This window comes from Apium graveolens, chromosome 5, assembly GCF_009905375.1.
Source record: "Apium graveolens cultivar Ventura chromosome 5, ASM990537v1, whole genome shotgun sequence".
NCBI lineage: Eukaryota > Viridiplantae > Streptophyta > Magnoliopsida > Apiales > Apiaceae > Apium > Apium graveolens.
The window spans coordinates 2,266,972-2,338,121 of NC_133651.1; the positions used below are offsets into that span (position 1 = coordinate 2,266,972).

At 39.8% G+C, this 71,150-nt stretch overlaps 4 protein-coding genes across 7 annotated transcripts; 2 read left to right on the forward strand and 2 right to left on the reverse strand.

Moving 5' to 3' along the window:
• The first annotated feature begins 19,676 nt into the window (after positions 1-19,676).
• On the forward strand, positions 19,677-22,931 carry LOC141661932 (putative receptor-like protein kinase At1g80640). Its single transcript, XM_074468960.1, has 10 exons — positions 19,677-20,003; positions 20,434-20,604; positions 20,721-20,977; positions 21,066-21,198; positions 21,309-21,372; positions 21,467-21,563; positions 21,655-21,757; positions 22,029-22,147; positions 22,248-22,337; positions 22,430-22,931. The coding sequence occupies exons 1-10, from the start codon at positions 19,838-19,840 to the stop codon at positions 22,577-22,579; spliced, it is 1,350 nt and encodes a 449-aa protein (XP_074325061.1). The 5' UTR covers positions 19,677-19,837; the 3' UTR covers positions 22,580-22,931.
• A 208-nt stretch (positions 22,932-23,139) lies between these two features.
• Positions 23,140-28,829, reverse strand: LOC141723351 (plasma membrane ATPase 4). Its single transcript, XM_074525142.1, has 15 exons — positions 28,311-28,829; positions 27,684-27,803; positions 27,480-27,578; positions 27,258-27,395; positions 26,831-27,145; positions 26,310-26,636; positions 25,998-26,117; positions 25,769-25,891; positions 25,533-25,637; positions 25,115-25,424; positions 24,509-25,023; positions 24,225-24,398; positions 23,936-24,118; positions 23,676-23,857; positions 23,140-23,574 (listed from the first exon to the last, which is right to left on the reverse strand). Exons 1-15 carry the CDS (start codon positions 28,356-28,358, stop codon positions 23,478-23,480), a joined length of 2,856 nt encoding a protein of 951 aa, XP_074381243.1. The 5' UTR covers positions 28,359-28,829; the 3' UTR covers positions 23,140-23,477.
• A 984-nt stretch (positions 28,830-29,813) lies between these two features.
• Positions 29,814-35,692, reverse strand: LOC141661933 (ATPase 9, plasma membrane-type). Of its 4 annotated transcripts, none has more exons than XM_074468962.1 (15): positions 35,546-35,692; positions 34,709-34,828; positions 34,505-34,603; positions 34,287-34,424; positions 33,854-34,168; positions 33,376-33,702; positions 33,060-33,179; positions 32,831-32,953; positions 32,596-32,700; positions 32,178-32,487; positions 31,572-32,086; positions 31,366-31,431; positions 30,975-31,157; positions 30,632-30,813; positions 29,814-30,204 (listed from the first exon to the last, which is right to left on the reverse strand). In XM_074468962.1, exons 1-15 carry the CDS (start codon positions 35,594-35,596, stop codon positions 30,108-30,110), a joined length of 2,751 nt encoding a protein of 916 aa, XP_074325063.1. In that variant the 5' UTR covers positions 35,597-35,692; the 3' UTR covers positions 29,814-30,107. The 4 variants fall into 4 exon arrangements, with proteins under 4 accessions (XP_074325063.1, XP_074325062.1, XP_074325064.1 ...); XM_074468961.1 differs by having other exon boundaries at positions 31,258-31,431; positions 35,546-35,690; XM_074468963.1 differs by lacking the exon at positions 35,546-35,692 and adding an exon at positions 34,928-35,096 and having other exon boundaries at positions 31,258-31,431.
• A 25,414-nt stretch (positions 35,693-61,106) lies between these two features.
• On the forward strand, positions 61,107-62,230 carry LOC141659079 (uncharacterized). The gene is made up of 2 exons (XM_074465813.1): positions 61,107-61,591; positions 61,702-62,230. The coding sequence occupies exons 1-2, from the start codon at positions 61,107-61,109 to the stop codon at positions 62,228-62,230; spliced, it is 1,014 nt and encodes a 337-aa protein (XP_074321914.1).
• Positions 62,231-71,150: the final 8,920 nt, after the last annotated feature.

A 71,150-nucleotide genomic window follows, 5' to 3' on the forward strand; every position in this document is an offset into this window, starting at 1 on the left:
TTGGAGAAGACGAAGGTATGTATATTTATGTAATTTTGAGGCTGCTGTGTGTTTGTGTGTGGATGTGTATATGTGATGGCTGCTGTGTGTTTTTGAATGTATGAGAGTGTGTGAGTGTGCAAGAGTGAATAATTTCCGATCCCTAAACCCTTCAGTCTTGGGGGTATATATAGCCCCAAGGTAGGGTTTAGGGGTAGTTACCTCTAAATCTGGGCCGTTGGATCCTGGGAGCGGAGGACGTCTGGCTTGGGCGGATTGCTTACACGTGTCCAGGGGAGGACCACCTCCAGAGTGTCCTAACGGCCTCTGACATGCACCGTGCTTGTCTGGCGTGTTGGTTGTTGATAGCTGTCATAGTCACGTGCCCACGTACCCTTCCTTGGCGGGTTGTGGGATGTGCATGTGTTCGCTGGGGCCCCCCTCATGGTGGTTTGAGTCCAGATCCGGACCCGGGCAGGCATTAGGTCCGGGCTCCGGGCTGGATCCGGATCCAGGTCATTGGATGGGCCCGGGCATGGTCTCTCCATTTGATTATTTTGGGAGGGGGGTCGGTCCATCGATCGAGCCTGGAATCCTTTAGATCCAAGTTGAATCCTAGTCGGGTCTCTTACACCCTATCATTTGCCCCCCACTCCCTTATGCAGATTTTCTGGATGAGGGAGTATATTAGAATTACGTAGTTGCCTTGGAGAAAAATTTCTGCTCCTAGTTGCCCCCCAATCCGGATCTGGTGTAACGGTTACCAATCCGGATTAAGGAAGAATGGTTGTTTCAGAAAAATTTATGCTCCTGGTTGCCCCCCAATCCGGGTCTGTTGTAATGGATACCAATCCGGATTAAGGTAGAATAGTTGCTTCAGAAAAATTTCTGCTCCTGGTTGCCCCCCAATCCGGGTCCGGTGTAATGGATACCAATCCGGATTAAGGTAGAATAGTTGCTTCAGAAAAAATTCTGCTCCTGGTTGCCCCCAATCCGGATCTGGTATAATGGATACCAATCCGGATTAAGGTTGAATAGTTGTTTCAGAAAAATTTCTGCTCCTGGTTGCCCCCCAATCCGGATCTGGTGTTATGGATACCAATCCGGATTAAGGTAGAATAGTTGCTTCAGAAAAATTTTTGCTCCTGGTTGCCCCCCAATCCGGATCTGGTATAATGGATACCAATCCGGATTAAGGTTGAATAGTTGTTTCAGAAAAATTTCTGCTTCTGGTTGCCCCTAAATCCGGATCTGGTATAATGGATACCAATCCGGATTAAGGTTGAATAGTTTCAGAAAAATTTCTGCTCCTAGTTTTCCCCCAATCCGGGTTAAGGTTGATGGTTGCTTTAAAAAATGTATCTGGATGATAATGATCCGGAGCAGGGCTAATGATCCGGGTCTTGGGCTGTGGAATTCGAAAGGTTTGGGAATTCAAACGGTTTTGCTATTTTCCCCCCCTTCGAATTTGAGTTTTGGGCAGTTACTTTGCTTGATAATTGGACCATAATGATGATTTGATTTAAATGTGGTTTATGTATATATATTAATATACGTATATATATGTATTTTTTGTAACTGCTGGGATAACCAACCCCTGGCTGCCACGTGGCAGGGGTGGTTTCTCTTCCTCTTCTCCTGTAAAAGCCGCAGCCCCCTTTCTTTTTCTTTTTTATTCTCCCCAAAAAACGAAAAGACACTTCTTCTTTCTTTTTTCTCTCTGAATTCCACCGGAGCTTTGGGGTTTTTTCTGCTCGATTCCTCATCATTGTTCCTTCTTTCCTTGCTCTTGTGTCGACAAATTTGTAAGCCTTTCTCTTCTTTCTTTATATTTTTCGATTTATTGCGCTTTAATTTCGAGTTTTTGCATGTTCCGATTTGGTGGTGGAGTTTTTGTTTCTGATTTGTTTATGTGGTGGGGATGTTTGTTTTGCGGTTTAGTGTGTTTAGATCTGTAAATGTTTGGGTATTTTGGTACGTTTTTGGTTTATTTTTGCTGTTTTTGTTCGGAGTTTTTTTGGGATTGTTGGGCTGTTCTTCTTGTTCTTGATAGAATATAATTGTGTTTATATGTAAAAATGGTGGATTTTGCTGTTTGATTCTTGTGATAAATGTTTGTGGGTAATTGTTTTGATTTTGGTCCGGGTTGGGGTTTTAGGATCCGGATTTGGGGGAGGTTTATGGTAGGATTGTATGACTTAGGTTTTTTAATCTTAATCTGTTTTTGGTTGCATTTGATCCGGGTATGGGTGTTTGCTGTGAGGATCCGGGTGTATGGGTGACTTTGAGTTTTTGGCTGCTATGGATCCGGATGCGGGTATTTGCCACCAAGATCCGGGTCCATGGTTGCTTTGTTGTTTAATTGTAGTTAACATGATCCGGATCGTTGATGTTTTTCCGGGTTGGACTTGCATTGGTGGTCCGGATCATTAGGTTATGGTAAAACTAACATAACGTACCTGATCTGGACCGCTTAGTAAGACAAATAAAATCTGTAGGGTCCAGGCTAACTGACCTTCATTTTAATAGGTATATGGTCCGGACCAAAGAGCGAGCTAGGAAAGTCTATAACTGCTATCCCAACTTTTCTGACTAGGAGAGTGATCCGGATTCGTCTGGTAGAGAACAGATCCGGGGCGAGATGGTGAGAAAGGGGTCCCGGTCTGTAGGAACGATTACGAGCTTCCGGTTCAAGAGGCTTTCAGAGAACTCTGTTATTTTCACTCCGGACGGCCGTTGGTCCGATATTAAATATCACTTTGTTAGGAAGCCACCCGGGTTTGAAGATAGCATATACTATACCCGGGTCAGATATGAGAGGCACGAGGATGGCCATCCGGGCGTTTATGATCAAGGCGCCCTGGAGGCAGCTTTTGCTTCGTTTGGGATCAGCAGGGATCATTACCAGCTGAAGGATTTTAATGCCGAAGCTGATCCGGGTGATATGGACAAGGCAATCCGGGCCGCTTTTCAGTTGACTCCTGACATCGCTTGGAGGTGGCCCGAGCCGCATGAGAGGATTTTCCATCGACCCGCTGATGGTTTTGTTCCGGTCTGGTTGGAGCATCCGAGGTCCGGGTGGAGCCCCCGCTGCCATATTTTTCTTAAGCACCTGTGCAAGTATGACTACAGGATATCCCCCATGCAGATAACCCCGAACGGAATCAAGTCTATGACCTGGTTCATAGCTTGCTGTAACAAGGCCGGGCTCACGCCTACCTTCAAGTTGTTCCACCAGATATTTTATCTTTCTAGGTCAAGCCAGAAGCCTTTTTATGAGCTGAGGTTCCGGGCAGCAGAGTGTGGATTTGGTCCGGGTAGGTCCAAACCGGTTATGCACCAGATCTCTTTGAAACATTGGAATGGGGAGATATTGATGTTGAAGGGGTACGACCTGGAGTATCTCCCTTACTTCACAGCTGGGGAAGTCAAGATGAAGTTCAACCCAGAGATCTTAGAGGGGGAGGCTGTAGACCAAATTAGGAAATTTTGTGGTAGTCTCGGGTTCCAGCCGACCCGGGATACTTTTATGAACCATAAACTCCTGTTCCAACTTGGCTGTAAGTTCTTTTTTAACATGTATGTTTTTTTTTATTGATCCGGGTCCCCATCCCCGCTTTGAGATCCGAATTACCTTCATTTTCCTTGTAACTTGTAATATTTGATCTGGATCAACGTCTATTTTGCTTTTTTACTTGTAGCTAATTTGCATAAAACATCTTCCCATGATTCGGGCTTACTGCAGTATTTTATTTCCGGATTTGGTAGTCTTTGCATTTGTATCAATCCTGTGCTGATAGTTTTCTTTTCCAATTTTTCAGGCTTGCCGCATTACAACCCTGCATCCCGAGACATAATGTCTTCTTCAGCTTATGCAGCAGCTTTTAACTCCCTTGGGTTGGCCTACAAGACAACAAAAAGGGCTCCTGGGACTGGATCCGGATCTGCTGACGCAGAGGGCGGAGCCGAGTCTTCAGCCCCCCGAAATGTTGCTGATCCGATCAATGCACCTCTGGCCGAGGATCCGGACGTCCAAGAAATTTCAGAGGATGATCCCCCTTCAAAGAAGAGGAAGTCTGCCCTGGGAAAGCCTCCCCGCGGGAAAGCTGTTGTTGCAGACCGGGTCGTATGCGATTCGGAAGGGAAGGGTCCGGATGGGGGTCTTATCAGGATAGGGACAAAGAGCCTTGTTGACCTTGCCGGGTTCATGTCCAGTATTCCCTCCGAAGACGACTGGGAGGAGGTTGAGGGATATAGCATGGCGGCTGCCTTGAAGAGGGTCACAGGTCAATGGGGGCAGGTGATTTCTGAATTTTTATGCTCTTAGTTGCGGATTATGCCCCCCAATTCATTTTGTGCATTGCTCATAAATATCTTTTTTTTTGTTTCTCAGCTTGGGAGTGCAATATCCATTTGTTCCGATGTTGCTTTCACTGAGATCAAGGAGGCCAACAACCGGACTAAAGCTGAGAAGATATGTTCCGATACCTTGAAGGGAGAGCTGGAGGAGGCCCGGGAGGGATTCCATGTGGTGGAGTCCGGGTTGAATGAGAAGCTGAAGGATTCTGAGGCCCGGGCTGAGGGGATGGCCAAAGAAGTGGAGAGGCTCAAGGCCGAGCTTGCTGCTAGAAAATTTGAACAAGGAGGCTATCATTGCTGAATTCAAGGCTAGCGATGTTTATGACTTCGAGGTTGCTCATGCCGGGGTTCCCGAGGTTCGTAGGTCCTGGGTCGTTGCTGAGCGGCACATCAAGACCGACCCCTTGGCGTCCTGGGAGAGCTTCATCCAGGAGTTCCTTGCTGCCAAGGCTGTAGTTGAGCAGGGTCAAGGGGAACCGGAACCCTATGATGGTCCGAGCCCCAGCTTCCTCTAGATCCGGACCAGCTTTGCAAAGCTTCTCGGGCCCAGCCCATGTAATTTCATTTTCTAGGATTTCCAATTATCGTACTTTGATTTGAACTATATGTAATATTTGGATTTGTTCCGGGTTGATGGCAATCCGGATCCTGCTTTAAATTCTATTCTCGTTGCCTTGTACTTTCCTTCAACTGTGGAAAATATTTGCTTTTCTTCAACCTGTACTTTTTATTTTTATGAGCAATCCGGATCCTGGCTCTATTGCGCAAATGATCATGATCCGGGTTGTGGCTATGGCCCCCGATCCGGATGGGCTTTATATCCGGATTGTTCCGGGTATGAAGTCGTATCCGGATTTGCTCTTGAAATTGCTTTCAATTCGGGTATAAATCCCACCCGGTTTTGATGTTTGCTTTTTTGCTTTATGTACTTAAAAAAAATATAAGTGCATAATGGTTGCTTGCAACCCGGATCTGAATGCTTGTCCGGGTTGGTGTTTGCTTTTTTGCTTTGCATAATTGTTGTTTTCAACCCGGATTCGAATTGTTATCCGGGTTGGTTTTTGCTTTTTTGCTTTATGTACTTGTAGGGTTACTGAAGTACATAATGGTTGTTTGCAACCCGGATTTGAATGCTTATCCGGGTTGTTTTTTGCTCTCGATCCGGGTATGTCTAAGCCGGATTGTTGATTGCTCCATTTACTTAGAAATTTTCTAAGCAAATAGTGGTTGTATTTGTTTTTTGCTTCCAGCCCGGGTACGAGAACGTACCCGGGTTGTTTTTTGCTTCCATAACTGGTAATTTAATAGTAATAACTTTCTAAGGAAAATTCTTTTCATTGATTTGCAAATTTTTTCATATAAAATGCATTATCATAGAATGGTTGCTTGTCATAGGCTATAAGTTCTGGTTGCTTTTGGTTGCTTTTTCTACTGGTAAAACTTTCTGAGCCTGAGTCCATGCCATGTATTTTGTACTTCAGACTCATCCATGTTCATGAGCTTGTATGTTCCTGGCCTTAAAACTTCCTTGACTTTGTATGGGCCTTCCCACTTTGGCATTAGCTTCCCAGTGTTGGTGGGGTCTGAAGCTTCCGTGTCTCGAAGGACTAGGTCTCCAACTTGAAAGTTTTTGACCCGGGACTTCTTGCTGAAGTGCTCTCTTGTTTTCTGCTTATACTTTTCCATTCTTGCCACTGCCTGGTCTCGGACTTCATCAATTAGCTCAATATTCGTTCTGAGCCCCTCCTCGTTTGCTATTTCATCAAAGTTGATTGCTCGATGGGAGGGGGATCCTACTTCAATTGGTAGCATGGCTTCAGTTCCATAAGCCAGTTTGAAGGGGGTTTCTCCTGTGCTTGTTCTGAGGCTTGTTCTATATGCCCAGAGTACATTAGGCAATTCTTCTGGCCATTTGGTTTTACTTTCCCTGAGTCTCTTCTCTACCCCCCTGAGAAGTATTCGATTTGTTACTTCAACTTGGCCATTTCCTTGAGGGTAGGCTACAGATGACTTCTTGTGTCGGATGCCCCTTTCTTGAAGGTAGGATTCGAATTCTGAACCGATGAACTGCGGACCATTATCTGAGACCAGTACTCTCGGGATCCCAAACCTCATCAATATGTTGTCCATGAACTTGATGCAGTCTTGTTGGTTTATTGTTCTCACTGCCTTTGCCTCTACCCATTTTGTCATATAATCAATTGAGACCAGTAAGTATCTGAGGTCACCTCTGGCCCTGGGAAAGGGTCCCATGATATCGATGCCCCATACGGCAAATGGGATTGGTGATAAGACAGAGGAGGGTAGGACTGGGCTCATCCGGGTCACATTGCTGAATAACTGACATTCCTTACACTTTTTCACAAAGTCTACTGAATCCTGGTGGATAGTAGGCCAGTATTACCCTTGTCTTATGATTTTATGAGCAAGAGCCTTCGCGGATATGTGGTCCCCGCAGATTCCTTCATGAACTTCCATAAGGCAGTACTGTGCCTCTCTTGGGCCTATGCACTTCAGGATTGGGGAGAAGAAGGTCCGGCGATAGAGTATACCTTCTTCGATGAAGAATTTTGAAGCTTTTGCCTTTAACCTTTGAGCCTTCCCTTTATCCTCCGGGAGCTCTCCCTTCTCCAAGTAGTTAATGAATGGAGTCATCCAATTTGGACTGTTGTCTATTTCCATGACTTCTTCAGACTCTGTGCTTGGTTTCTGCAATTCTTCGAAGTAGACGGAGCAATCTAAATCTGATGAATTTTGAACGAGCTTAGATAGTGTATCAGCTTCTGAATTTTCCTCTCTGCAGATTTGGATGACTTGTATTTTGGGTATCAAGGCGAGGTAGCTTTGGACCAGAGACTGGTACTTGGCTAGAACTGGATCCTTGGCTATGTACTCGCCATTTGTTTGTTTTACGATGATCTGGGAGTCACTGTAGATTTTGAGATTCTGGATCCTGAGTGTTCTTGCTAGCTTCAATCCTGCAATCAAGGCCTCGTACTCTGCTTGGTTGTTTGTTGCTGAGAAGCTTAAGGAGATTGCTGTTTGGATTGTGAACCCTTCTGGGCTCTTTAGGATGAGCCCGGCTCCCGATCTTTCATTGGTTGAAGAACCATCAACTTTGAGAGCCCAGGCTTCTGTTTCTTGATCTGTGTTTCTCTCAGGGTCAATGCTCATGGGCACGTGCTCTTCTTCTGGGAAATTGCATTCTATGATGAAATCAGCTAGGGCCTGGGCTTTGATTGTTGTCCTAGGAATGAAACTCAGATTGAACTGACTTAGCTCAACTGCCCAATTTACCAACCTCCCTGAGACATCTGGCTTGTGTATTATCTTCCTTAATGGTTGATTGGTTACAACTCGTATCTCCCTTCCCTGGAAGTAGTGTCTGAGCTTCCTGGATGCTGTGACTAAGGCAAAAGCAATTTTTTCTAGCCTCGGGTACCGGGTCTCTGCATCTTTTAGCACTTGGCTCACATAATAAACTGGTTACTGTTTGCCATTCTCTTCCCTGATCAAGGCTGCTCCAACTGCCAGGGCCCTGCTGACAGGTAAAGGGATAGGGGTTCCCCGGGTTGAGCTTTGGTTAACACAGGGGGTTGAGAAAGGTACCTTTTGATTTCTTCAAATGCGCTTTGGCATTCCGGGCTCCAATTAACTTCTCTTTTGTTGGTTGCTCCTTTTAACAGGTCAAAGAAGGGTAGGCATCTTTCAGCTAGCTTGGAGATGAATCTTCTGAGTGCAGCTAGTGATCCTGCTAGCTTCTGCACATCTTTTTGTGTTCTGGGAGCCTTCATCTCTTGGATTGCCTTTATCTTTTCTGGGTTGGCTTCAATTCCTCGGTTGCTTATCATGAATCCAAGGAATTTTCCTGCCCCTACTTCAAATGTGCATTTTTCTGGATTGAGCCTGAGTGAGTATTTTCTCAAATTGTCGAAGCATTCTCTCAGGTCTCCTATGTGCCCGGGGATGCTCGTAGACTTTGCGATCATGTCGTCGACATATGATTCCAGGTTCCTTCCAATCTGGTCTTTGAAGATTTTATTCATTGCTCTTTGATATGTTGTTCCCGCATTGGTCTTTGAAGATTTTCTCTTGTTATCTTGATGAGTTTCAGCCATTACCAGAGCCTGGCTATAACATCTTTCAGCTACCTCATAGTCTCCCTTGATTTCTCCTACCCCGGTTGGAGTTGGGAATTTGATTTTCAAATGTGATATGGAGGTGATTGCTTGGATCCTGGTCAAGGCCGAGCGCCCGATTATGCCGTTGTAGGATGAAGGGGTATTGATCACGTAGAACTTTATCACATGGGTAACTTGGTTTGAGCCCGATCCGAATACGACTGGCAAGTATAAAGTTCCCTGGATCGGGACCAAGTTATTCCCGAACCCATACAGAGGGTCCTCTTGGCATTCATTGGAGCGTACGCTCCCAAGCTTCATCTTGTCCACGGTATGCTTGAAGAGTATGTTTACTGAGGATCCATTATCGATCAACATCCTTCTCACTTCGTTGTCAAAGATATCAAGTGTCACAACCAAGGCTTCGTTGTGATTCGGGTTGACTCCTTCATAATCCTTGTTGCTGAATGAGATCATCATCTCCGGGTAGGATTGAATGGAGAATACCTAATCTCCTGAGCCCGGGCTCCTAGGGGGAGAGTGTGAACCTCCCAGGACCACATTTACCACATTCTTACCTTTTCTTTGCCTTTCTTCTCTCTGATTTTTCTCCCTTGAGATGTATTGATTCAGGTTGCCTTTCTTGACTTGATCTTCAATGAAGTATTTTAAAGAGAGACAATTTTCAGTCATGTGTCCATGGGTTTCATGATAGTCGCACTGCCTGTTGTAAGGCCTGCTCTCTGTCGGAGTCTGCATTGGCTTTGGAGGATAGTAGAATGGCTTTCCCTTGATTTCTTTCAGTATCTCTTCCCGGGTCCTGTTTAGTGGTGTCCACTCTGGCTCTTGCCTAGGCTCCATTGCCTGCCTAGGTGGACCAGGATCACTTTTGGATTCTGTTTTAGGGCCCAATCTTTGGAATATTGGGGTGTTTTGTACAACATTTGTTTGCAGGTTTTGGTTGCTTTGTTTGAACTTTTTCTCCTGATGGTAACCCCCTTTCGGTCGGTCATCAGAAGATTTGTTCCTGTTTCCTCCATTCCGAGTCATTCTCATCGCCTGGAGAACGTCTGTTTCTTTTATGAACTGGGCTGCCATAGAATAAGCCGCGGCCAGGCTTTGGGGCTCTTTGTTTATCAACTCCACAATATACCTCTCGTTATGTTCTGGATCCAGGTTTCTTCGAAATATGCTTAGAGCCTCCCTTTCATCGAGATTCGAAACTTTGTTGATGGCTTCCTGGAACCTCCGCATATAGGCTGAGAGTGCTTCGTTATCATACTGACGGATTGTCTCCAGGTGGCACATGTGCATTTTATGTGTTTTGTTGGCTCTGAATCTTCTAAGGAAGGCTCCTCTGAATTCTTTCCAGGAGTGGATGCTTCTTGATGGGATTCTGCTGAACCATCTTTGAGCCCCCCCTTTGAGGGTCGAGACGAAGAATCTGGATTTCGTCAAATCATTGTAATTGTATATCTGAGCTATTTGTTCAAAGTAGTTGAGGTGCTCTTCCGGATCCCCCAATCCATCGAAAGAGTCGAAATTGTAGTGTTTGAGATTTTTCTTCCGAGGGATGGCTTCTAGGGAGTGACTGAAAGGCGTGAGGGTCTCCCCAACTTCCACCCCGGATTCTTTCTCCATTTTTCTCCGGAGCTCGTAAATCATGTCCTTGAGATCTTTCTGACCCTCCTCTTCGTCATCAGAAATAAGTTCGGGGGTAGGGTCCCTCCGAGTTCTTTTGCCTCTTGCTTTAGCTAGGAGCCTCTCCTCCTCCAGTTGCATTCTTTTCTGAATTTTTTGCTCCATCTTTTCCTCTTCTTCCTTTCTTATCTTTTCTCTGATTTCTTCTAACTTTTTCTTTCTGGTTGCTTCTGTCTCCTTCTTACTAGGCTCCTTTTGATTCTTCTTTGCCTTGACCCCAATTCGGCCAAGACAGATCTCCTGGATTGCTGAGAGTCCCCGGACTCTTCTTGCTCATCTTCTTGCACAAATTCCATCTGAGCCCGGGCTTGTTCATCTCTGTAGAGCCTGATTGCTTCAGCAAGTTCATGGCTTGTTAAGTTAGACATATGCTCCTCTGCAACTGGAACATTGGCGTACTTGTACTGATTGAGCTCTATGACATTTCTGCCATCCCTTACCGGGGTATGCTGCGTCAGTGGTTGCTGCGTCAGTGGTTGCTCCTGGAAGATCTCTCTGTCTCCTCCAGGTTCTTGGGCTTGAGAGGGGTCTTGATCCTGAATGTGGGTACTGGCGGAGGGCCTACCAGCTGTACTTTTTCCTGCTCTTGCCATTACCACAATTGTGCAAACAACTGACCAAGATTTGAGGCTACGAATGTGGATCTGGGGTTGCTTTTTTGAAGATTACAAGAAATTTCCAGAATAACAGCAAACAAACTTTCTGGGCTTTGCTAACAACAATACTAAACAAGAATAGCAGACTCTAGAACACAAAAGAAAATATGCAAGCTAAACAGTTCTGGGTTTTAAAATTATCAAGACTATTAAACCCCAGGCTTCAAGACTACCAAAATTATCAAATCCTAATCAACAAATATTTAACAAACAAGAGCGGGCTCACACAAACGTGGCCTGAAGTAACAAGCTCACACAAACGTGGCTAAAATGAACATTCATATTCAAGAAAGGGTTTGGTTGTTTATGTTCTTACAGGTTTGAAAGTGGACTCTCTCAAGAGTTTGCTGATGAAGATGAATCCAGGGGCACCGAGACCCAAGGATGGAGCCCCCTCCTTCTAGCGCCAAATGATAACTCCGGTGAGCGGGCGGCTCCGTCCGACGGCGTTCCTGGACCTTCTGTGCGTGGGTGAGGTGTAGCTGCTGGTTGGGCGCCTGCAAAACAACACCGGAAGGGGGGTTTGGCTCCCACAGCGCCTCCGGTGTAAGAATAAGAACAGGCTTTGGAGAAGACGAAGGTATGTATATTTATATAATTTTGAGGCTGCTGTGTGTTTGTGTGTGGATGTGTATATGTGATGGCTGCTGTGTGTTTTTGAATGTATGAGAGTGTGAATGTGCAAGAGTGAATAATTTCCAATCCCTAAACCCTTCAGTCTTGGGGGTATATATAGCCCCAAGGTAGGGTTTAGGGGTAGTTACCTCTAAATCGGGGCCGTTGGATCTTGGGAGCGGAGGACGCCTGGCTTGGGCGGATTGCTTACACGTGTCCAGGGGAGGACCACCTCCAGAGTGTCCTAACGGCCTCTGACACGCGCCGTGCTTGTCTGGCGTGTTGGTTGTTGATAGCTGTCATAGTCACGTGCCCACGTACCCTTCCTTGGCGGGTTGTGGGATGTGCATGTGTTCGCTGGGGCCCCCTCATGGTGGTTTGAGTCCAGATCCGGACCCGTGTATGCATTAGGTCCGGGCTCCGGGCTGGATCCGGATCCAGGTCATTGGATGGGCCCGGGCCTGGTCTCTCCATTTGATTGTTTTTGGAGGGGGGTCGGTCCATCGATCGAGCCTGGAATCCTTTAGATCCAAGTTGAATCCTAGCCGGGTCTCTTACACCCTATCACCGGGTGTAATTCGAGTCGGGTTTATTTGAGTTGAGCGGTCTCGTTTAGTTTAACGAGCCTAAACCTCTGCCTGAACCCGACTCGTTAATTTTCACGAGTCGAGCCGAGACGACTCGTTTAGCTAAACGATCGTATTTTTGATTTTCAGGATTTTCAGCTGAAAATATTCTCAATAATCTAATATATAAGATCGTTTTTTTGATTTTTTTAGGCGAGCTCGAGCTTATTTCGAGCACTCGAGCTTATTTCGAGCACTCGAGCATAACATGCCAAATGCTCGGCTCGAGCTGGTCAAAAAAATTTTCCGACCCCCCTTATATTCGAAGCTGGATCCGCCACTGTTAATATGCGTTATTTTTTCAAAAGAGACTTGTATTGTGGGACGGAGAGAGCAGTTCCCTTTATAGATCTTTTTTACGAGGTATAATTAAATCGATCCTGCTAATAAACATCTGGGAATTATATTCCTAATGCTGTCGGTTTTTTGTTAGTTCCTGCAGGATGCATGGCTCTATGATTTACAGTGCATGTTGAGTGGTTGTCAGGCAAAATAAAACTAATAAGATTATGAAATAGCTGAAATGTGCATGTCTGTGATCAGTTAGCACCGGCTGTTTGAATGCATTCTACTAAGTTTAATTTAGTGGTAATAGCTCTAACACATTAATCTAGTCAGGGTCATCTTGACTAAGAAGGAAGATTACATACTGAAAAATTGTGCGTTTGTTACTTTAGAAGCTCGAATCTTTAAGGCAGACAAAAGTTTAATTATACATGGGATAAGAATTACAATTCATAAATGGCTTAGTTGAGTAGCCATCTTTGGAAAGTTATGTAACAAAACAATGACAGATACATATTAGTTATGGTCATTTGTGCTTTCTTACTTCTTTTGCAGCGGAGGGAAGAAAGGAAATGGTGATGGATCAGAGGGCTGATTAGACGAAAAGTCTGGTGGTGTAGAGAAGAAAGGTTGAGGCTGTTGTTGCACTGGAATATTCGGAACCACGGGAGGAGGAAAAATAAAACCAGGAGCCTGAGGGAATGGAAACTGAGGTGGAAGTTGTGGAGGATCTTGTGGTATTGGTACAAGAGGTGCTGGTACTTGTGGTTGTGGAAATTGGTCTTGAGAGGGTGGTTGAAATATTGGGACAAGAGGTGAAGGGTTAGTACTAATTGGTTGATCAGGTGGTGGGAAAAAGAAGTCGTTTATCGGGGGAGAAAAGATTGGGACAAGAGGTGGTGCTGGTGGGAAATCAGGGAGGACTGGTGGTGGAGAAAAGAAGGGGAAAGATGGAGGGTTATCAGCTGGAGGTGGTGAGAGCCAAGGCCATGGGAATATGGTAGGTGTTGGTGGGGGAGGGAATACGAATGGTGGCAAATCAGGTGGTGGAGGGGAGGGTACTGGTGGTGGGGGAGATGGAACTAGTGGTGGGGGTGGGGGTGATGGTGGTGGAGGGGAAGGAGGTGGGGGTGATGGTGGTGGAGGGGAAGGAGGTGGAGGTGATGGAGGAGGTGGTGATGGTGTTGGTGGTGGAGGGGAAGGAAGTGAGGGTGGAGGTGATGCGATTATTAGTGGTGGAGAAGGTGGTGGAGGAAGTGCTGGTGGAGGAAGTGCTGTAACTGGAGGAGATGGTGGGGGAATCACTGGAACTAAAGGTGGTGGAGAAAGGATTACTAATGGTGGAGGATTTGGAGGGCTGCTGCTTTGTCTAGGGGAAGGGTTAAAAGGATTGTTGGGAGATTGTTCACGAGAGAATGGCCATTGTCCACAACTACCATAGAGATAGTTGTATAAAGGATCACAATCATCACTAGATGGTGATGGTGATCTTCCTCTACCTCCTCGTCCTCCTCCTCGTCCTCCTCCTCCTCGGTTTCTTGATCTTGATGGTGATGGTGATCTTCCTCGGTTTCTGCCTCTTCTGGTGCTTCTGTGTTTTGATCTTTTTTCTTCTCCTACAGTAAGATGTTGGTTTTGATGATCAGTAGTCAAGGCTTGTCCAAGAGCACAACAAATAAGTAGCAGTGTCAATAGAGTGAAACTAAGTGCATTTCTTTTCATCTTTTTTCCTTCTTGACTTCTCCTTCACCTTGTAAATTGTAATCCACTACATATAAAGAAGGCCTGCATGTTGCTGTGTAAATGCATGCCTCGACAACTGTGCATCTTCTAACTACTGGAGTTGTAAATATGGTGAATCCAGCTAGCTTTTAGTAGGATAAATATGGATTCTGATGGAGCTTAAGGTCAGGGGGAATGGCTGAGAAATGAATGTAAAGGGGACTAGTAGTGGCTCAATGCCTTGTTATATGTGCCATTTCTGAGCATTGCATGATAAACTTGAATTCAAAACACATATTCTAATGTGGTCTCAGACTCTCAGTAAATGAGAAGTAGAGTCTAGTAAGTAGTACTAGTGTGCCAGTTCAGGGTTTTGTAAGTTTAGTCTGAAGCCCAACAATGGCACAAACATTGTTTCTTCAAGTGGTTGTTTAGAATTGATGAACTTTCAAAGACTGTTTTGTGGTAGGGTTTAAAATTCTTAAAAGTAGGCTTTTTGGTGTTTTAATTTGAAGTGGACTCATTTTGTGACTTATGCCTAGGTTTATTTATGCACCTACCATTTTGATGCAACCCAATGACAAAATAAAAAGAAGCATTTTCCAAAAAATCATTTTATATTTTTGTGAAACTGATTTTCATAAGAGTAATGCTAGATGTACCAAAAAAAATATAAAAAATTATTACAAAATGACATGACATTGTTGATGTCACTTACTGCTATTGATGTGAATGTAGTGGATCTTATTTTCATTGATTAAAATAAAAGACCGACATGTGATATTTTGTAATTATTTTTGAAATTAATTTTGTACCTCTAGTATTTTCATTTATTTAAGTTTCTATTGGTTCATGTTGGTTTCATATAATTAAATATTACTAGTTTAGAAGTTGTGCAATGCACGATATTTTTTTAATATTATATAATTTTATTTTAGCTCGACTGAATATTATTTATTATTATATTTTTACCTAATGTCATTATACCGACTGACGAATTATATTTCGACTTTAATTTTATTATAGCCCGATTTAATAATATAATTTTTTTAGCAGAATCAATCTTATTTATTAATTTATTTTATGTCGAGACCCATTATACCATTTTCACCAAATTCCCCTAACTATATTTAGTTTTCTTTAGATTTTATTTTAGCCTGAATTTATATCATACTAATCAAACTTTTGATGTCTCATTTATTATAATATAATATAAATAGGATAAAGTTAAATTTTAGAAGTTTTTAATCTCATCTTTATTTTATGAAAATTGGCCAAGGAATTACATTATTTAAATTTGCATAAACATGAATTGAGGGAGAAAGGCACATGCATGAATCTGCCATAAGAAGTTAAATTAATAAATTTTATGATTGGACTTGCAAATCAATTTTTAATACATTGACAAACCATTAAGTCAATAATTCTAACCACTCACGTGAAATTAAAATGAAAACAAACAAAAACACGATGGAGAGTAGTTGCATATTTCTCATTTACATAACGTGCACATTTTACCTACCAATTAATTATCCCACCATTAATCCCGCAATTACCTTGAATTCTCATGTTCTTAAATATTAAAATTTAAAATATTCATTAAATTAACATAAGTTAATAAAAAAATATTCATTAAATTAATTACTCCAGGTCTCTGACGAAAAAGAAAGCTAGAGTAATGAGCAAGGCTCTACATAAATGGAGCCGAACCGAGTTTTGTCCTCCTTAATGAACTAAATTTTTTTTTTTAAGGAATCAAGTTGAACTTTCTAATCGCACAAAAATTGTGTTCAAGCTCGAAATCGTTAAAGAACTGAACCACTAAACTTGAGTTTCTATCGAACAAAAACAAGTCGAACTCGAGACCTTAACAAACAGCTCGTGAACACTAACATTTAGGTTATAAAAAAAATATTGAAATCCATTTTCAATCAAATTATTATCAATTTCGAGACAAGGAAACTCATATTTTAATCTATCAGTCTCAAATAATTCAAATGATTTGAGTATTTAATATTTGGGAGTAATTTCAAACCTAAAATGTTAGGAATATTTTTAAAAACAAACATATATTTATGTTTTTTCGAGCTTTAACGAGCCGAATTGGAACAGATAAATATTTTTTGTATTAAATATTTGGGAGTTATTTTAAAACCTAAAATATTATGAATATTTTCAAAAATAAGGATATATTTAAGTTTTTTTTTAGTTTAACGAGCCAAATTCGAGCCAAACTCGAATCGTACATGCTAAAACTCGGCTCGAACTCTTTAATCTTATTGCATGTATTTTCGAGCTCGAACTCGAATTTTTAACGAATTGAGCCGAACCGAACCCTTAATGAGCCAAATTCGAGTTTGCTCACGAACAGATCGGTTCGTTTACAACTCTTATATGCGATGCGATGTTATAAATATGCCCATAATTGAATAAAAATTATGATATGCTTTTGGTTGGAGAAAGTAATAATTTTTCATTGTATTTTAACATTAAACATTAGAATTTGAAAAATGTTCTACTAGTTTTTTTAAAATTTTCCTCGAAAGTAATTAAGATTTGTTCCTCTCAAATTTCAGTTCCATTTCTTTCTATTGACTCGAGTCTAGAGATGTGCAAAAAGCTCATCGGGCCGTGCTTTATCCGGACTTTAAAAAACCCGGTTTTTTGGAAAACGAATCGGACCGGGTTTTTTTAAAAATCGGGCCGGGCCGAGCTTCTTAAGAAATATACGGGCCCGTTTGAGGCCCGCGGGCCGGGCCGGATCGGGCCGAACCTGGTTTTTTTTATTTATATATTAAAAAAAATTTAATATTTTATAACTCGAATTATGAGTAGTTTAAATACTGGAGAAAATAATATCTTGATATATCAGATAGAGTAGTTTAGACACCGAAATAAATAATTTTTTAATATAATATATAAATAATCATATATACCTTAATTTTTTCTAATATTATAATATATTATTTTAAAAATCATAAAAAATATTGTATATTTTCAAATTTTATATAAAAAATTTGGTTTTTTAATCAGGTTTTTCAAAAAGCCCAAGTTTTTATTCAGGTCAAACCGGACATTTATCTGGGATTTTTTCGATCCGAGATTTTATCCGGGTTTTTTTAAATTCGGGCTTTTATCCGGGCTTTTCGGGCTTCGGGACGGGCCGGATTTTCGAGAAAAAGAAGGTCTATTTAAGGCCTGTGGGCCGGACCTAACCGGGCGGGGTTTTTTTTTCGGATCGGGCTTTTCGGGCTTTTTTCTGGATCGGATCAGATTTCGGATTTCGGATTTTTTGAACATCTCCAGACCCGACCTGACTAGTGCAAATAAAACATAACTCAATAACTAATAAAAAATATATTTTATGTTTCTTATTCAATTTTTTCCTTTAAAACATATTATGAAACTTTGTTTATGTGGCCAATATTTGGGGTAGGGAGTATCAATTATGTTTTTTTTTTCTAATAGAACTGCTTTGACTGATATTTTTTTAGTGCACACTAATTTTTTTAATACTTATTTTTTGGCAATTATTATAATTTTAACATTTTTTTATAAATTGCGAATTTTAGCCAGTTCTGGAAAATTAAATAGGTTGATGATCCGTTCAGAAATCTTTATGATAATGCGTAATATCTGAACGGGAAAATAAATATTGTCTTTAATGGGGAAATCCAGAAACAGCAAAACCTGCCGATGTACAAGTTTTTCATTATTAATATGGAAACCCACTAATATAGTAACAAAGAATGAAGATTCTAACTTGTACGCAAAATATAAACGTATTTTTTGGTATTTATATTTTGTAATATTAGGTAAATAATAAATTATTTTCTTTTTTGGTAATTAAACACACACGCATCAAAGTCGAACTCGTGGCATTCGCAAGTAATGAGATCACGAACTCAACTACCGCACTAATATTGGTTAAACAATGAATTAGTTGAAAAACCATCATTACAACATCTCTAATCACATTAAACTATCATTAATACATATTATAAATAAAAAATATAGAGATTATGTAAAAACAAATCCATGGTACATTCTTCTTATTTATAAATATAGTCAACCTCTTGATGTTGGCTATATTTGTTGAACCACTGCAGAGCTGTAAGAATCTGTAAAAAAAAATAATCATTTATTACCATATTGAAGTAATATATTCTATTTATAACAACATAAAATTTTAATAACATACTATTTTTAAAATATAACTAACAAATATAGCCAATCCCATCGAAGTACAATGCCTTACAACTTCAACAAATTTTACATATTGTAACACATGTCCAATTTAACCAACCAATTATAACTAATATCATTGGAGATGCTTTAACTACATGCAATGTTATAAAATCGGGAATCTGAAGAGAACAGTCAAGATACTGATTTAGGATTAATCGGGTATTAATCTGAGAAAAATTGGATGCATTTTATATTTAAATTATATTTAATTTTAATATTTGTATTTAATTTTAATCTGATTCGTTAAATGACAGATAAATTACCGATAAATTATCTGAATCGTCCGATAAATTACAAAGCGATAGCTCAACCGATTAGTTTCGCTCATCGTTGTAACTATGAAACTAACTATTTATATTTTAAGAGACATGTCAGAGACTTAGAGTAATAAAAACGGTTCCCAAAATAATTTTCAAATATTGATATTGATGTGTAAGATGCATGCTTTATAACATTCATGTACAAGACGTCCCCAAATTTCACAAATTAAAACAAAACAAATTTGCTAAAATTATACTCCTTCGGTTTTTTTATTTGTCGCTTTGACTTTTGCACGTATTTCAATGTGGTTTGACCGGCTAGTTAAAAATATAATTTTAAAAAAATTTCTTTTTGTGAATTAAAATATAAGTTGTCTACTTTTATTTATAAAAAAAATAAAATTTTATAAATTATAATTTTAACTAGCCGGTCAAAGGACATTGAAATGTGTACAAAAATCAAAACGACAAATAAAAAAAAACATAGGGAGTAATTTGTAAATTGATCCTTTTCATAAACTATGCATCCTTGAATACATAATACTTTTAAGGTTCAAGGCAATAGTCCCAACTCCCAACAAAAAAATAAAAGACAAAGTACAAAAGATATCACACCATGCTCGTGGTGTTAGTGTTAGCATAGTTTACAAAGTTTGATCCCATAAAGTTATTAAAGATCATGCTCTCTGTTGCCGTCATTTGACTTTTTACGCGTATTTTAAATTATATAAAAATTATAATTTCTCATAATTTTTATAAAAAAAAATTATACTAAAATTTATAATATATATTTTTATTCAGAAAAAGAAATTTGGAATATTTTTATAAAACTGCTATTTTTATTCATCTTAAAATACGCATAAAAATCAAACGCTTTTATTTTGATACGGATATAGTATAAAAAATGAATGAGAAATTGCCAAGTTTATATTACTAGTAATTATTACTATTTGATCAAATCAAGACCCAAAAAGTGCAACTAATCTTTTTTGACAATGGGATTAAAAGACGTGCTAAAATCTAAATAATTTTTGTTAAAGAATCTTCAAGTAGGGCTTTGCTCACAGTCCTTTGACTCTCCTCTGTCCCCATGCTCACATAAAGCAAAATATAAAGCAGACATAGACATTAACAGGTGAAAGTAAGTGTTTCATGTCAAGTTTCATACTTTGAAACCTCCTCTTATGTTTATTACACCGACATAACTTAAACAAGGAAAGTTTTAAGTCTTCAAATCCCAAGACATTCTTGTAATAAGTTGAGTTATGAAGATGATGATGAATGTTGTTAATGTTGTGATTCTGGTATTACCCATGTTGATGTTTTGTCCTAGTTTGATGGTTTCAGCTCCAATTGATCCTGCTACTTTAACTCCTCCTCTTGCTGATCCTGTTCTTCCAACTCAGACACAGCCTTTTGCTAATTCTACAGGTATTCTCTTCACATTCTTTGATATGTATGTATGTGTTTATGTTTCAGTTTCTTTGAGTTTCTTGTTCCAAATTGAGATTAGTTACTGTGTCTGTATATGATCTGAGGTGATCCTGACTATAGGCGAAAGAGTCTTGCACCTGGGACCCCCTATACTCGAGGGTCCAAGAATTTTCAAATTCTTGCATGCATAAATGTATAAATTATAGTCTTTATGTACGATCAGACCTCCTAAACTGATTTCGACTAGGGTCTCCTAAGGGCGACCCCTATCTGAAAGTTGAATGTTTAAGTATAGTAATTGCAATTTGTTGTTAAAAGTATGCATCTTTATGTCTGTGTTACAATCATACTGACAATTGACAACCTTTTTTTTTCTTTGTAAGTTTAGATTTTAAATCAAGTTTTTTTGAGTTGTTTTCGATATTAGGGGAGACAGAGGCAAGACCAGAGCATCACAAAGATTTGAATAAGAAAATACTTATAGCTGTCATTGTTTCCTCAACTGTGCTTGGTGGAATTTTACTGTCACTGTCTTGTTACTGGATCTATAGGCGTAAAACGTTGAAGAACTCCGATACTAAGACTGAAAACAGCTTAGGTGTGTTCTTAATCAGTGATGTTTTGTTGGTTCTTTTCTTCCCTGTTCTGTTTTATGTTTTACTGATAGGTTTGAAAAATTATGCTAATTTTTTTCTGTTCATTTTCTGACAAAAGAAGCTTCGAAAGGGATATCATTAGTTCCGGTTTTGGATAAATTTAATTCTCTGAAAAAACCAGCTAAGAAGGGTAATGGATCGGCTACTGTCTTTGAATATGAATTGTTAGTGGCTGCAACAAATGATTTCAAAGACGAGAATATTTTGGGCGAAGGTGGAAGTGGAAGAGTGTACAAAGCTCTATTTAGCGGTCAGCTTGTTGCAGCTGTAAAAAGACTTCAGGGTGGAAATCTTGATGCTGAGAAAGAATTTGAGGTATTCATTGTGGCTTGTTCATGTATATCTTTAGTGTTAGTTTATATGTTTGAGGATCCTTTTCGATTATCATTGAATTTGATTGCAGAATGAGATAGCCTGGTTAAGTTCAATAAGGCATCAGAAAGTCATTGCCCTTCTCGGTTACTGTATTCATAACGAGACAAGGTTTCTGGTTTATGAACTGATGCATAATGGATCTTTGGAGTTGCAGTTGCATGGTAAACATATTCTCTGTGCTGCATTAGGAAGATAAAGAAGAGAGAAACTTAATAGTTTCGTTATTATAAATTATGTTCCTTCCTGATTTTTGCATCCAACAAAACATTAGGACCGTCTCAAGGAGCAGCTTTAACTTGGAATATCCGAATGCAGATTGCTTTGGATATTGCACGGTATGCTCATCATGCCAATGCCTTCCTCGACATAGTTTTTAAAATATAAAATATTTTAGATGTAGATTACATCACTACTGTTGTTATTGAGCAGAGGGTTAGAGTATCTTCACGAACGATGCAATCCCCCTATAATCCACAGAGATCTTAAGTCATCCAACATTCTTCTGGACTCCAACTTCAGAGCCAAGGTTAGATCTAGCTATGTCCTATGATGATCCTTTATTGTTAATTTCAACAAATGTTGTTGACGCGTCCTTATGAAATTTCTCCGTGATCCAGCTCTCTAATTTTGGTCTCGCCATTGCTGACGGGCTTCAAAACAAGAAAAACTTAAATATTTCAGGAACTTTAGGTTATGTGGCTCCAGAGTACCTCATTGATGGTATGCCAATGTTCACTATCATTCTGAAACTGTCATTTTTTTTATTAATATTAATGTGTAAATGTTCTGCTTTTCTGGATATTAATTTTTTTTAAGCATTTTGTTTTCTCGATGGGGATGCAATCGAGAGCTTTAATAGGCAGAAAAGTTCTTCCATAATGATCTTCTCTAATTCCAGTCACTTTGCTCGAACAAACCCCAAATTGTTTAACAGAGGTCTTCAGAAACCCTAAAAACTAAGTACATTGTTCTGGTTGTGACAATTATGTAGGTAAGCTTACGGATAAAAGTGATGTCTATGCTTTTGGAGTTGTTCTACTGGAACTTTTACTGGGAAGGAAGGCCATGGATAAAACGATGTCATCTGAATGCCAATCGATAGTCACATGGGTAAGCTTTCTGTGAGTACCTATCTAGTTTACTACTATGCAACTTCGGTCTGATAAGAGCTTATAGAGTACTAACACAAGAGCCCTTCTGTAACAAGCAGGCCATGCCGCAACTAACTGACAGGACAAAGCTTCCAAACATGGTGGATCCAGTGATCAAAGACAGAATGGACCTCAAACATCTGTATCAAGTTAGTTAAATATGCACTTGTTTCATTCTTCTGCTATTCAAAAATGTTAAGTTTAGAAGTGAATTCATCAAATCTTCCTTTTTTTTGTATAGGTGGCTGCTGTAGCTGTGTTATGTATACAACCTGAACCAAGTTATAGACCACTAATTACAGATGTCCTTCATTCCTTTATTCCACTTGTTCCTGTCGAGCTAGGAGGTTCATTAAGACTTGTGAATCAAGTGCCTCCTGCGGACGCTTAGCTCTTTTATACTCCTATGACAAGGTAATAGCTTGTTACCTGTATTCTGAAGCTGCGACTTGATAGTTAAATGCCTCTCTTTAGACAATGGAGACAATTTGTGCCCAAGAAAAGTTTGACAATAGTCTTTAGAAGAGAAGGAATCATTTTCTTGAAGATGTACTGTTAAGGTTGAATAGGCTCTTTATGCATCAACTTGAATGTAATCCTACAGAGGCATCATAGGATCCTTGTATATACATTTAATCATTCAATATACACAAACCAGGAATATTCAATGTCTAGAGGTCTCAATCTTGTAAGTTGAAAGTGAATGCGCAACCTTGTTGCCAGGGATATAAGAAGTGGTTGCATGCACATCTAACCAGAAATATAAATGTTCATGTGACCATGTCCTACTCGGCTAGGACTTTGTCTGTCAAATTGTCAATCAATTTGGTAGATTACTAACAGTCTTAGTCTACATTTATGGGGCGGCTGTCCTACAAACCTGTTTTTTTTGCTTCAACATCCCGTAAAGGGAATGAGGAAAATACCGATACACCAAGAGGGCAAGAGGTATTCAGCTTGATTTATCGACATATATCATATAACTTTGAAACAACACGAAGAGAGAGATTTACAATTGATCAATCCTAATTACGATGTGTGAAAATCGATTAGAAACTTGTTTATAATATGATTTGTTTAACTTTAAACTGAACTACTAAACTCTAATCCCGGAATTTATTCTATTCCCAATAATTGGATCACTGTAATGCATTATTATCTGACCCTTCCATCTTCATGATGAAATGTAGAATAATAGAATGAAATAACTAAAGTTTCTACTCATCTCTTTGTTTCTCTTCCAAAATCATTTGAAAAACCAGAAGTTGTCATAGTTGTCTTCCTACTCTTTAAACAGTGTAGTGTTGCTGCATGCCCTCCATATCAAGACCCTTTAACTTCACAACCGATTCGACGTGCCCTTTGAGAGTATGAAGTTCCCTTAGCCTGGTTCAACCAAAATCAACACAAAAAATTGTCTCTTATTCTTTGACTGGAATACATCGATTATTACAACATACAAATTTTTACTTTCTGTACTGTTGTACCTGGCAACCTCGGCACGTCTCTTGGCTTGCTCTGCAATTTCAGAGAGCTCTCTGTAGTTATTCTTGTCAGTAAAGAGCTCGGAGGTATCCGGGGGCTGAAGGCCATGCAGCGTCCGCTGAGCTTGAGCCCACTGAGCCTCTCTTTCACCTCGTCCGTAGTCCTTTTTGGTTGTAAATGCAACCTGGAAAAAGTAAGGTATGAGCATCATGATGAAAACTAGTGTAGTAAAACATACAATTCTAATCGTAGAATGGCGTACCCTACTATCGATCAGACTATTCCATCCCTTTCCACTTATGGCATATCGGATTAAAAATTTGAAGATATCCAGTGGGATGTAGAAAACAATACTGTAAAGCCAAATAACTCCAGCCCATCCCCAACCGATACCACGAACACGGGCAAAGTCCCAATTTGCATAGACAGCAATCAACGTGGCAGCCTAGATTAAAAAATAAATATGCATTGTTTCCCAAATCACGTGTAATAATTTTAAATGGATAATAAGAGAAAACATTGTCAGCAATTTTAAGTTCATGTAAACTCACCAGCTGTGCGATCACGAATGCACCGATAAGCAAATAACCAGGGCGTTCCAAGAACGACCAGCTTCGGGATCGAGTAACAAAAATTAGTGCCTGACTCACAATACTTACTTGTAGGTAAACTGCTGATATAAGTTCATGATTAAGGCCCCTGATTGGCCTTACATTAAAGTGGTACTGTAGAAATATTAAAAATTGGAGATGAGAAATAAAGTAAGCAAAAATTCTAAATGACGAGTTGACAATTGATGACAGACAAATTGGCCACCCATAAAGGATTCACTTACAGAGAAGAAATCTGTGTCGTGAGCAGCATAGAAGAAAATAACAGTCATCACAGCTAAATAAGTTCCCAGAACTATGCCAGTGGCGAAAATCTCCCTCAGTTTCCATGAATCGGGTAACGGGGAAGGTTTTACCTTGTCTTTTGAAATGGTCATTATGGTTCCATCATTCAAAATGGCAATAATTAAAACCATGAAAGGAGAAAAATCGAACTTCCAGATAAGTGCAATCAACAGAAAACCTAGCACAATACGAATTGTGATGGAGACCGCATATATGGTGTAATTCTTCATCCTCTGGAAGATGGCCCTGCTTGTTAGTACAGCATGTATAATCACACTCAGTCCAGGTTCTGTCAAGACTATGTCAGATGCACCGCGGGCAGCATCAGTTGCATCAGCCACCGCTATACCAATGTCAGCCTTCTTTAAAGCTGGTGCATCATTGACACCATCTCCTGTCATGCCGCATATGTGTTTTCTCTCTTGTAGTTTCTTTACAATCTCATACTTGTGTTCTGCATTCCACCCAACAGTTGGCACACCTCAATTTATTTTTCAGAACAGGATGGTTAATTGTATTAGTATATTTGTCAGTATCTAACTTACCAGGAAAGACACCAGCAAAACCATCTGCTGTCTCTATGAGCTCCTCAACAGGAAGATGAGCAATAGCTTCATCTTTGTGTTGTCCAAGGAGTGAGGATGAGGGATACATGTTGGTTCCCATGCCAAGTCTTCGACCAGTTTCCTTCCCGATAGCTAGCTGATCTCCAGTGATCATCTTAACGTTGACACCGAGGTGGAGAGCACGCCTAATGGTTTCTGCACTATCGTGCCTTGGAGGATCAAAAAGAGGCAAGATACCAACAAATACCCATGGCTCTCCTGGACTTTCTTTAGTCTTCTCAGGTACAGTCTGCAATTATTAAAAATTGAATCGTTACTGAATAAGTTAAGGTTATGTGCTTCAATGTGTCAATCAGGATTTGTTTGTTCACTAAATTAACAACATGATCAGCATCACCTGCTGTGCAACAGCCAAGGAGCGAAGACCACGATCGGCAAACTTATCAATGATGGAATGGGCCCTCTTACTAACATCTTCTCTGAGATTGCAAAGTTCGATAATCTAGAAATATTTCAGAAATATTAGAACATTACAAGAAAAATGAATCAACGCGAAGGGTCATTAGGAAAATGATAGTTGTTCTATAAAGATGAAGAAAAGAATATTTCAGGTGCACAATCATATGTTTTTACCTGCTCAGGTGCACCTTTGCTAATTCGATGCCAATTACCACTGGAGTCGGTGTATGTGATAGCTGTGCGCTTGTCTACTGGGTTAAAGGGCAGAAAATGTATCTCATTGATACCTGCTCTAGCCTGAAGAGCACAAAGAACAAAAATTAAGGAGCACATTCATAAGTGTTTATCCGTATTACAGTAAGTTTTTACTAATTGAATGGTCTGCGCCAACTGAACATATTACCTCCTTGGGATCACTCAACATTCCAACAATACAAGCATCTATAGCATCCTGGTTTTCTACTCTAGAAGCCCTAGCCCCATAAAGAAGTACAGTGTCCTTGTCCATATCCTTTGCAAATACCTGATAACAACATTTCTCAATTATTTGACTAGTGTATTAGCAGAAAATTCTTCTATTCTTTTTTTACGTTGATCACTCAACAGAAGCAGCTCCTAAAAGGAGTTTGAAATTCTGCTATACCAGGTTCTTGTCTCTATACCTACTAAAAGATTGGATATACTACTTAGCAAAAAAAAAAATTTACGGATATACCTCAACAAGATTTTTGTCTACTGTAAGCTTGTTGAGGGTGAGAGTCCCAGTCTTGTCGCTGCAAAGAACATCCATTCCAGCCATTTCTTCAATAGCCGTCATCCTCTTGGTGATGGCGCCTTGTTTTGACAACTTATGTGATCCAATTGCCATTGTCACTGACAACACAGTGGGCATGGCAATTGGAATGCCTCCAATGAGAAGAACCAACAGGTTATCAATTCCATCCCTGTATTTGCGATGCTGAATAGGATACATGACAATTATCTCTACTATGATTCCCACCGCAATGGAGACTATGCAAAAGTTACCAATCGCTGTAAGCACCTGAATAACGTAAAAAAAATTCAGTTTTACTACTAATGATGAGCAAGAACAATAATGACATGACAAAATTCCGCGAGAAACTTTGCATGTTAACATTTGTCTACATTAAGTTTTGCTTCTTATTAGAATTTATAATTTTTTAGGAGTGCAATTTTGGAGATTTCTCATCATGATCAGCAACATTAGCACTTTACCATCTGGAAGTGGCCCACATTGTTGGTGCTGTCAACGAGGTGAGCAGCCTTCCCAAAGAAAGTATGGACTCCAGTGGCAATTACAACAGCCTCAATCTCGCCTTGTTTGCAAGTTGAACCTGAAAAGACTTCATCACCTGGATTTTTATTTACAGGCAGACTTTCTCCCGTGAGTGCTGACTGATCAATTTTAAGAGGATCGCCATCCAGGAGACGAGCATCGGCTGGTACTATGTCTCCCAACTTAATGCTTATAATATCGCCAGGAACAAGTATTGACGCATCCTGCTCACTCCACTTAGTATCTCTCAAGACCTTAAATAATTTAAGCGGAAACATGTGGCATCAGAATCTTGTGTACAGTTGGTTTGACTAACTAATTGATCAGATTATAAATTGTGTTGTCTATCTGAAAGTAATTAACAACCTTTGTTTTGGGGGCAAGCCCTGCCATTAGTGCTGCAGCAGCATTGCCTGCATTATTTTCTTCAATGAAACTTATAGTGGAGTTGACGAAAAGTAACACGACGATACCAACAAAATCTTGCCAATCTGGAGGACGGCCCTGCATTATGCCTCGAGAAGTTAATAAAAGATTGACATTTATTTTTTTAATTAGAAAATAAAAGACGATTGATTGATTACATACATCTCCATTTGCTAAGGCAATGGCCATAATTGCAGCAATCTCCATAACCCATGACAGAGGATTCCACATAAATCCCAGAAACTTAAGAAGTGCACTTTCCTGTGTTGATCAATAACATGGTTTACGATATATTGAAAGCAGTAAAAGGAAAAAAATCATAACATAATCAAATAAAACCAAGAAAAAACAAAGAAAGAAAGTTGCCTTCTTCTCTTCAAGTTTATTAGGGCCAAAGATTTGTAGTCTTTGCTGCCCTTCCTCACTTGTCAATCCTTGTTTTGTACATTTCAACTGCTCAAACACTTCATCAATCGGTATGCTTTCCTGTAATCAAATATACATTAATTCATATACATTTTACCAGAAGCTCGATTAATCAATAGTGATGATTCTATGTCCCAACTATAATGTATACATTCAATTATAGAGTTGTATTCAGTAGAGACCACTTAATTGTTAGACCCTTAAATCACTTACATTATATGTAATATTATACATTGACCTGCACTACAAAATTATACAATATAATAAGTCAGAAATGCATCGTTCTACACTATGTACTTTTCTAGAATGAAATATTAATATACATTATACCGGAAGCTCGATAAATGGATAGTGATTCTGTATTCCAACTACTGAATAGCATAAGACCATGTTCAGGTCTTCCTTTGACAGTTTAAGGTTCTGGACGGACCGATTACTTAACAATAGTATCATAGCTCGGTTTAGGGGAGGTCTCGAATGTTACTTAACACCAACTATAATTTATACATTGAATTGTAATCTAATCATGCAAACATAACTAACAAGAATGAGATTAATGATTCATACCAAATCAACGGTCTCATTTTTGACCCCTTCCAAGCCTTTGTCTGCCATTTTCAGACACAAACACAAACACACACACAAACAGTATCTATCTAAATATGTACATAAGTATGCAAACTGGTTAGGAGTGACACATGCAAAGTAGAAACAGGAACACACAGTGTTTGGACATGCATGTACTTATGTTTAAGTAAGAAAAAACAAGATTAGGAAAAAGTGGAAAATGAAGAGAGTAAGTATAAATAAAGTAAATGAGAGGTTGGGGTAAAAATAGTAAGGGTAAATGTAAATCACCCACTTCACTCATCTCACTCACAACCCAACACAGAATGAATGAAGGAGCGTTACTCTTGTCCCTCTTTGTAGTCCCAGTCTTTCGCCTCTCTCTCTCTCTCTCTCTCAATCTCTCTCTCAGTCTCTCTCAATCTCTCTCTCTCTCTCAATCTCTCTCTCAGTCTCTCTCAATCTCTCTCTCATGCCTTCTTCCACTTCATCTCAACTTTACAATCTTTTGTCTCACTGTTACATGACTACTTAGCATTGAATCGTTGTAATTAGTAAATCGTAGTGATGAGTTGATAAAATTATAATTTCTGTAATTTTAAAATCCAATTAATTCTTTTTTTTTGTTTTTTTAAAGTAGTTTTAGAAAATGTAACCAAACGTTACTTTTGTTTATTTTATTTTGTTGCTACAAGGGTTTTAAACCCAAATCAATCGGTCGGGAAAAATCGCACATTTTTCAGATTAAATTACGCAAATCAAACTGGTAAATAATTTATATTAGTTATTTAATAACTAACTGCAATTTGATATATCTGACACTTTTATTAAAATCATAACTAAAAATATAGCACAATACCATCATCTCTCATCCACCTACTTTTTCGAGTAAACAGCAATTTCCGACTTTGTAATACCTGGAGGCAGGGCTTTAATTCAAGTCAAGCAGCTCGCGAGCTTGGGCGGCTTAACTCGTTTGAGCTCAACTCGGTTGTTTAGTTAAACGAGTCTAGTTTATGCAAAGGTTCCGCCTTGTTTAATTAAACGAGTTGCCTCGTGAAATTAAACGGGCCGAGTTCGGATAGAGGTTTATTCTCGATTAAGTGTAATCAAATGAGTTCGACTCGCTAAAATCGGCTCATTTAGCTAAACGGATCGGCTAGGCTAGACTCAGCTTGTGAAATTAAACAAGTGGAGTTCAAGGAGAGATTTAGCGCGATTAGTTAACTGAGTCGGCTCTACTCAACTCGATTAAACTCAGCTCAAATTATGCCGGACTCGAAACTCGGCTCGGTTCAGTCACATTAACACCTTTCACTGCATGATTATTTGGATGTTGAACACCATCATGAATATTAAATCACGATTTAATACGTTTCATTCATTAACAAAATAGTTGTTGTTTTGTGGACTATGATATTTAAGGTGTTACAATCATATTAAACCTACAAGTGAATTGCAACAGGGAGCAGATAGTTGTTAAACATGCAACTGCAAGTACTCTGAAACAACACAAGTTTACCTTGTTGGATCATTAATAACCTCTCCAAGTTACAAAAATTTAAGACACAAATTTGTACTCAACTATCTTTATCTCTAACCTAAATTATTCTAATTTCCAACAGTTGGATTTACTTTAATGGATCATGTTGTAGGATTATTTGTGATCCTTTCATCTTCTTTGATGAAACCAAGAATAATATAACAAAAAAGTGTTCGCTACTTAATTTCTCTCTTTGTTTCTTTTTCATCATCATTAACAAAAAACTTCAGTTCTCCCTGCTGTCTTCCTACTCTTTAAACTGTGTAGTGTTGCTGAATTCCCTCCATGTCAAGGCCCTTCAGCTTCACAACCGATTCCACGTGCCCTTTGAGAGTATGAAGTTCCCTTAGCCTGGTTCAACCAACAACAACACATAAAATTGGCTCTCATTACTTTGATCGGAAAATATCTATTATTTGCAGCAAACATAGATGTCTATAGCAGAGGGGGCGCTGGGGTGCCCGGAATGAGCCACTGCACAGGACCCCGAAAATACAGGTCTCCAAATTTTGAAGTGGAAATCAAAAGTGTTTTGGAGGATTTTCTTAAAAAATATGCGAGAAGAACTTCTCTCAGTTTGTGAGAAGAGCCTCTCTTTTTGGCTAAATTATCGAAATGTATTTCTTGTTTACATGTTTGATAATTCATTTTATTTGTCGAAATGTATTTCATTAAAATTCCAGTTGAAATAAAAATTAGGGGTCCAATTTTGTGATTTGGAACAGGGCCCCCGAATGTTTTGCCCCGACCCTGATCTATACTGGTTGTAAAGTAGTACCTTGCAACCTCAGCACGCCTCTTAGCTTGCTCGGCAATTTCAGAGAGCTCCCTATAGTTATTCTTGTCATTGAAGTGCTCTGAGGTATCCGGGGGATGAAGGCCATGCAGTGTCCGCTGAGCTTGAGCCCACTGAGCCTCCCTTTCACCTCGGCCATAGTCCTTTTTAGTCGTAAATGCAACCTGGAAAAGATAACGAATAAGCATCATGACGAAACTATGCAACCTGGAAAAGGTAACAAATAAGCATCATGACGAAACTATGCAACCTGGAAAAGGTAAAGAATAAGCATCATGATGAAACTGGTGTAGTAAAATTCAGTTTCAGTCATAGAATGACGTACCCTACTATCGATTAGACTACTCCATCCCTTTCCACTAATGGCATATCGAATTAAAAACTTGAAGACATCCAGCGGGATGTAGAAAATAATGCTGTAAAGCCAAATAACTCCGGCCCATCCCCAGCCAACACCGTGAACATTGGCAAAATCCCAGTTTGCATAGACAGCAATTAACGTGGCAATCTGGATCCAAAAATTAATACGCGTTGATTCCCAAATCATGTGCATTACATGGATGATAAAACAAAACATTGTCAGCAGTTTTAAGTTCATGTGAACTCACCAATTGTGCTATCAAGAATGCAGCCATAAGCAAATAACCGGGGCGTTCCAAGAACGACCAGCTTCGGGATCGAGTAACAAAAATTAGTGCCTGACTCACAATACTTACTTGTAGGTAAACTGCTGATACAAGCTCATGATGATTGTCCCTGATTGGCCTCACATCAAAGTGGTCCTGTAGAAAATCAATATTGTGACTTGAAAAAGTTTGAAGGTGAGAAATAAAGTGAGCAAGAATTCTAAATGCTGAGTTGACAGTTGATGACAGACAAATTTTCCAGCTATAAGTGTAAATGTTTTTAACAATTTACTTACAGAGAAGAAGTCTGTGTCGTGAGCAGCGTAGAAGAAAATAACAGTCATCACAGCTAAATAACTTCCCAGAACTATGCCAGTGGCGAAAATCTCCCTCAGTTTCCATGAATCAGGTAACGGGGACGGTTTTACCTTGTCTTTTGAAATGGTCATTATGGTTCCATCATTCAAAATGGCAATAATTAAAACCATGAAAGGAGAAAAATCGAACTTCCAGATAAGTGCAATCAATAGAAAACCTAGCACGATACGAATTGTGATGGAGACTGCATATATGGTGTAATTCTTCATCCTCTGGAAGATGGCCCTGCTTGTTAGTACAGCATGTATAATCACACTCAGTCCAGGTTCTGTCAAGACTATGTCAGATGCACCGCGGGCAGCATCAGTTGCATCAGCCACCGCTATACCAATGTCAGCCTTCTTTAAAGCTGGTGCATCATTGACACCATCTCCTGTCATGCCGCATATGTGTTTTCTCTCTTGTAGTTTCTTTACAATCTCATACTTGTGTTCTGCATTCCACCCAACAGTTGGCACACCTCAATTTATTTTTCAGAACAGGATGGTTAATTGTATTAGTATATTTGTCAGTATCTAACTTACCAGGAAAGACACCAGCAAAACCATCTGCTGTCTCTATGAGCTCCTCAACAGGAAGATGAGCAATAGCTTCATCCTTGTGTTGTCCAAGGAGTGAGGATGAGGGATACATATTGGTTCCCATGCCAAGTCTTCGACCAGTTTCCTTCCCGATAGCTAGCTGATCTCCAGTGATCATCTTAACGTTGACACCGAGGTGGAGAGCACGCCTAATGGTTTCTGCACTATCGTGCCTTGGAGGATCAAAAAGAGGCAAGATACCAACAAATACCCATGGCTCTCCTGGACTTTCTTTAGTCTTCTCAGGTACAGTCTGCAATTATTAAAAAATGAGTCGTTACTGAATAAGTTAAGGTTATGTGCTTCAAAGTGTCAATCAGGATTTGTTTGTTCACTAAATTAACAACATGATCAGCATCACCTGCTGTGCAACAGCCAAGGAGCGAAGACCACGATCGGCAAACTTATCAATGATGGAATGGGCCCTCTTACTAACATCTTCTCTGAGATTGCAAAGTTCGATAATCTAGAAATATTTCAGAAATATTAGAACATTACAAGAAAAATGAATCAACGCGAAGGGTCATTACAAATGATAGTTGTTCTATAAAGATGAAGAAAAGAATATTTCAGGTGCACAATCATAAGTAAAATACCTGCTCAGGTGCACCTTTGCTAATTCGATGCCAATTACCACTGGAGTCGGTGTATGTGATAGCTGTGCGCTTGTCTACTGGGTTAAAGGGCAGAAAATGTATCTCATTGAGACCTGCTCTAGCCTAAAGAGCACAAAGAACAAAAATTAAGGAGCACATTCATGATTGTTTATCCGTATTACAGCAAGTTTTTACTAATTGAATGGTCTGCGCCAACTGAACATATTACCTCCTTGGGATCACTCAACATTCCAACAATACAAGCATCTATAGCATCCTGGTTTTCTACTCTAGAAGCCCTAGCCCCATAAAGAAGTACAGTGTCCTTGTCCATATCCTTCGCAAATACCTGATAACAACATGTCTCAATTATTTGACTAGTGTATTAGCGGAAAACACTTCTATACTTATTTTTACATTGATCACTCAACAGTAGCAGCTCCTAAAATGGAGTTTAAAATTCTGCTCTACCAGGTTCTTGTCTCTATACCTACTAAAAGATTGGATATAGTACTTATAAGCAAAAAAAATAATTACAGATATACCTCAACAAGATTTTTGTCTACTGTAAGCTTGTTGAGGGTGAGAGTCCCAGTCTTGTCACTGCAAAGAACATCCATTCCAGCCATTTCTTCAATAGCCGTCATCCTCTTGGTGATGGCGCCTTGTTTTGACAACTTATGTGATCCAATTGCCATTGTCACTGACAACACAGTGGGCATGGCAATTGGAATGCCTCCAATGAGAAGAACCAACAGGTTATCAATTCCATCCCTGTATTTGCGATGCTGAATAGGATACATGACAATTATCTCTACTATGATTCCCACCGCAATGGAGATTATGCAAAAGTTACCAATCGCTGTAAGCACCTGAAGAACGTAAAAAGAATCAGTTTTACTACTTATGATGAGCAAGAACAATAAAGACATGACAAAATTCCACGAGAAACTTTGCATGTTAATTGTTTAGTAGTGCAATTTTGGTGATTTCTCATCATGATCAGCAACATTAGCACTTTACCATCTGGAAGTGGCCCACATTGTTGGTGCTGTCAACGAGATGAGCAGCCTTCCCAAAGAAAGTATGGACTCCAGTGGCAATTACAACAGCCTCAATCTCGCCTTGCTTGCAAGTTGAACCTGAAAAGACTTCATCACCTGGATTTTTATTTACAGGTAGACTTTCTCCCGTGAGTGCTGACTGATCAATTTTAAGAGGATCACCATCCAGGAGCCGCGCATCAGCTGGTACTATGTCTCCCAACTTAATGCTTATAACATCTCCAGGAACAAGTATTGAGGCATCCTGCTCACTCCACTTTGTATCTCTCAAGACCTGAAACAGTCAAAATGAAACATAAAGGTGGAATTAGAGTCTTCTAAAATTTGGTTTTGCTAACATATGTAGTGTATCTGACTATCCATGATGTTATTTGTATGAAGTAGTTAACAACCTTTGTTTTGGGGGCAAGCCCTGCCATTAGTGCCGCAGCAGCATTGCCTGCATTATTTTCTTCAATGAAACTTATAGTGGAGTTGACGAAAAGTAACACGACGATACCAACAAAATCTTGCCAATCTGGAGGACGGCCCTGCATTATGCCTCGAGAAGTTAATAAAAGATTGACATTTACGTTTTTAGTTAGAAAATAAAAGACGATTGATTACACACATCTCCATTTGCTAAGGCAATGGCCATAATTGCAGCAATCTCCATAACCCATGACAAAGGATTCCACATAAATCCCAGAAACTTAAGAAGTGCACTTTCCTGTGTTGATCAATAACATGGTTTACGATATATTGAAAGCAGTAAAAGGAAAAAAATCATAACATAATCAAATAAAACCACGAAAAAACAAAGAAAGAAAGTTGCCTTCTTCTCTTCAAGTTTATTAGGGCCAAAGATTTGTAGTCTTTGCTGCCCTTCCTCACTTGTCAATCCTTGTTTTGTACATTTCAACTGCTCAAACACTTCATCAATCGGTATGCTTTCCTGTAATTAAATATAAACTTTACACTTTATATTGATCGCGAAATTTCCAGGTGTACCATAAATGGATTAAACTTAAAATAAACAAGAAAAAAAAACAACATTGTGAAAGATTTGTTCTTGGAATTCAATTGGCCAGACAGTATGAAATGTTTACATCATAAATTTACATTACTTTCTACTTCTACTGATCTTGGCTGTTAGTAGTTCACTTAACAGAGAACATAAATATATCATGTAAAAGGGAGTGCTAAATTGCTAATGAAACATAAAACAAATGTTACAGTCATTTAAAACTTAGTCATTTATATTGTTTTTATCAACAGATTCTGGTTCTTCTCTGGAAAGAGATTTAAACTAGAAATGCTGGTCCATAACAATCGATTGTTAGCAAACCATATGTCCGCATAAAAACCAAAAGTTTAAGTTCTGACATAGTGACTTGGGCCTCTGCATATACATCAATTTCGTATTTGTGGAAACGCTCGTGAGATCCGTAACAATCGATTGTTAGCAAACCATATGTCAGCATAAAAAGTAAAAGTACGGACATAGTGACTGGGGCCTGTGCATTCACATCAATTTCATATTTGTGAAAATGCTTGTGAGATGATTCTAGCAAACGTTTATGAGGGACCGGACCTACCCATAAACGTGTATCATAAATTTTTACATTTTAACATGATTAACAAGAATGAAGAGAAAAGTGATGATTAATACCAAATCAACAGTCTCATTCTTGACCCCTTCCAAATTTCCTTTGTCTGCCATTTTGGCACACGCATAAACTACTGCATGCAAAGTTGAAACTGGAACTAAACAGCAGTTCAGAGTTAAACCAAACGTAAGTATTTGTCTGAATAGTATAACAAAAGAAAATAAAGAGTAGCAGTGGAAAAGGTCTAGGAAATAGATTAGAAAAAGAGGGGGGTAGTACAAATAAATGGCGAGAACGAGAAGGAGTGAAATGTGGGGATAAAAAATAGTAAAGACGAATATGTATCACCCACTTCACTCTTCTCACTCGCCTACCAACAAAAAATGAGCGAAGAAGCGACACTCTTGTGTTCTCCTCTCTCACTTGCAGTCCCGGTCCTCCGCACAGGAATTCAGGGGCTTATTACTCCAAGGTCTGGTAAGGCTCGGATGGGGTGATCATAGTAGTGGGTTCCGTGCTAGTCCCAATGTGGTTCGGGCACATAGGGGTGAGCAGAAAAAACCGAAACCGAAAAAATAACTGAAAAAACCCGATAAACCAAACCGAAAAAAATCGAACCGACAAAAACCGAATTAGCGGTGCGGTTTCGGTTCCGGTTTTCAATCAAAACCGAACCGCTATATTATATATAAATATATATATAATATTATGTATATATACATGTATATATTATCATAACCCGGTTTTAATATTTTGTTAATTAAACATTTACTTACATTAGTATGATAAATTGTATAATATAATACCATAAATTAATTAAGATTAATATGTAAATACTCTTAAATCATAATTTTTTTAATATGTATATAATCAATTTTATCATATATTTTGATATATACTCTTTTTTTCATTGTTGTGATCATATATTTTTATCATATTTCGTATCTATTATTTAAATAATATGAATTATACATTCAAAAATTAAATTTATGAAATATATAAATTTTATTTAACGAATTCTAAAGTGACACATCTTTGGTGATTAATGTCATATTATCATTTAATTTGATGTTATTCTTTTATCCAACACATTACCAACAATAAATCGTACAAATAAAAAATGTATAAAAAACCCGAATAAAAACCGAAACCGATGAATGGTTAACCGAAACCGAAAAACCGTTTTAAGCGGTTTGGTGGCGGTTAATAGCAATTAACCGAACCGAACCGTATGTATTGGTTTGACTACGGTTAATGTTAAAAACCGCTCCAAACCGCACCATGCACACCCCTACGGGTAGAGCTGGCCAAATGTGCGGGTTTGAACCGCCCGTTCGGGACCGGCTCGTACGGAAACCCGAAATTATTCGGCCTGAATCGGGCCGGTTCAAGCCCGAACAATTCGTTGAAATATACGAGCCGGTTACGAATCCAATATTTGAAAACCAGAGACCGGACCGGCCCGCACAGGCCCGCAGGTGTTGTTCACGCGCCATCTGATTTTCACAACGTAAAGCTGCGGGTTGCAGCCTCTCTGCTCCACTCCAACATTCTTCTACTTCTACACAGAGGCTCTGACGAAATCAAGTGTGATAGCTCTGTCGCCGCCGTTGGACAACCATGATGCGGCGGAGAACGACGAACAGCTGTGTGTATACAATATACAGTGGTGATTCTAAATAATCTTCTACTTAAAACTATTGTAGTAATTACTGATGTTGACTTCTTAAACTAAAACTGAAAAAAAAATCAAAACAAAAATAGCTTCTACAGATGTGATTTGGTCCAAGAAGCGATGTTGTGGCTACGTGGACCAACCTTGTCCAAAAGCTTAAATCTAACTCAACCCGTGAAGCCCACACTGAACCCGCAAGGCCCGCACGGTTCAGCCCGCATGGCTCACGAGTCCAGTGTCGGTTACGAGTCCGTGTCTGTCAGTTCGAACCCGGCTCAACCCGATTCGTTCAACTTGCATGTCGGTTCAGTGTTCGTTGTTCGCGTGTTCAACCTGTAATCAACCCGGCCCGAACCGCACGGCCCGCACTGGTGGCCACCCCTACCTACGGGCACCTGATTAAAAAAATAATAATAAATTGTGTGTGTATATTTGTTTTAAATGTTAGAATTTTTAAAATCGTTATGAAATGATTAGTTGGTGTTATCTAGTTGATGAATATCAAAAAAATGAGATGATTCGTGCATTCATATTAAAATAAAAATATATCAAATAATAACAACTAATTTAAGAGTATCCTCGAGAGAAAAGTTTTATGAAAATCACATTTTTACTAAGATCCTTGAAACCACGTATGTTCTGCAATCAAAATACTATGATATATATTATTTTGTGAAGGATGTTTTACGAATATAACTAGTTCATTAAAAAATTTCAAGATCATTTAAGTTTAATAAGTATAATGTGTATGTTCTGCAATTTGAACAAATGTTCTGCAAACTAAACATGTTTCGTAGAATAAAACATTTTGTAATATTTTACATATCGTACATATTCAAGATTTTGAATAAAATAATGATTTTTGTGGAACATAATTCACAAAATAATACATTTTGCAATGTTTTTATGCAAGATTTTAGTTGCAGAACATAAATAGTATGTGATCTCCTTTGAACTTGACTTGTATCTTTCATGTTATTAATTAAAGTGGTTAGTTAAAATAAAGAGTACATAATAATGATTATATAAAATTTGAATTGTTAAGGCATCGCTTTCATACTCCACTCTCTACTCGCTAAATGATCCTTCTGTTTGTTGCGATAACAAAATATCCAACGGTTTTAACTAAATTGGTTAACTAAAATAATGAAAAATAATAATTATATAAAATTTGATGAACATGTCTAACTGTGGTAGGGTATAATGTTAAAAAAACAAATTGCCAATTGGTGTGATATTGCAGTTGTATTGGCCTTTACTATTCCATTATAATCTTCTTAGAAGATTCCCAAGCTTCCATCCAATGTCTTGATGATATTGGAATCCACCTTGATAACTCCTTGGTGGCGAGACTGCTCCTTCGACACCGTGCCTGGATCATTCACCGCTGTGGAGGTGTAGCTGTCGTGGGGCTCCTACAAAACAACACCAGAAGGGGGGTTTGGGTCCCGCGGCGCCTCCGGTGTGAGAGTAAGAACTCGCTTCTGGGGAAGATGGAGATAGATAGGAATGCATGATGACCATGTGTGTATATGGGTGTAAGAGAGTGGTTAACCCCCAAACCTTTCCTCCTTGGGCTATTTATAGCCCAAGGGTAGGGTTTAGGGGTTGGTACCTTTTAATCGTAGTTGTCGGTTCTAGGAGCGGAGGACACCTGGCTGGAGTGGATGCTTTACACGTGTCGGGACGGGACTGGTTGGGGAATGTCTGAGGATCTTCTGACACGTGCCTTGATCATTCCCATGATTGATGGGTGACAGTTGTCCCTATCATGCATTTTGGAATGTGCCTCACGTGCTGGGACTTCCCAAGGTTGGGCTCACGGGACTGGGTGCCTCACGTGCTGGGATTTTCCAAGGTTGGGCTTGCGAGACTGGGCTAGTTAGGACTAGTAGTTGAGTTAGGAGTTCGGGTCTGATTCTTGCAAGAGCTACATGTACTATCATGTGCCCCTAACTCCCTTATGCAGATTTTCTGGATGGGGGAGTAAGGTTGGTTTTGTGTTTGTGATTTTGGGATGTGCTTGCTCCCGGTCCAGATTGTGTTGAGTTCCGCCAATCAGGACTAATGCTTGTTAGTTTAAAAGTATTTGAGTTTTGTCTGCCCCTAGTCCGGATTGTGTTGAGTTCAGCCAATCAGGACTAAGGTAGGTTGTCTTTAGAAGAATTTGAGCTTTGGTTGCCTCCCATCCGGATTGTGTTGAGTTCAGCCAATCAGGACTAAGGTTGGTTGTCTTTAGAGGAATTTGAGCTTTGCTTGCCCCCCAGTCCGGATTGTGTTGAGTTCATCCAATCAGGACTAAGGTTGGTTGTCTTTAGAAGAATTTGAGCTTTGGTTGCCCCCCAGTCCAGATTGTGTTGAGTTCAGCCAATCAGGACTAAGGTTGGTTGTCTTTAGAGGAATTTGAGCTTTGCTTGCCCCCAGTTCAGATTGTGTTGAGTTCAGCCAATCAGGACTAAGGTTGGTTGTCTTTAGAAGAATTTGAGTTTTGTCTGCCTCCCAGTCCGGATTGTGTTGAGTTCAGCCAATCAGGACTAAGGTTGGTTGTCTTTAGAAGAATTTGATCTTTGGTTGCCCCCCGTCCGAATTGTGTTGAGTTCAGCCAATCAGGACTAATGTTGGTTGTCTTTAGAAGAATTTGAGCTTTGCCTGCCCCCAGTCCGGATTGTGTTGAGTTCGGCCAATCAGGACTAAGGTTGGTTGTCTTTAGAATAATTTGAGCTTTGGTTGCCCCCCCCCAGTCCAGATTGTGTTGAGTTCAACCAATCAGGACTAAGGTTTGTTGTCTTTAGAGTAATTTGAGCTTTGGTTGCCCCCCAGTCCGGATTGCGTTGAGTTACAGGGCTCCGGACTGGAAGTTGAAGAGGTTTTGGAGCTTTTTACTCAAATAATTTAAATTATTACAGTTGTCTTTTTTCAAAAGACGTACCATAATAATTATCTATAGTTATTACTGTGCGGATATATATATCATTGTTTATACCTTTTAGATGGACGACTGAGATTTGGCCACGTGGCTAGGCCCTTGGAGTTCACCACGCCTATATAAAGGCTTATTCCCCCCTTTCTTTTCTTTTTTACCTCTCCATAAATCTTTTTCTTTTGTTTTTATTGTTCTCTGAAGCTTTGCCGAAGTTGAAGGTTCACGGTTGTTGCTTGGTCGTCCCCAACCTCTCCATATTCTCTGTACTTGTAAGATTTCTCTTTCTTTCTTTAAGTTTGTTCTTGAATCAGTTATTTATATTGTTGTTGTCGTGTGTTTGTGTATTTCTTGTTCTTGGTTGTTTAGGGTTTTGAATATGTGTATATATACCTTGTGTGTATATGTGTTTTTGGGTGTATTTTGGTGTCTGCTTTTGTTTGGTTAGTGTTTATGGTTTTAGGGCTTGTAGACTGGTCCGGACTTGTCTTGTGTATTTGGCTTTGTGTTGTTTTGGCTGGTTGCAATTGGAGTCCGGACTAGGCTTTTGGTTTTTTGGGTTATAGGTTTTGAATAGTCCGGACTTGTGGTTTGGGGTTTTTTTTGTTTGTGATTGGGGGGTTTATTTTGGTTCTTGGGTTCGGGTCCCCGGACTGGGTTTTTATAACTTTAATAAAACTGAACATAGGGTAGTCCGAACCATGTAGGATTCAAGATAAATAAGTTGTAGGGATGTAGACTAACCAATATCATTGTTTTAGGTATATGGTCCGGACTAAAGCTCGTGCCAGAATTTCCTTCTCTTGCTACCACGGGCTTTGGTACTCCGATTCGAGCTCTGATTCAGACCAGACTGAGACTGGTAAGAAGGCTAGCACTTCGGACTCCGAAGCTATTACTAAATTAACTGTCAATAGGATCTCCCCGCGGAAGGTGCCCTGTACTCCGGAAGGGTTATGGATTGATATCCCTAACTATTTTATTACGAAGAGCGAGGAGATGGAAAATAAATGGTATTACAGGAGTATCAGGTCCGGATATGCGAGGCAGCCAAATGCTGTTCTGGGGCTGTATGAGCAGGCTGAGTTTGATAGAAGGTTTGTTGGTAGTATTGTAGCCAAGGAGCCGTATGAGTTGAAAGAAGATTATGCCACTTTGGACCACGTGGCCCGAGATCCCTCAATCCGGACTGCTTTCCAGTTGGATCCCCAGATTAAATGGAGATGGTCGAAGCCTGGAAAGAGAATCTATCATAGACCAGCGGATGGTTTTGTTCCGGTCTGGTTGGAGCACCTCCGGTCTGGGTGGAACCCTTATTGGCATCTCTTCCTCAAACATCTATGTAAGTATGAATATAAGCTTTCTCCGATGCAGATTACTCCCAATGAGATAAAGTGGATGACTTGGTTCATTGTTTCTTGCAATCAATTTAAAGTCCAGCCCACATTTAAATTATGGCATCATATATTTAGTCCGGTCTGGTCTAGCCAGATTCGACTCTATGAGATTCGATTCCGGGCTGCGGAGTGTGGCTACGGTTCTTCTTACAAGCCTGTCATTCAGCAATCCTCATTGAAGTACTGGAATGGGGAGCTGATTATGCTGAGGGGTTTGGATTTGCATTATCTTCCTCTTATTGCTGCTGAGGGGGTCCAGACTAGTTTCCTAGGGCTGTTCTCCGGGGAAACGCTATCCGGCTAGTTTTTTCTTTTTGTGAATGTTTGGGTTTTCAGCTAACACGAGATACCTTTATGATGCACATAACTATGCATATGTTAGGGTGTAAGTGCTTTGTTTTTGGTCCAGGCTGATTTCAGTTTTTGCATTGTTGTTCAGTGTTTGGTTTTTTGTAAAGTACTTGTGTTGACTTTCTTTTTGCTTTGTTTTGTGGCAGGTTTACCTCATTATAACCCGGACATATTTTACTCAGCCTACAATGATGCCTTGAAGGGTTTAGGAAGTGCCTTCAAGCTGACAAAGAAGGCTGCAACTGGTGGTTCCGGATCTAGTCTGCCTCCGGAGGAAGGCTCTCAGAGCAATGTCGTATCGATTCCGGAGTCTGGTGGGTGTGAAAGGGTTCCGAAAAAGGGTGTTGGAATTGAGATTGGTGATGAGTTTGAGAATTTGGAAGAGTTTGAGCCTCTTGGGGAGGTTCCTGAAGTGGAGGTTTCCCGTAAGAGGAAGCGGATCCGGAGTGTTGATTCGAAGCCTCCCCGGGTTAAAAATGTTGATGTTGGTGCTGAGTCCGGAGTGGACAAGGGGAAGGGGGTGGATGAAGGACGCTCGGAGAAGAGCAGTCCGGGGCTGGAGGAGAAGATCGCCCGTTTCATGGCTGGAATTCCATCTCAAGATGAGTGGAATAATATGAGTAGCTCCGGATTCGATGCCACCATGAAAGAGTGTACTCATCTCTGGGTCCAGGTACATTATGTTTTTGTTCTGCTTCTTGTATTTTGCCTTGGAAATTTTTGTAAGATTTACGTTTTTCTGTTTGTAGCTTGGTGGTTATATGGCCGAAGCTGCTTCTCTCGTATATAACGAGTTGAAGAATTCCCGGACTACGATTGCTAACAAGGATACCGAGATTTCTGATATGAGGGACCAGATTATTGTTAAAGACACCTCTCTATCCGGACTGAATAAACATCTTGGCGAGGTTACAACCCGGGCTGAGAATGCTGAGAAGGACGTTGTTGACCTGAAGTCAGAACTGGCGGAACTCCGGAAGCAGTTATCCGCTGTTAGGCCGGAGGCCGAAGTTATTGAAGCTTTCAGGAAGTCTGAAGACTATGATAAGGCTATTGCCAACGCTGGTGCTCCGGAGATTGGGCGTTGCTGGATTATTGCGGAGAAACATATCAAGATTAATCTGGAGGCGGACTGGGATAGCTTTGTGCAAGAATTTATTAAGGCTAAGCAAGATATCGAGGCTGGACTCGGGGAGCCGGAGCCCTTTGATGGTCCATGTCCTAGCTTCCTGCCGCCAACTGCTCTGGAATCGTAGATTTATATTTGAATTCTTGAACTTTAGCTCTGAACTTGCTTTTTTTAGAATGATCCTAAATCTGTAATTGTAATAATGTTCTTAGCTCCGGGTTTGTTTGGTTCGGTTAACTTCGGTTTATTCGCTTTTGTATGCTTTTATATTTGTTTTTTGTAGTTTATTCTTGACTTAGGAATTTTTCTAAGTTAATGTGAATGCTCTAGTCCAGACTAATCTTTGGTTCGGACTGGTGGTGGGTTCTTTACTTAAAAAATTGATTCTAAGTACATGTGCTCTAGTCTAGGCTCATAACTTGTCCAGGCTAGTGGTTGTTGTTTTACTTTGAATATTAGTTCTTAGTAAATATGTTTGCTCTAGGCCAGATTAATAATTGGTCCAGACTAGTGGTAGTTTCTTTACTTAGAAAATTGGTTCTAAGTAAGTATGTTTGCTATAGTCCAGACTAATCTTAGATCCGGACTAGTGGTGGCTTATTTACTCAGAAAATTAATTCTAAATAAATGTGTTTGCTCTAGTCCAGACTAATCTTTGGTCCGGACTAGTGGTGGCTTCTTTACTTAAAAAAATAATTCTAAGTATATATATTTGCTCTAGTCCAGACTCATATTTGGTCTGGACTAGGGGTTGCTTCTTTACTTAAAAAATTAATTCTTAGTAAATATGTTTGCTCTAGTCCAGACTAATATTTGGTCCGGACTAGCGGTAGCTTATTTACTTAGAAAATTAATTCTAAGTAAATATGTTTGCTCTAGTCCAGACTAATCTTAGGTCCGGACTAGCGGTGGCTTATTTACTTAGAAAATTAATTCTAAGTAAATATGTTTGCTCTAGTCCAGACTAATCTTAGGTCGGGACTAGCGGTGGCTTATTTACTTAGAAAATTAATTCTAAGTAAATATGTTTGCTCTAGTCCAGACTAATCTTAGGTCCGGACTAGTGGTTGTTGTTTACTTAGAATATTAATTCTAAGTAAATATGTTTGCTCTAGTCCAGACTATTATTTGGTCCGGACTAGTGGTTGCTTCTTTACTAAGAAAATTGGTTCTAAGTAAGTATGTTTGCTCTAGTTCAGACTAATCTTAGGTCCAGACTAGTGGTGGCTTATTTACTAAGAAAATTAATTCTAAATAAATGTGTTTGCTCTAGTCCAGACTAATCTTTGGTTTGGACTAGTTGTGGCTTCTTTACTTAAAAAATTAATTCTAATTAAATATGTTTGCTCTAGTCCAGACTCATATTTGGTACGGACTAGGGGTTGCTCCTTTACATAAAAAATTAATTCTAAGTAAATATGTTTGCTCCAGTCTAGACTAATATTTGGTCCGGACTAGCGGTAGCTTATTTACTTAGAAAATTAATTCTAAGTAAATATGTTTGCTCTAGTCCAGACTAATCTTAGGTCCGGACTAGCGGTGGCTTATTTACTTAGAAAATTAATTCTAAGTAAATATGTTTGCTCTAGTCCAGACTAATCTTAGGTCCGGACTAGCGGTGGCTTATTTACTTAGAAAATTAATTCTACGTAAATATGTTTCCTCTAGTCCAGACTAATCTTAGGTCCCGACTAGCGGTGGCTTCTATACTTAGAAAATTAATTCTAAGTAAATATGTTTGCCCTGGTCCAGACTAATCTTAGGTTCAGACTAATGGTTGATGTTTACTTAGAATATTAATTCTAAGTAAATATGTTTGCCCTAGTCCAGACTAATCTTTGGTCTGGACTAGTGGTTGCTGTTTACTTAGAAGATTAATTCTAAGTAAATATTTTTGCTCTAGTCCAGACTAATAATTGGTCGAGACTAGTGGTTGGTATTTTAATAAATTTAATAAATGTAATGTAGGGAAATGCTTTTCATTATTCTGAAATTTCATTCATACAAAATATAAGGAAAAATAAACTGGTTGCTTGCCATATTGTTACAAAATTTTGGTTGCTTTGTTTGTTTTTTCCTATTGGTAGAACTTTCGTAGTTGGAGTCCATGCCAGGTATTGGGGACTTCTGAGCCATCCATGTTCAAGAGTTTGTAGGTTCCTGGTCTCAGGACTTCTTTGACCTTATATGGTCCTTCCCATTTGGGCATTAGCTTTTCCAGTCTTTGTAGGATCTGATGCTTCTATGTCTCGAAGAACCAGGTCTCCAACTTGGAAGTTTTTTACTCTGAATTTCTTACTGAAATGCTCTCTGGTCTTCTCCTTGTATCTTTCCATCTTTGCTACAGCTTGGTCCCGGACCTCATCAATTAGCTCCATATTTGTTCTGAGTCCTTCTTCGTTGGCTACTTCATCAAAGTTTATTGCCCTGTGAGAAGGAGATCCGACCTCAATATGAAGCATTGCCTCTGTTCCGTAAGCTAGTTTGAATGGAGTCTCTCCGGTGCTTGTCCTGGGGCTTGTCCTATAGGACCATACCACACTTGGTAGTTCTTCTGGCCATTTGCTCTTTCTTTCTTTGAGTCTCTCCTCGATGCCCCGGAGCAGTATTCTGTTGGTGACTTCTACTTGACCATTTCCTTGTGGATATGCTACTTATGACTTTTTGTGCTTTATCCCGCACTCTTGGAGGTACATTATGTCCATTATATGATACCAAGACTCTTGGAATCCCGAACCTCATCAAAATATTGTCCATAAACTTTATGCAGTCCTGCTGGTTTATGGTCCTCATTGCTTTCGCTTCATCCCATTTGGTCATGTAATCAACTGAGACTAACAAGTACCTGAGATCTCCTTTGGTCTGGGGAAAGGGTCTCATAATGTCAATATCCCAGACAACCAAGGGGATTGGTGATAGGACTGGGCTGATCCGGGACACATTGCCGAAGAGTTGGCATTCCTTGTATTTTTCACAAAATCTATTGCGTCCTGATGAATAGTTGGCCAATAGTAGCCTTGTCTTATGATCTTATGAGCTAGGGATTTTGCGGACATGTGATCTCCACATATTCCTTCATGGACTTCCATTAAACAATACTTTGCTTCTTCTGGGCCGATGCAATTTAGGATAAGAGAGGAGAAGGTATCGCGGTATAGTAGTCCTTCTTCAAGGAAGAACTTGGCCGCTTTGGATTACAGTCTTTTGGCCTTTCCTTTGTCTTCGGGGAGTTCTCCTTTCTCTGAGTAGTTGATGAAGGGAGTCATCCAGTTCTGGTTGCTTTCGATCTCCAAGACTTCTCTGGAATCAATAGATGGTTTTTGGAGCTCTTCAAAGTAAACTGAGCAATCCAGATCTAATGAGTTCCGGACTAACTTGGACAGAATATCCGCTTCTTCATTTTCTTCTCGACATATCTGAAGGACTTGATGTTTTGGGATTGAATCTAGGTAACTTTGAACCAGTGCTTGATACTTTACCAGAATAGGGTCATTTGCTATGCATTCTCCGTTTGTTTGCTTGACCACTATCTGGGAGTCGATGTAGATTTTTAAATCCTGGACCTTCAGAGTCCTGGAGAGCTTTAGTCCTGCAACCAATGCCTCATATTCCGCCTGGTTGTTTGTTTCCGAGAAACCGAAAGATATAGCTATTTGAATGGTGAATCTCTCGGGACTTTTTTAGTATAAGTCCAGCTCCCGATCTCTCACTTGTTGAAGAACCATCTACTTTCAGGGTCCAGGACGGACTCGCATTTTGGTTTGTCTCCGGATCTATGCTCATTGGCTCTGGTTCTTCTTCGGGGAAGTTGCATTCGATTATGAAATCCGCCAGTGTTTGAGCTTTAATGGCAGTTTTGGGAATGAAGCTTAAATTGAACTGGCTTAACTCTACAGCCCAATTGACGAGCCGTCCCGAGACATCTGGCTTATGAATTTTCTTCCTTAGAGGCTGATTTGTGACCACTCTGATTTCTCTTCCTTGGAAGTAGTGCCTAAGCTTTCTTGATGTTGTGACTAAGGCGAAGGCAAACTTCTCTAGTCTTGGGTTCCTGGTTTCCGAATCCTTAAGTACTTGGCTTACATAGTAGACTGGTTTTTGTATTCCATTCTCTTCTCGAATTAAGGTGGCTCCTACTGCTTGTGCTTCCGCTGATAAGTATAAGTAGAGAGGCTCCCCTGGTTGAGCTTTAGTTAGGACTGGTGGTTGGGAGAGGTAGGACTTGATTTCCTCAAATGCTTTATGGCACTCCGGACTCCAGTGTACCTCTTTTTTGTTGTTTTCTCCTTTGAGCAAATCAAAGAATGGTAAACATCTCTCTGCTAGCTTTGAAACGAATCTCCTGAGTGCTGCTAGTGATCCTGCTAGCTTCTGCACATCTTTTTGGGTCTTGGGAGCCTTCATTTCCTGGATTGCTTTTATCTTCTCCGGATTAGCCTCTATTCATCGGTTGCTGATCATGAACCCCGAGAGTTTGCTTGCTCCTACTCCGAAGGTACATTTCTCCAGATTCAATTTAAGTTGATTCTTTCTCAGGTTATCAAAACACTCTTTCAGATCTTCTACATGTCCTAGTATAGTTGTTGATTTAGCGATCATGTCGTCAAAATAGCACTCCAAGTTCCTCCCGATCTGGGACTTTAATATCTTCTTCATGGCTCTTTGATAGGTGGATCCTACATTTGTCAATCCAAATGGCAACATCACATAAGCATAGACTGCTCTGTAAGTTATGAATGTTATTTTAGGTATGTCCTTCGGATTCATCTTGATCTGATTATACCCGGAGAAGGCGTCCATGAAACTTAGCATGATATGTCCAGAGGTGGCATCAATCAGCTGATCTATATTAGGTAGAGGGTATGGGTCATTCGGGCATGTATCATTCAAATCAGTGTAGTCCACATACATATTCCATTTTCCGTTGGACTTCTTTACCATGACAACATTAGCTAACAACTCCGGGTATTTGATTTCTTTAATGATTCTTGCTTTGAATAACTTCTCCACTTATTCATCTATTGCTTTTTGCCTCTCTGGGGTGAAGTTTCTTCGCTTCTGCTTGACTGGTTTTCTGTTCGGGTTGACATCCAAGTTGTGCATTGCTATGGACTCATGTAGTCCGGGCATGTCTCTTGGACTCCAGGCGAACACATCTTTGTACTCCTGGAACAAATACACTAGTCTTTCTCTAAAGGACTCTTCGAGTCCTGACCCAACTTTCACATTTTTATTAAGATTGCTTTCATCAACCTGGACTTCCTCTATTTTAACTACAGCTTCGATTTTTTTTTGCTCCTTGGTTGAGATCATTTGATGAATTCGGGCTTCGGAATTCTTCTTCAAGTAGAAGTTTGCTTGTTTCGATTCTTTGTCTTTGGTTGCTTGCATGGTAGGACTAGTTTGATCTAGGACCTGATTTGCCTTGTCGACTACCGTGACTTGGTTGCTTTTCAGTTCTTTCGAACTTGATATGTTTGCTTCTGGATCTGGACTTGATTCAATGAATTGTACTTCTTTTGTTATTTCTTCCCTTGGCCGGGGTCGGTGCTTCTTGATGTTTTGTTGTTTGCGAAGGACTATGGCTTTTCTTTTGTTATCCTGGTGGGTCTCTGCCATTACTAACCCCTGACTGTAACATGTTTCAGCAACTCCATAATCTCCTTTTATCTTCCCGACTCCTTTCGAGGTTGGAAACTTGATTTTGAGATGGGATATTGAAGTTATCGCTTGCATCATGGTTAGAGCTGACCTGCCGATGATTCCATTGTATGATGAAGGAGTGTTGATGACATAGAATTTGATGACATGAGTTACTTGGTTATGAGCGGTTCCAAAAATGACAGGTAAATACAAGGTCACTTGGATCGGGACTAAGTTATGTCCGAACCCATAGAGTGGATCCTCCCGGCAATCATTTGATCAGACGCTCCCTAACTGCATTCGATCCACTGGGTGCTTGAAGAGAATGTTTACCGATGAACCATTGTCTATCGGCATTCTTCTTACTTCATTATCAAAGATGTCCAAGGTGACAACTAAAGCTGCATTGTGGTTGGGGTTGACTCCTTCATAGTCCTTACTGTTGAAGGATATCACCAGATCTGGGAGTGATTGTATTGAGAGCACTTCTTCGCCGAAGTCCGGGCTCCGTGGTGGGGAGTGGGAGCCTCATAGGACTACATTAACTACGTTCTTCCCTCTCTTATGTGCCTCCCCTCTGTTATTGTTGTCCCGGACTAAGTACTTGTTCAGGTTTCCTTTCTTTACTTGGTCCTCGATGAAGTACTTGAGTGATAAGAAGTTCTCCGTCTTGTGGCCATGTGTCTCGTGATAATCACACTACCTATTGTAAAGTCTGCTCTCCGGGGGAGTTTCCATTGGTTTCGGAGGATAGTAAAAAGGTTTGTCTTTTACCTCCTTCAAGATTTCCTCCCGGGTCATGTTGAGAGGAGTCCAGTCCGGCTCCTGGATCGCTCTTGGACTCCGGCTTGGGACCGAGTCTCTGAAAAACTGGAGTAGCTTGTCTTTCTTGGTTTTGCTGGTTTTGCTTGAACTTCTTGTCCTGATGGTAACCCCCCTTTCGGTCGGTCATCAGAGTTCTTACTCGTGGATCCCCCACTCCGGGTCATCCTCATTGCCTGGAGTACATAAGTTTTCTTTATGAATCTAGCAGCCATAGAGTAAGCTGCTGCAAGACTTTGTGGCTCCTTATTGATCAGTTCTACTACGTATCTTTCATTATGCTCTAGATCTAAGTTTCTCCTGAAGATGCTCTGAAACGACCGAGAAATTACGCTTGTATTATATCTTAATAAAGATGATTTATGTGTTTTATTAAGTTATTAAGTGTGTTGAGTCATAAAACCCTAGTTGTTATGTGCTATGTATATTCTGTTTCGATCAGAATGTGTTTCGGGTAATTATTGAGTGTTTTATTTTAGTTAAATGTTTTTATATCAAAAGTTATATGGCCCAAACAGTGTTTTAATAGCTGATATTTCATATAAAATAATTGGCCCTATTTTTCCAAGTATGGCCTATACCATATCGATATTGTGAACATCCAGACATTTATAATTTTTCTTGTTTCGCGAAAAATGACTTTTCCGTGCCTCTTCGGGTGTCAAAAGCCCCACAAAAAATCACATTTTTATTTTTATAGGATCATGAAATTATCAAATATCATTTTTCTTTGCATTTTTACATTATTCACAATTTTTGGGAATTTTTGACATATATTTTGTATTTATTGGATATTTAAAAATTCAAAATTAATACCAAAAAATTATAAAAATTGGGGTCAACTAATTTTAATAGATGTATAATTAGGGACTTAATTTTATTTACGGGTATTATTTTTACTTGTATAAATAGTTGATTAATTATTAATTAATTATAAAAAAAATCAGAAAAATCAAGAATTTGTAGTGTTGGTGAAGAACAGCTAAGAGATTCAAACCCAGATTTCATAGTGATTCTGTTGTCCAAATCTCACATGTGAGCAATCAAAATGAAGCTTATGATCTCTACTTGCTGTTAACATCATCAATTTCATGTTTTGATGCTTGGATTTTGATTTCGTAATTTAGGGTTCATGAACTGAATTTGGGGGTTTTTTCTTGTGGGGTTATGGGATGAAATTGATTGTTGGGATAGTTTTATATGCTTGTTTTTGATTGATTTACACTGTTTATTTCATCAAACGATAGCTTGAATTGTTAGTTCTTATTTTAGGGTTTATGCAATTTTTAGTTTAATCGTTTTTGAATTTGCAGTAACCTGAGATTGTTTTGATGATAGGGGTTAGATTGTAAGAGTTATAAGCTTTATTTTGAACTATTACTTGCAATTTTTCATGTACGAAATCGTTAGTTTGGATTTTGGCCAGAAAATCTTTGTGTTTGGTTGGAGAAATCGTTGTAGGGGTTATTAGATTATGATGTTAGCATATATAAGTTCTTGATGAGATTTTGAATGAAAATCATGTTGAAATCGAACCAAACGATTTTGTTTTGACCTCGAATCGTGCTCGCCGGAAACCGCCGTTGCCGGCGACGTTTCTCCAGTTTTCGGCCGCGTTAGCGACGAAGGAAGAAGGAGGAAAGGTCCTGAAGTGTTGTGGAGTGAAATCGCAGGAAAAATCAAGTCGCAGGAAGAAGAAGGAAAGGTCCTGAAGTGTTGTAATTTAGTTTTATTTTATAAAATCAGAAAATCAGTTTTTATTAATTAGAAAATTAAATAAATAATTTGATTAAAAATCTGAATTATTTTGTAAATAATTTCTAAATTATTTTCTAAATTCAGAAATTCGAAAATGTATTTATTTATTTATCTATTTATTTATTAGTTGAAGATTAATTACTTAGACTGGTTAGTTGTTCGATAATTGATCGGTTTAAGTGAATAACTCGTAATAATTCGAGTTGTGTTCCGAATTTTAGAAATTCAGAAATGTATTTATTTATTTATTTACTTAATTTCGAATTACTTATTATTTATTTAAATTGATTAATTATTTGTAATAATTAATCAATTTGATTGAATAATTTGTAATAAGTTCTATTTAATTCCAAAAATTTGGGGAAAATTGTTTTTAAAGTATGATAATTCCTAGATAATTATTTAAAATATAAGTGAGTTTTAATTAATTGTGAATAATAAATTATAATTAATTATTAATTGATTTAATCTTGTTTATTGCGTAGTAATTTAACCGTTTATCCAATTTAATCAAAATGAAGACCCTTAGACTCAGAAAAATGACCCAATTCTATTAAAAATAGTTATAAATCATAATCTCTTTTGAGAGAAAGTCGGTTTACGGTATTTATTTGATTACAGACCTTATTGTTGATAAATGCGAGTCCAATAAATCCCGGAAAATTAGGAAATGAGTCAGAAGTTGATTATTACTGTGAATATAGGTCTGGTATCGATTCGAAAAATATTTATAAGCCTAAATTAACTATGTGCCTTACGTGCTATGTGATTTACGTGACTACTTGAACTCTATTTGTTAGATAATTATATATGAGTCAGATAGAATCGTATGGGTAAACGATAAGGGCAATGTGGTCTCAGTCTGAAGTACGATTGCGATGAGAATCAAACTAAATGAACATTTCTCTTTGATAGAAACAACATCCACAAGACGAATCAAGCTGGAGATAGGGAACTGTGAAATACCTGAAGCAGCGCGTATACCAAGCAAGTATTCCTAAACTTTCTTCTAAAATACTACAAATATTTCTTCATTCTTATTCTTAGTTCAGAACAGTTAAATATTTTTATATTTCACCGCAATTACTCTTAATTATGCAAGTACCTCTTTGAACTTGTTTCTTGATTATCGATTGATCTCTTAAGCAAATACCTATTTTTTCCAGGTTATTTGCGAACCCTGAATCAGGATGTTTTGAAATCAAAGTGATTTGACATCAAAATACTCTACAGACTGGATGGTTAAGATGAGGGCCAGGAATGAGCTGGACCATAAGGGCCAGAGATGGCTGAACCCTTGATTATTAGGCCATAGTGCCTGGGTACCCTATATGTCGGTGGGTCTATGCAGTTGGGTATAGATCTGCGGTATATCCTGACTGATCAGCAGGTTATAGTGCATATGTTGGTTCTAGTGTCCAGTCTAATTTATTGTTGATCGCCATTAACGACATTCCCTCTTGAAAAGTTTTATGATTACAAAACCGGACAAAACCCTGATTCAAGAGATGAATCTGGGAATTGCTCGTCACTTTTGATTTATGAATAAAGCCAATGAGGGCCGATGTGTTATTCGCTCAACTGTTTCAAATAAATAAAGATGTTTTTAGTCATTTAAAGATTTTTTTCCAGAAGTTTCTTTGAGATAATTCATGGAAACCTATAATGATACTTGTTGGGCATTTTTGGCTCACTCTTTCTTTGTGAATTCTTATTTCCTTCAGTTTCGAATGAGGATTAAAGTGAAGAGCTTTTAATAGAGAACAGAAGTTAGAAAAATTCACAGCTGCAAGAGGATGAAGCTAGAAGGATAAGACAAGGGAATTAGTATTAAGGTATTTAGACTTGTGTTTCAGTTGTTGTAAATTTTAGAATGTTAGATTCTTATTTCATACCATAACCTGTAAACGATCCGGAATTAAGGGATCATTGTATATCATTTTATATTATGTAAAAAAAATTGTTTAGTGACACCAAATCTTGACCCCGGATTTGGGATGTTACATGCTCAGAGCTTCGCGCTCTTCAAAGTTCGAGACCTTGTTGATTGCTTCCTGGAACCGGCGCATATAGGCTGAGAGGGACTCATTGTCATGCTATCGGATTGTTTCCAGGTGACACATATGCATTTCATGTGTCTTGTTTGCTCGAAACCTTCGGAGAGAAGATGCACGAAACTCCTTCCAACTATGGATGTTGCGGGAGGGGATCCTAATGAACCATCTCTGGGCCCCTCCCTTAAGAGTTGATGTGAAAAACCTTGATTTTGTCAAGTCATTGTAGTAATATATTTGTGTGATCTGCTCAAAGTAGTTCAAGTGTTCTTCTGGGTCTCCCAGGCCGTCAAAAGAATCAAAATTATAGTGCTTCAGGTCCCGCTGCCGGGGAATAGCCTCCAAGGAGTGGCTGAAAGGGGTTAATGTTTTCCCAATTTCTAATCCCGAGTCTCTGTCCATCTTCCTTTGTAATTCATACATAATATCTTTTAGGTCTTTCTGCTTCTCCTCTTCTTCGTCGTTAGAAAGCAGCTCTGGAGTGGGATCCCTCTGGGCTTTTTGGTCCTGGACTTGGCCAGTAGCTTTTCTTCTTCTAACTGCATTCTTTTCTGGATTTTTAGTTCGAGCTTTGCTTCTTCTTTCTTTCTGATTTGCTCCCGCATTTCTTGTAACCTTTTTTGCTTGGCAGCTTCTGATTCTTTCTTATTCCCCGGGTCCTTTCTGGTCTTCTTCCCCTTAGCTCCAATTCGATCAACGACAGATCTCTTAGAGTGTTGGGAGTCCCCGAACTCCTCCGGTTCTTCCTCAAGTTCGGCTTCATCCTCGATCCGGGCTTGCTTCTGCCTGTAGAGCCAGATTGCTTCTCCTAGCTCATCACATGTAAGGTTGGCCATATGTTCTTCAGCCACCTGGATATTGGTGTACTTGTATTGGTTCAGCTCAATAAGGCTCCTGGCGTCCCGGGTGTTCGCAACTCTCTCCATAACGGGAGTGTGCTACAATGGTTGCTCCTGGAATATTTCTTGGTTGGCTCCTGGATTATGAGCCTGGAGTGGTCCGGTTCCTGGACCTGAGTACTAGCAGAGGGTCTTCCAGAAGTGTGCTTTCCTGGTTTTGCCATTTTTCCAAAATTACCAACAACTAACAAAAAAATTCGGCTAATAATATCGATCTAAGGTCGTTTTTTGAAAATTGCAAAAACTATCCAGAACAAGAACAAACGGCTTTTTGGGGATAGTTCATACAACCTTTTGGGACTGGTTAACAATATTGTAGAATAAGTGTAGCGGGGCTTTAGAACACAAAGACGATATGCAAACTAAAGCAAAATTGGGGTTCTAAGACAATCAAAACTAACAATAGCACACACAAACGTTGTAACGACTGGGAATTTCGTGACGTAATTAAGAGAATAAAGTATGATTTTTGTGGTAATGTGATTAAATGATTTTGATGGTTAATTATCTTTATTGTATATTAGTATCTGGGAGAGTAGATAGATGCGTTCCAATTTAAAGAGTCAGCTTAGGGGTTAAGCTGTGTTGTCAGGCCGTCAGGTAGAACGGAACCCGTCTTAAAAAGGGATTAAAGTGTTTAAATGTGAAATATGTGTGTTTATGTGAAATGGAATGTTTAAGTAAGTATTACGTTCTAGTGTCGTGTTGATTGGTAAAGATAATTGTGAAGCTTAACTGAAACGTTGAGCGTCGGACCGTCAGGCAGAACGTGACCAGATACGCGAAAAGAGGAATAATAATAAAAAGGGAAAAATCTATGATTAAGTATGAGTTGTGATGTGTGGATATATGTGCTTGCTTGTCTATATGCATGATTATGTGATCTGTTAATTTTTAAAAGGGCTTAAGGGATTTATTTGATTTAAAATAAGGATTATTTGACATTTATGCATTTGTATAAAATTATTCGAGTAAGGTCAAAGCGTGAGATTTGTTGTGTTATCTTCAAAATAGTCTTAGAGACTTTATAAAAGTGATAGATGGATTTATTTCATGATCTTTGCATTTTAAAATGATTTTATGGAGCTAAAATGCTATTTTCAGCATAATCTTGTAAAATCCGTATTTAATCAACCGCTCGCTCAAAAATTATTCTGAAAATATGGCTGAAAAGCTAATTTCAAAATCTACATTCTAAAATCATTATTCGTTTCATTCTCATCTTTTCCGAGAGAGCTATTTCTTGATTAAATTCATTTTTGGATTGAAAATAAGAGAAAAGAGAAAAGAAATGTAAAAGTATGGTACAATGACCATACTACCCTTACAAGGCAATATAAATACTCCCTTCCCTTCCCCTTTTTCTTTCTTCACCCGACCTCACTCTCTCTTCTCTCACATTCTCTCATTTTTCTCTCTTTCTCTCTCTCACTCTAAGCTTTCTCTTTCTCTCTACCTATCTCTCGGTATATGATCTCTCTTCCTCTCTATTTCTTTGGAAACCTTCATGAAACTTCAACCTTGTTTCATATATGAGCTTTGATTCACTTGCATGTGTATGTTTGTACTTGCATGCGAATATGTGTGTGTGTGTGTTTGGGTTCGAGTTTTGCCGAGTTCTTGTCTTAATAAACTCGAGATGATGTGATTTATGATGATTATATCTTGCATGTATTTGTTGCTGTGATTTTTGGAGAGAAATCGGAGGTTCAAAGTTGGAAACCCCCGAATGGGGGCACCCCCGTGGAACCACCGCCACCGGTGATGAACTCCGGTGAACCGGTGGTGAGTCATGATGTGTAAACTGAACTCTAGTAATCATAATACCTATTTTCAAAGATTGTATGTGGTGATTTCATAAAAACCCAAATGGGTCCTTAATTTTAAGAAGATAAATTTGATTGTTCTTTGATAAAAATGACTTGTTTATGTATATTCTTAGTAGTAATTGAGAGATTTGATTAGTTGATGATTTAAAGAATCGAATTAAGAGTTGCATGTGTTGTTTTGCTTGAATACCGAGTAGTTCTTGTTTATTAAGTTGATTTTGATGATGTAAATGATTTATTGTTGATTGATTATAGAGATTCTTGAATAAGTAGATTGAGTTGTGGTTTAAGAACTCCAAATGATGCATGCATGTCTTAATTGTTGGAAATTTTAGGTGTTCTTGATTGATCTTAAGGGATTAAAAATGATTTATGTGTTTAAACGAACTAGAGGTGTAATTTCGATTTGGTTCTAGTAAGTGCATGTCAAAATTTATCTATGCATGTGTGTTTCTTTTGAAAAATCTGAATGGATCTTATGGTTAAAAGAGATTAAGTGGATTTTGTGAGTTTATGTGCTAATCGCATTAGTTACTAGCGAGAATAGACATGAGAATTTGGATGCATGTCAAGAAGAGTTTTGCATGTAAGCGTTTAGGCTAAAAGATAATTTAAAGGAATAAATGGTGACTTGATCCCAAGTTTATATGTGATTTTGGTGATGCATGTTAATGTTTGATTCTTGGGTTGTGTTTTGTGATTATAGCCGAATGGAATATAGGTATACAAGTGGTTAATTTGATGCTAAGTGAATGCATGTGTAATTTCTAAGAATTATTGGTTTATTTGTTTGTTTTGGTTCGAATGAAATGATGAAAAAGGAAGGATTAAGTTGTCTTGATATTAGGTTATATAGTTGATATGATAACTCGAGTATAGAGTTTGAAGTACAAGGATTAAATGCTACATGTCGTGTTTGCATCGTAATGCGTGATCTGAAGTCTATTTGGTTAAAGTATACGAGTTATGATATAAATGTGTTGTGTGATTATAATTGAGTATATATATATACTCCTAGGGTATTGCGATAAAGAGAATTGTTAAACGTTCTGGGAACGTCGAGTGGGAATCTGATTAAGGTTTTGATTTTTGAATTGTAGATTTAGAGCGTGAGGGCATTCGGGCTAGGAAAGGGAAAAGTATACTAGGTGGCAGTAGTTCAACCTTTGTGAAACAGGAAAGCAAACTCAGGCAAGTAACTCTACTTGTGCAAATTGATATAGAAAGGATATTGTTAATGCCATGATAGAGTATTGACCTTTAATAGTATTGGTACACTTATTATTGATTCTTGAGATACCCTGTCATTGTCCTTGTGAACCTCTTATTGATAAGATTATTGTTCATACCTTTTAATAACTTTTTCTTATCCTGATCACTTGTTAATACCTTGAATTCTTGTAAACCTATAAGAAATTTTGCGAACCCCTTGTGTAATGATCCTTTATTCTTTTGTTTATCTTATTCCCTAATGATCCTTGAAACGGTTTGTTGGACCAAGACAAGACGGCCCAAAGGAATCATAGTTAGAATAATTGTAAAACATAATGTAAAGCCCAAGAAGGCCCACTTTGTAAGGAAAAAGCCCATTTGGGACTTAGTATAAATACAAGACAACAACCTCATTTGAAGGGGTTGGCAAATTATAGCAAATAGACAATCTCCTAAAATTATAGTCTAATAATATAATAATATTGTTGGAACATCATTTGGCGCTAGAAGGAGCTTTGCTTTAACAGATCCAACCAGAAGATGATTGTGGAAGAGCTTGATCCGGGAACCGCCGGACCGACTCAGGTAAAGGAGTTGACGGCAGAAATTGCCTCCGACCCCTCGACCCGCGGCGATCGTGAGCTGCCCAAACAACCGGCCTTAAAGCCGAAGTGCTTGTTTCCTCCACCTGAAGTCCCTCCTGAAGACCAATCATTGAACTTGAAAGATACACTCCAAAGGGATAGAAAAAAGAAAAACCGTTTCAGATCAGCGTTTTAGAGTACAGACCTCTAAAGGAAAGAAAGCTCTCTCGAGCGACATACGACTACATTTGGAAAAGAAAGAAAGGCTAAAAGCCCAAAATCAAGAAAATCCAGAGGACCCACTTTATTCAGATGAAGAGCTCGAGCTTCTAGAACACGAAACTCGGAGACTGAATGATAAACTTGAACGAAAATGCGAGATCCACCGTCTCCGTCGAGAGCTCCAACAAACTACAGTACAAAATAAAGAACAAGACGATAAATTCTATGACGAAGACGATGATGCCGAGTACGAGTATGAACCATCGGCAGAATCGACATATTCACAACCGCGCGAACGTCGACAGAGGACAGTGTCATCTGCCGACGTCTCGCATCAAACAGAATCTACAAAATCTATCTCCCATGAGGAGTTCGCCAAAATACAGGAAGAAATCGCCCAGATGCGTACCATAATGAGAAATCAGGCGGGGTTTGAAACCGTCTTCGAGAGCCCCCTATCATTGGTGCTCGAGAAAGCACGCATTGACAGAACATTAAAAACTCCTGCCCTTGATCATTTCGACGGATCCTCGGACCCGTTAGCATTCCTCAATACCTTCGATGGACGTATGGCCTTCTTCGGCCACTCAGAGGTCGCCCGATGTCAATTATTCTCCACTTGCCTCCAGGGCACAGCCCTTCGATGGTACAACAATTTGCCCCCTCGGTCGATCGACTCATGGACGGCCCTAAAGAGCAAGTTTTAAGCTCGTTTCTCCAGTAACTACAAAGGAATAAAGGTCACAGATTCCCTAATGACAATGCACCAATGCTCATGAGAAAGTCTCCGAAGTTTCCTACCCGATTCAGAGAAGAAATAGCAGAGATTCCAGATCTAATCGAGCAAATGGCAGTCAATTTTCTGACAGCAAGCATTGATAAATCTCGCCATGAATTACTCTTAGAGGAGATCTTTGAGAAAAGACCGAAAACCTTACAAACAACATTTCAAATTATAGAACATCGCATGATGCTCCAAGAGGCAGTGAGTTGCATACAGTCTCCTAAGCGCTCCTCCAGATATGAACGACGACGCAGCTACAGTCCGCGATCTCCCGCGCGTGACAGACGTCAAGAGCGTCGCCGATCACCACCTGGTCGTACTGTCGAACATCAACCAAGGGACAGAAGAGAGAGAGACTGGCAACCCCTCAGTCGAGCAGACAAAGAATTTACCAAGCTTAATACTGAGAAAACGACCATCTTAGCGGTCCTAAAAACAGAGCCGGACTATCGTCCACCAAGACCCATGAAACCGGGTCATCCTCCAAGCTCTAGATACTGCGATTACCATGAAGATACAGGTCACACAACTGAATAATGCTTTCAACTAAGCAACCTCATCGAGGGGAAAATTCGCCGAGGACAGCTAGTGCATTATGTACAGCGGGAAGATTCTCCTCGACGCCATAGATTAGATGAAGAGGATCGGGTAATTGACGTTATCTTTGGTGGTGTAGCGGCTGGGGGACTCTCTCACAATTCCCGAAAAAGCTATGCCCGTGAGGTTTTTAATGTCAACCCACCAACAACTAAGCGCCCCCGGGCAAGTCCTTCTCCTGTCATTTCTTTCTCAGATGATGACTACCGCCCTGGTCTCATCGAAGGCCATCAGGACGCCCTTGTCATCACCACACAGGTGGGAAACAACACGATAAAAAAGATGCGAGTCGACAACGGCAGCTCCGTGGACGTTCTATACCACAATGCCTTCTCCCGAATGGATCTCGAGGATCGACGCCTGGAGAATGCTTGAACTCCTTTATACGGGTTTACAGGGAATGAGGTACATGTAGTTGGGACAGTCGACATGCCGGTGCTTTTTGGTTCCCCCCATGCCAGATTTGGAAGATGGTCAAGTTCCACGTGATCAGTGCATCCTCGAGTTTCAACGCAATATTGGGACGAACAACGATCACCGCCCTTCGGTCCATTACTTCCATCTCCCATTTGAAAATGAAGTTCCCCGCAGACTTTGGTGTAAGAGAAATGGTTGGTGATCAAGCAACGGCTAGGCAGTGTTACCTAACCACTGTCTCTCCAAGAAAAAAGACAGATGAAGAGTTAGAGGTCAATCAAGTACTTGACATCGATCAGAGAGAATTGATCGACACATCTACAAGAAATTCATGCTCTCATCTCGAGGAAACGGAGGATATAGAAGTATTTGAAGGAAACCCCGATAAAACAACAAGAATTGGCAAGAATCTCTCCTCAGATCTCAAAAAAGAAATCACGAACCTCATCCGGGAATTCTCCGACATTTTTGCTTGGGTCCCGAAGGACATGCCCGGTATTCCAGAGGTCGTGGCACGGCACTCGCTGCACATTAATAAGGACATCGGGCCTGTGCGATAAAAACAACGCATATTCTCGGCCGAGAAAAGAGCCACCATCGACCAAGAGGTCGACAGACTCCTCGACGCCGGCTTCATCGAGCCTGTGCAATTCCCCACATGGATATCGAATGTGTTCCTAGTTAAGAAAAGCAATGGGAAGTGGAGAATGTGCATCGATTACTCAGATGTTAATAGGGCATGCCCCAAAGATTTTTACCCTTTGCCGAATATCGACCAACTCATCGATGCTACGGCGGGAAATGAACTCCTCTCCTTTATGGACGCCTTTTCAGGGTATAATCAAATTAAAATGGATTCCCACGACTGGAAACAAACCGCATTCATCACACATAGGGGAGTTTTTGGTTACAAAGTAATGTCTTTCGGATTAATCAATGCGGGCGCTAATTTTCAACAGACGATGGATAAAATATTCTCCTCGCAAATAGGAAGGAACATGCTGATATACGTCGATGACATGATTACAAAATCAAAAGTTGCCTTAGATCATGTAACAGACCTTCGAGAAACATTCACCAACGCAAGGGCAAACAACATGCGACTAAACCCAGCAAAATGTTCATTCGGCCCTACGGCGGGTAAATTCTTGGGGTTCCTGGTCACCCAGAAAGGCATCGAGGCCGACCCAGCTCAGACAAAAGCAATTCTGGAAATGAGCAAACCAAGATCCATCAAAGACCTACAAAAACTCACAGGGTGTATAGCCGCGCTTCGAGGTTCATCCCTCAATCCTCGAACTCGAAGAGGTGCCTTCCCTTTTTCTCTGCAATGAAGAAAGCTTCTAAATCATCACAGTTTGAATGGAGTGAAGATTGTGAAAAGAATTTTACAGAATTAAAGATATTTTTGACAAATCCTCCGGTTTTAACTCGGCCCTTAACTATCGAGCCGCTACGAGTGTATCTCTCGGCTTCCGACGAAACTGTTGCGGCAGTATTGGTCCGTGTCGATGAAGGGAAAGATATCCCCGTATACTACATCAGTCACTCACTTCGAGACGCGGAAATAAGATATCCACAAGTCGAAAAGCTCGTATACGCTCTTGTTGTCGCGATCCGAAAGCTTCGGCATTATTTTCAAGCGAGAGAAATCCATGTTCTCACCAATCTACCTCTAAAAAGAATTATGCACAAGCCCGACATAACGGGCAGGCTTGCAGCCTGGACCATAGAGTTAAGCCAGTTCTACATCGAGTACAAACCTCGAACGGCGATCAAAGCCCAGGTTCTCTCGGATTTCGTCGCTGAATGCCAGTTCAAATCCAAAGCACAAAAACCAGAAGACGACCAATCACGCCCGTGGCTTTTGTTTATTGATGGCTCCTCGACATCCAACTCTGGAGGAGCGGGGTTATATTAATCAGTCCAGAAGGATTCAAAATCCAACATGCCCTCAAATTCGGATTCTCCGCCACAAACAATCTGGCTGAATACGAGGCACTCATCGCCGGACTAAAGCTCGCCTCCGATCTTGAGGCAGAGGTCATCGACATATTTGGAGATTCTCAGTTGGTTTCCAAACAGATAAGTGGTGAATTTAAGACACGTAATGAAAGGATGGCCCGATACTTGACAAGAACACAAGAGCTACTTAATAAATTCTCTTCATGGAAATTGTCAAACGTCGACAGGGAGGAGAACCTGTGGGCCGACTCTCTGGCCAAACTGGCATCTTCCAATCTCCCTGTTAACCTCAGCCCGACATACGTCGATGTTTTGGAGACCCCCTCCATCGACGAAGTATCAGTTAATCAGATCCAGACTAAGCTCGATTGGTGCCAACCTTTCCTTGAATACATCATCGACATCAAGCTGCCTGAGCATAAGACGGAGGCTCGCGCACTTATGTTCAAAGCCAGAAACTACTGTGTTGTGGGTTCAGTGTTATATTGACGTGCCCTCTCTGAGCCACTACTTCGTTGCTTGTCCCCGGAAGAGGCTCTCCAAGCGATTGTGGAGATACATACAGGAATCTGTGGTGAACATCTAGGAGGGAAATCCTTAGCCCTTAAAATAATCCGACAAGGTCTATTCTGGCCCACAATTCGAAAGGATTGTGAAGATTATGTCAAAAAATGCCAAGCATGTCAACTTCATGGAAGTGTAAACCGTCGACCCACGACCGAGCTAAATTTGATACTCAGCCCATGCCCCTTTTTCCAATGGGGAATAGATATTGTGGGTCCCTTTCCAAAATTCAAAAATCAGTGCCAATACATCATAGTCGCCGTGGATTACGCAACCAAATGGGTGGAAGCAAAATCCCTCGCTAAAATTCAAGAAAAAGAAATGATAGAATTCTTTATGGAATACATTGTCTTTCGCTTTGGGGTCCCCGGAATCTTAGTTTCTGATAACGACACTCAGTTTGTAGGGAGATAGTTCGAGGAGACCCTACTTGAATTAAAAATTCCAGTATATCAAAGCATCTGTAGCATACCCCCAAGCTAGTGGACTAGCAGAAGTAACAAATAGAACTATCCTGCAAGGATTGAAGAAAAGAATTGAAGAAATACCCCGGTGTTGGGTCGATGAACTCCCGAATGTGTTGTGGTCGTATAGAACAACCCCCCGAAGCGCAACAGGTGAAACTCCTTTCCGCCTGGCTTACGGAGTTGACGCTGTCATACCCGTTGAGATAAGTCTAACTTCACCACAGGTCGATATGTTCGATCCTGCTCTCTCTCTCTCGAGGGTCTGCGCCTTCACAATGATTTGCTAGAAGAAACAAGGGAAGAGGCTAGAATACGGATGATCGTCCAGCAAGAAAAAACTGCAAGATACTTCAACAAAAAGGTCAAGCCCAAAGACTTCAAGGTTAATGACCTTGTCTTAAGGAACTCCACGACATCACAACCCACTGTTGCAGGAAAATTCAAACCAACATGGGAAGGACCCTATAGGATCTCGAAGTTGGTAAGTGCGGGGACCTATAAACTTGCGCACCTCGACGGAAAGCTCATCAAAAATGCCTGGAATGGAATTCATCTCAAAAAGTTCTACCAGTAATTTAATTTCAGTTGTAGCTCGTTATCTTGAGGCAGTAAATGCCATACCAAAAACAAACCCTCGATGTAATGAGGGTCGTTATGAGACCCCCATCGAGGGGCGGTTAAATTGTGACAGATGAATGTTTGTAATTTAATTCAAGAAGTAAGGAACACAAATATTTGCTCACTTTATTTCTTTCATAAGCAGCAAAAACAAAAGAATAACCTTCGAAAACTTTCACCAACATAATATTCTGAATAGAGGTTAAAATAAGCTTCGGTTCACAAATTAATCTGAAAATATCTAGACAAGCAATTAAAGATTCAAGACTATTCAATTTCAGGAAAATATTGCTGAGCAAGATCAAATCTTTCTCATAACATAAACAAAACCAGTATACTCATCAGTGTATTTCCAGTTCCTTCAACCACAATCAAGATATGACTTACGACTAAGGTGACTTCAAACTCGACAAATGGATTAATATCTCAGACTCGGGATAAGAAGAGGATAAAATCAGTCAACATACAACTCCTCAGAATATGGAAATAAACTAGATCATGGATCACGTATTCGAAAATTACCCAAACTTACCAAGACTAACACTTAAAACAAATCCATCATCTGGTGTCATCGGTAAAATTCTTAAGTTCATAAAAACTCTTAATTCAATTACATAGGTCCACGGGGCATACCCCGTCTTCACGTATCATCGCCCTTCGACGCAAGATCCCGAAGATAATCCTCGAAAGCATGACCTTCGACAGAAAAACCGGCCTCATCCATCCGTCGATAACATCTCCCATAACCATCGCCCAAAGCATCGGCGATATCTTCCACAGCTTTCTCTACCTCACGCTTCAAATTTTCATTCTCCTTCACTATCAATCTATAAGAGCTATCCATCCCCCAACCTATTGATTCAAGCCTTGACGCTTGTTCTTCTCCTCGTCAAGTTCTTTCTCAACTTCGCGAAGTCGACCATCGAGCTCCTGCACCCTGTCCCTCGATGTCTTCTCAGTAACTTCCATCTCCGCAATCTTCCTCAAAAACGCAGTATTGGCTTTAGTCAAGTCAACCACCCTATGCTCGAGCTCTGCAAAACCAGCCCCAATTTTCTTCTTTTCCCCCTTCAGAGCAGCAATCTTAGCCTCTAACTTGGAACAAGCCTCGCCATCGACATAAGCCTTGTAATCCTCCACAATGTGCATAAAATCGGAAAGAAACTTCAAAAAAAATGATGAATGATGAAGAATGAAAATAAGGGAAAAGTAAATAGACATAGAATACAGTGGGCAAGCGAGGTATGGCATATACGCATAAAAAAAGGGGGATACACTTACGCGTCCAGCCCGGCTTTTACATCGATCAACAAGATCCTCACGCCTTCGACCCTCGTACGCCACTGAATCCTGAGGAAGATTGAAAAGATTAAGCACCCTCAAGGGCACGGTGGATCCACCCGTCCATCGTTCAGTGGGCTGAATCTCGACCCTCATCACCTCTTTTTTAGAACGCAGGTCGACGGTATTCCCCATAAAAACCTTATTCTCGGCAACCGTCACAGTCTTGTTTACCCCCTCGACGGCAACCTCCCGGCCACCAGCCAAAACCTCATCTTCTTCCCTTCGAAGACGCTTTCGAGGGTTATCTTCCGCGCGGACGAGGTCCGACACAACCCTTTCATTGTCTTCAACCACCTTATTCCCCTGATCATCGAGCAACTCTATAGAAACCGAATGAGGAACCCCCGACGGCCCAGCCCTAGTCGCATCAGAAGGCTTCCTCGAAGCACGTTGCAACAGCAGCATCATTGCCTTATTCATCCCTTCTCGAACCCCGCCGTCTAAAACCTTTTTCAAGGAAACTCCTGCCAATGGAACACAAGAAATAAAAAGAAGCAAATCAGAAACTCATCCCCCTTACAACTACAAAAATAAGGCACATGAACAAAACAGGGGCAACAACAAATAAGACATCCCCCTTACAATCGTGCATTTCCAAAAAGCCAGAATCCTTCAAGTATAAATGTGTATACCACGTCCTCGACCCATGAAACTCGTCGAGATAAGCAATATCGTGCTTCTCCAGGTTATTCAAATAATCGATCGTACCCTGGCTAACTTTCCCACTAGGCTTTATAAATACCAAATCAGGACCCCCAACGAACAACCATTGGGTGTGGTATCCGGAGTTCAACGATCTAACGCTAACAATCTTCATCCTCCTATGTCGAGAGTCGAAGTATACCCGCCTGCCATAATAACGCACACCGTAAATAGAGAAAAACAACTTCAGAGTCGGAGGTTGATCCTTATCACAACATAACGCCACAAAACCACTTAACTGAGCAATAGAATTCGGTGTCAACTGCCCAAGGCCGCACCCGATAGCCTCATACATCGTCAGGAAGAAGGGATGCATTGGCAAACGAAGACCGAATTGAAACATAATCATTGCAACTCCATGCATTCCGAACTCGGGCATCATCCAAACCCTCTCATCAGTGGTCGACACCTGATACCGGTAACCGTTAGACAAGTCGATATAACTCTCCCACTTACTTACAGGAGGGTCGGCGGTGATGTAGTAACTAAGATAATTCAAACTAGGTTTACCCTCAAACTCGATCCTACCTAACTGAAGGCTTTCCTCAACTACCCTATTTCGGAAATCTAGGGTACGAGGACTTAGGGGAGGAGAAGGCAAGGGACCGGTAGGCATACCCTTCAAAAACTCATCGCCCTCAAGAAAATCAAAAGGTCCAAACTGACCTAAATCCGGGATTTCAAGGTTATCCAAGTTCAAAGCAGACTCTTCATCACCCTCCTCTAAGGGTCGCTTCCCAGGGTCTCGATTGGAAGCACTACGCGAAGATGACGATGAGGAAAAGTCGGCCATTTTAAATTCGCAATCTACAGACAAATGTGATTGACTCGCAGGTAAGAAATAAGAAAGAAGAGGGAAAGAGGATAACTTACAAGCAGTTTGTGAACGGAGGATGTGCAACAGCCGCTTTTTAGATAGCCTGGGAGGAAGCCGAAGAGTGTAGCCCGCCAATCTGCAAAGAAACCTGAAAAAATAAATTCAAAAACACACATGAACAGCTATATATATATCCTAAAAAAAGAGAGAAAGAGAACAACAACAAGACAAGAAAACATTGTTTTTATTTCTTTTTTTCGGGCACACATTTGACTTCTATCTTGAGTTTACAATTACTTCTTATTTTCTTGTTTGTTTTTTCTTAATATTCCTCTTCATTTTATTATCCTATCCGATCACTAACTTTATTCAGGTATCAAAGTAAAAATCTCAAAATTCAAAGCGCAAAAGTGAAGAAGGAGAAAAACGCAAATCTAAAAATATTGCGCAAACTGGGAGGGGGTCAAATGTTGGACCAAGACAAGACGGCCCAAAGGAATCATAGTTAGAATAATTGTAAAACATAATGTAAAGCCCAAGAAGACCCACTTTGTAAGGAAAAAGCCCATTTGGGACTTAGTATAAATACAAGACAACAACCTCATTTGAAGGGGTTGGCAAATTATAGCAAAGAGACAATCTCCTAAAATTATAGTCTAATAATATAATAATATTGTTGGAACATCACAGTTTGATTTCCTAACTTGAATACCTTGTTATCATTTGATCAAGATCCCTGGAATTGAACTTTGTTTATCCTTGATTCATTTCTTTATCTTTGAATTCTTGAAATTGAATTTAAGAATGAGTTTTGACTTGAAAGAGTCTGAATGATTTCATATTCTCAGTAATGATAAAATGAATTTAGTAAAACCTTTCTTTTCCAACACAAGGTTTCCAAATGAATTCCTGACGAATTGGATTAAGACGTCAGAGACTAGTGAGATTAGTCTAGTCATATAAAGCGGCTAGCGGGGCTAGTCCAGTTTAAGGCTGAAATTATGCCATGGGTACCTTAAAGACCGGATAGAGGTCGGTACGGGCTGATCACTCGTATTATTATGAATTAAAAGTTGAATAGTCCAATCAAGGGTTCCATAATTATTGAAATTTTATTCTGTGAATGATTCTTTGAAAATGAAATGGTATATAATGTTTGAAAAGAGTTGATTGTGATATTGATTAGCTTACAGCTTGTGAACCCTGATTTTTGAATCTGTTATCAATTATATAATTGATTTCCAATGATGAAAAGATTATCGCTTTCCTTTTTAAAGATCATTTGTGATCCTGATAATGATTTGTGATGAATGTCGGCTTTCACCCTATCTCAAACCCCATTTCCTGAAAGCCCAAAGCTTTTCTTCTTAACCCTTTCATAGCCCAAAGGACAGAAATCTGCCACCTAGAGATGTTAAAGTAGAATGCCCTGGAAACAATAATGGTATATTATGGATTTTGTATCGTAGAACTGTTTATAGTTACTTGTTGAGTGTTATACTCATATGTTTTGTTTTAATCTAACCATGATAGTTAAACAAGATGATGGCCAAGCTTAGGCACACTGCTCGTAAGAGCGTACCTGGTGGTCCCTACCGTGTTGAGGGCTTCCAGTTTTCAGAGCATGTAGTACAGGTTATGTGTGAGCAAGCGCTTAGCCAGAAAGTTGTAAAGATAAAATGGGTTATTTGTCGGTTGTATGTCGGAATCGATTATGTAAATTTGGTTTTATTTTGGGTTGTAAGTTATATGTTATGGTTGGTAGTGGTAATCTTGTCTCAAACTTTATCATGTTTGATCCAACTAGTAGTTAATCAGGGTTTATGCTTATTTAATTCATAGATTAAAGGAGTGTGGGTCCTCATTTCCTAACCCCGAGATTGAGGGTGTCACAAGTTGGTATCAGAGCTACAAGATCTAGTCCCTGAGACAAGTTAGGAGTAAAAGGGTATTTTGGGTATATATCTATATCGCGAGAGAGTTCGACTCATATAGAGTTGAGTTAGACTATTAGGTATAGTCTAAGGAAAGTGTATATAAGTTAAAGTGGCAACTAGAATTAGGGTGTGAGTTGGTTGGAAGTTTTATTTAACCCTAATGTTGTTTCTTGGATGCTGTTTTATGTGTTCTCTCAGGATCCCAGTAGTGGTAGTGATTCCGATTCAGAGGTTAGTTTGACCAGTACCCCAGTGGACCCCATTCCACCCTCTTTAGAGGAGCCTGTGTATGTTAGTTCAGATCCAGAGGAGGATCCATCTGAGAGTAGTGAGATCCCTATGCAGATATCACCCTTGAGGCCAGAGTCAGAGACCCCAGCCCCTGAGCCAGAGTCTGAGATGCCTAAGATTGTGCCTGTTAGTGTTGGTGGCAAGTTAGCCCAGGATCGAGACTTTGTTTACTCCCGTATTCCTGAGTTGGGAGCTTTGGTGAATAGGCTAGCTCGAGAGACTAGGCAGAGCACTTCAGTTATGGATGATGAGTGGCGAGTCCGGATTAAGATGGTGGAGCAGGTTGCCCGAAGGAGATTGGATGAGGGACCATCCACTAATGACGCTGATGCTGAGGCCCGGAGGTTGCATAAGATTATTCGCTGGATGTTGGTTGTGTTGAGAGAGATTTTGGATGATTAGATGTTAGTGTTGGTCAGGCGGGACTTTTGGTGGAGCCCGTAGTTGTTGTTTTTCAGCGCCGATAGGCTTTGGGATACTTGGTCAGATGTCGGGATCCCTTTTTCATTTGTTGTATTGTATCTCAGAACTTTGTAGTAGTAGTAGTTGTTAGAAGTTAGGGGTAGATAGGGGGATATTTTCCAGTTTTTCCTCTGTTTAACCCTGTTATATTGTTGTACCTTATTCCAGAACTTGTCATAATCAGACTTTTATCTATGTACCTTTGGCTTGTTGAATCAATCATATATATCTTGTTTCCTATTGTGCATCCTGGAAATCTTTATAAACTGTCTTGCATACCATGTCTCTATACAACTGTGTTTAAAATTTCGTAAATAATACCTTGTGCCATGAGAAAACAACACTGGTATGAGGAAATTATATAGTAATAGGATTGTATGTGCAAATTGGGTAAAGCTTAAAACCCGCAAAAGAGATTTCGTAATAAAATGTTGTTATATATCTGCCATGCTATCGTATTGCTAAATAATTGCTCAATCAGGCTTGTAAGAAATGGCCAACTCACCAGATCACCAAGAAGAAGAAATCCAAACCCAAGACCCAGAAATAAATCAAGAAACCACTATGATGAGTCGTCTTGCTCAGCTTTTGCAACAACCCGTAGCCCCTAAAGTTGGAAAATTCAAACACTTTCAATCTGTTCATCCCCCAGAGTTCTTAGGTTTGCCCGACCCAATAAAAGCTCAGTCGTGATTAAGAGAAATGGAGAAAACATTTGAGTTAGCAGAAGTTAAGGATGAAAAGAAAGCTCAGTATGCAAGTTATTACCTTAAATATGAGGCGAGTTTCTGGTGGGAATCTTCGAAGGCTTTGCTTGAAGGAAAGGATTTATCGTGGGAGAAATTTACTGAAACATTTTTGGAGAAGTATTTGCCAAGTTATAGGAGCGGAGGACACCTGGCTGGAGTGGATGTTTTACACGTGTCGGGACGGAACTGGTTGGCGAATGTTCTGAGGATCTTCTGACACGTGCCTTGATTATTCCCATAATTGATGGGTGGCAGTTGTCCCTATCATGCGTTTCGGCATGTGCCTCACGTGTGGGGACTTCCCAAGGTTGGGCTAGGTTGGGCTCGCGGGACTGGGTGCCTCACGTGCTGGGATTTTCCAAGGTTGGGCTTGCGGGACTGAGCCAGTTAGGACTAGTAGTGTGCAGGACCTCAGTTTGGAAAAATTTAAATTTATCAGAGCAAGTTTTCAAACATTTCTTAAAATGTGTCAACTTATTTTTAATTGTGACATTCCTTTTTCTTTTTCTGCAGTTGATGAAGAGATAATAATGTATAGGGCAAAAGATAGATTGTCCATATATCTGCACAAATTGGTCCTATCTTTTTTGTTCTAACACATAATTCAGACTACTAACTAAATAGATATTGTGCTTCTAGGATGTTCATAACTGAGAAATAAGCACACAGCCAACTTTTTATTCTCCAAAGAAAAGTTTATCTTACCTGATGTATTACAACGCACAAAATTGTACTCGAAAAAGATGAGCCTGTAATACTATGGTGGCATGATATGGTAACAACAGGAAGTCTTATAGCTTATGCTTCTCCCTTGTCAACCAGGATTTGAGGACAACATGGATTTCATTAGGACTCTGCAACGGTTTGGTACAGTTTCTGATTCTGGCTCTAGTTCAGTTCTGATCATCGTAAACTTGTAGCTTAATCCTTTTAGTTTGAGCTAGCTTACTCTAGATTTGGACATGGGCCTTTACAAGTTATATGTATTTACCTGGTGGTACAGTTTTGCTTAACGAACACATTTATGTGGTCGAGTTCGAACTCGAGTTCACAAACGAGCCAAGTCGAACGAGCCGAGCTGGAGCTTGTTCACGAACAGCTCAGCTCTACTAGGTCTAACCATTTGAAGAGAAAAAACCCAGGCTTAAATTTCTCAACTTGCACACACTGCAGCTTCAAAAGACTTTTGACTTGGACCTTTATCAGCTGACAATCTGACATGCATGCATTGTAAAAGAAGAACTAAAAGTCTTTAGTAAACAGACTGAGAGACTTTTTCCATGCTTGAAAATTCTGGCCAGCAAAAGTTCACCAAGCAATACTTCTCTACCTCTTTACTTTCTTTCTTCAAAAACTCTAATTCTCTATTTTAAATACTCTAATCGTAGCTAAAGTCATTTAAATTTTGGGAGACCCCGATTATATTTTGTGAATAAACACTTATATTTTTGAATTGCT

Excerpts from the sequence above, each read along its gene's own strand:
- LOC141659079 (XM_074465813.1), top strand. The coding sequence starts at position 61,107 with ATGAAGAAAGCTTCTAAATCATCACAGTTTGAATGGAGTGAAGATTGT. Across the intron at positions 61,592-61,701 it reads GATTTCGTCGCTGAATGCCA|TCCAGAAGGATTCAAAATCC; the intron begins GTTCAAATCCAA and ends TATATTAATCAG.
- LOC141723351 (XM_074525142.1), bottom strand. The coding sequence starts at position 28,358 with ATGGCAGACAAAGGCTTGGAAGGGGTCAAAAATGAGACCGTTGATTTG. Across the intron at positions 27,804-28,310 it reads AAAATGAGACCGTTGATTTG|GAAAGCATACCGATTGATGA; the intron begins GTATGAATCATT and ends ATTTGATTACAG. Across the intron at positions 26,118-26,309 it reads TAGACAAAAATCTTGTTGAG|GTATTTGCAAAGGATATGGA; the intron begins GTATATCCGTAA and ends TGTTGTTATCAG.
- LOC141661932 (XM_074468960.1), top strand. The coding sequence starts at position 19,838 with ATGAAGATGATGATGAATGTTGTTAATGTTGTGATTCTGGTATTACCC. Across the intron at positions 20,004-20,433 it reads GCCTTTTGCTAATTCTACAG|GGGAGACAGAGGCAAGACCA; the intron begins GTATTCTCTTCA and ends TTTCGATATTAG. Across the intron at positions 21,564-21,654 it reads ACTCCAACTTCAGAGCCAAG|CTCTCTAATTTTGGTCTCGC; the intron begins GTTAGATCTAGC and ends TCCGTGATCCAG.
- LOC141661933 (XM_074468961.1), bottom strand. The coding sequence starts at position 35,596 with ATGGCAGACAAAGGAAATTTGGAAGGGGTCAAGAATGAGACTGTTGAT. Across the intron at positions 34,425-34,504 it reads TTGCCTTAGCAAATGGAGAT|GGCCGTCCTCCAGATTGGCA; the intron begins GTGTGTAATCAA and ends GGCATAATGCAG. Across the intron at positions 30,205-30,631 it reads AGGCGTGCTGAGGTTGCAAG|GCTAAGGGAACTTCATACTC; the intron begins GTACTACTTTAC and ends TGGTTGAACCAG.